Source organism: Diadema antillarum, unplaced genomic scaffold, assembly GCF_040938485.1.
Source record: "Diadema antillarum isolate AM-2024a unplaced genomic scaffold, OU_Dant_1.0 seq00000796_RagTag, whole genome shotgun sequence".
Lineage (NCBI taxonomy): Eukaryota > Metazoa > Echinodermata > Echinoidea > Diadematoida > Diadematidae > Diadema > Diadema antillarum.
In genome coordinates this window covers 333,719-405,807 of record NW_027271681.1, presented here as the reverse complement: position 1 = coordinate 405,807, position 72,089 = coordinate 333,719, and the positions used below count along the sequence as shown (strand labels likewise).

The 72,089-nt window shown below is 39.1% G+C and overlaps 1 protein-coding gene across 1 annotated transcript; it reads right to left on the bottom strand.

Annotated features, from left to right (window-relative positions):
* Positions 1 to 17,117: 17,117 nt before the first annotated feature.
* On the bottom strand, positions 17,118 to 69,218 carry LOC139739340 (protein yippee-like 2). The gene is made up of 5 exons (XM_071649956.1): positions 69,038 to 69,218; positions 53,645 to 54,398; positions 37,125 to 37,168; positions 24,166 to 24,274; positions 17,118 to 17,941 (listed from the first exon to the last, which is right to left on the bottom strand). Exons 2-5 carry the CDS (start codon positions 53,813 to 53,815, stop codon positions 17,846 to 17,848), a joined length of 420 nt encoding a protein of 139 aa, XP_071506057.1. The 5' UTR covers positions 53,816 to 54,398; positions 69,038 to 69,218; the 3' UTR covers positions 17,118 to 17,845.
* Between the last annotated feature and the right edge of the window lie 2,871 nt (positions 69,219 to 72,089).

The following is a 72,089-nucleotide window of genomic DNA, read 5'->3' as shown; positions in this document are numbered from 1 at the left end:
ATCCCGCCATCACCCCACTACCACCCACCATCACGACTCAAAATCACAACAGTTACCGCCACAATCACCTCAACGTCACAGTACAACAATCATCATTTTGATTACCGTCTTCATCGCATCACTGACTGCTCAAGCACGAGACGAAGATCACAATCAACAGTAATTGACGTGGTCTTTGACGAAGTGTGGTGACTATCTGAGATAATAAGAACTGAACATCGAGAGTTGCGTTAGCATTACGAAGGTGTCTACTCTGTGTCTTGACATTCTGAATAATATTAACAATGATCATAATAACAAAATTGTGTGTGTCTGTGCAATGTGTGTGTGTGTATGTATGTGTGTGTGTGTATGTGCGTATGTGTGCAAGAGTAATACCACGTCTTAGTTTGCAGTTACACTTAGCTTAGACATGTTAGATGTGATAACGTATACGAATTAGAATAGTTAAATTTTTATATCCTTTTTATAAGTTGTAGGCCTTTGTTTAAATTCAGTATTATCGTTTAATAATTAAATTTGATTGACAAATTATTATTTTTTTTAAACTAGGGACTCCAGCCATCGGTTTCAGACATTTCACTTGCTTCCACATCGCAGTGAACATGTAGAATACAGTATAAAAGGAAAAACTCAAACTTCAAACACAAAGTATAATGTCACTCATTGTCGTCATCAACAGAGTCGTAATAGAAGTTTTCGCTCTCTTTGCTTCTCGTAACGAAGCGTGCCGAGTGCGCTGTGCTAGATGCATATATAAATTGTTGTAGCTGTCAACTCGGGATTTGTACAGTGGCATTAATACGAGTGAGTTGGCTGCTTTTTTTGCCGGTATTACGAGACGTCTTCATAAACAAGCACTACATGGTTTATATACAACCGTGTCAAAAAACCAGTACATGAATTTGATTTAAAGACGCGCCGAAAAAGAAAGTACCGTGACAATAAACACAGCACATGATGTAAACACCGCCTCGCTGTGGCATTTATGTTCAAAGAAACAACACTTCGCTGTCTGTGTGTATAGTCTGGAATGTTTTAGTCGATAAATCCACGACAAAGTGATGAAATGGTTTGATGCTTTCGATTACTCCTATACCCACAATGAGCACGATAGTGCTTACACACGCAATCACAGAGTCACACCTGAGAGTAACGTCATATTCATTGATTAGTACAAAGACACACAAGTTCTGTACATTGATATGTAATTCATCTACCGACGGTATGGAATATTCCGAAAGGTGAATTTATGTAATGTGGAGCAGCGAACAGACGACATCTCAGTTGAAGGAATACTGTGCCCTTTCTGCAATGTTCTGCATATAGCCGACAGACATAACCCGCCATCTTTGAGCGTTTGTTACCATGGTTACTGATACTTGATTCTTCGTAAGTTTCTGGTTGCTATACATTTCGGTCATAAAATGTTCACTGCTGATTAGCTCTCTATATATTGGTTTTATGAGACCCGATTTGCACCTTTCTACGTCATCTAGCGACAGGTTGCAGAAGGCTAAGCAGTAGACCTATCGCTAATGTTTCTTTACTCCATCATTTGAGCTAAATATATACAGACGGTGTCGGTGTCATCTATACTTTGCATAAATTCTTTAATGTCAGTTCAACGGTATATCGGTTCCAGTGTAATAAATGGGGGTGGGGAAGGCGGTCTCCCCATAGGAGAGAAATTATAGGCCTAACTTTTTCAAAGTTGACTCTTCAGTATCACAGCATGATGCATAGCTAATCAATTTCGGTTTTCTCTGGGAGGACTGCAGGAAAACTTGATCCATACAGCTTTGTAACTTGCGCTATATAAGTAGAATGTATAATGATAATGATGATGATGATGATAATAATGATAATAATAATAATAATAATAATAATAATAATAATAATAAGAAGAAGAAGAAGAAGAAGAAGAAGAAGAAGAAGAAGAGGAAGAAGAAGAAGAAGAAGAAGAGGAAGAAGAAGAAGAGGAAGAAGAAGAAGAAAAAGAAGAATTATATTATCATCATTATTATTATCATTATCATCATCATTATTATTGTTGTTGTTGTTACTGTCATTATTCCAAAAACTGAAAAAAAAAATTACGAAACTCTGAATTGATTGATTGGTTAAAAAATAGATAATTCGTCATAACACATAATTCTAATCGCATCGTGGCGGACATCATTTCATGTTAAACATTATTCATCATCTTCCGGTTGCTTTCAAGTGAAAATCATTATGGAGGTGCAAATAAGTGCGTACATCATTTTCACGATGCAGAATGAATCCTATAGCTTGAATGAATCCTATAGCTTATCTGAAAGTAAAGGTTTGTATTTTGTCTTTCCGTATAATAGGTGGGCCTATAGATCGCCATCCTCTTCTCTTCTAACAGTGTGTTATATATCGTCGTATAAAAAACGAAGAAATATATCTCCTATCCAATGTGTTTATGTCAAGCAATGCTATGATTAGCAGGATCGACTAAAAATATATAATTATCTTGTATCGAGACTGAATCGACGTCCGGTTTCTCGGGGACTTTGTGGAAAACCAACCTGTGTGTGCGTTGGAATGAAGAAGGAAATAGATTGTGCTGCATCTTCATTAAGACAGTGAAAACAGTAAAAAGGTATAGTGCATTCAATGTACTAAATGGTCCATGATAACTCCACCCATGGAGGTACAAAGTCTCTTTGTACCCCCATGCTCCACCTAATAAAGCCGTACAAAACCCAATAAATTTTGCCGCACGCCGATGAATGATCACGAATATAAAAAAAAGGTCTAGTGTTGTGTGATGTTGCTTTGTGCCCCCCCCCCCCCAAAAAAAAAAAAAAAAAAAAAAAAAAAGATAGGCACGAGATTGTTTGAATTGCCCTGTATACAATCTTGGACAGCGACCTCTTCTTGGTTCCATGATCGGAATCTACTCCTTTGTCAATGATGTTGATGGAGGACCGTGTCCCCCCCCCCCCCCCCCCCACACACACACACACACACCATCTCTCTCTCTCTCTATCTCTCTCTCTCTCTGCTAATTACCTAATCAAATATACCTCGCGTCGCATTGTTTTGTGGGAAGTAGCATTGAATCAAGGAGCTTCTTGATTGAATTGATCTGATTTATAAGTTTCTGATTTATCACTTCAAAGGCTTCTGCTTTGTTTAGAGAGAAATATTGGTCGGAGCATGGATTTCGTTGTATTATAGGTCCATGGTCTGAGGTTACTCTTCATCTCGATGTTTGGTTTCATTTATTGTTTATTGTATCAACAAGATTACGAAAACGCTTGCGTGTGCGTTGAAAAGTACCAGAGCGATTGCAAGCGAGTATCAAAATATAGCTCGATTATTTTGCTTGGCTTGTTTCGATATACCTGTTTTCCCCTTTTCTTCATATACGGTAATCAAAACCTTCCCGTGAATCACCGCGCAACCGTACGTTCCGCGGCGTGTTCATCTTTTCTATATCATACACACATGACGTCATTATGTGGGTCACCCACCTGTTCAGATGAACTCATATGGGGTCACACGGGGTCACCTTCTCTTGGGGACTACCAGGGAATATTTCTTTTGTGCCTCTATGCAACTCATGACGCAAGTCACATGAAACAGTCTTTCTTTGGAATATTAATCAAAATACAGTATCACGTATCTTGGTAGCCTACATATATCATTAAGGTCTCGTATCAGCACTAAAATAATCGTCTGCAACAGTTTCATTAAAAAAAAAACCACGAAGCGATGAATATGACCACGAAGCTAAAAAGCTTCATGTTCAATTCAATTTAATTCAAACTTTATTTTCTCTTTTGTTGTTGTTGTTGCAGCTCCGTGATATGTCGTGATATAGCAGAGGATCACTGATTTGTATTACATTCTCCATGCAATGCTAGGACCTACAATAATTATGTAGATCGTTATTGTGATGATACCAACTGAGTGAATATCGATGGTCTGGCGACGTGATTGTGTGCATTTAGGGCGTGTATATTAGCAAGGAAAGAGCGATGGAGAGAAAGAGAGAAAAGAAGAGAGAAAGAAGGAAAGATAGAAGGAAAGAAAGAAAGGGAGAAGGCTAGAAAGGCTATACCATAGAGAGACAGACAACAATTATGCAAACTGGTTTAAATCCACTATCCCTGAACACGCCCTTTAGGCTGAATTACACCATGTCTTCTCATTTCCCACATCAGCTGAATGGGTCTTATTGTTCATGATCAATCGCATAAAACGTATACGCATTGCGCGCTCTTCCAATAAATCGCCTGGGTGTGACAATACTGACATTTACAGAGAGAGAAAGGGGAGGGGAGGAGTCCTGACACGGATTTATAAGCCCTTCAGTGACATTTGTGACGTACATTGGGCGGCAACCATGGCAGGTAATTGTGAACATATCGACATAAACATTGGCAAAGAATGACGAAAAAGTCTTTATTTTTGCTCTTTCCTCGTGAACACTGAGCCTCTAAATCATGTATAATAGCAAACTAATAAAACTTCTGATGCAACACATCAATGTTTGATACATGAATAAACCAACTTTAATCATACTACGAATTTGTCAAGCCGTAAAGAGTAACTTGTGTATCAACATGATACTACAGTACACACAGTAATCAGAGTTTTGCTCTTTAATGCAGGCATTTCAGATGTGCGTTGAACTTGGCTTTCTGTAATATATCTGAAATCGTAAATTTCTGTACAGTATAAATGATCGACTGTTATCTGCAAAATACACAAAATACTGTAACTTAAACACCACTATGACACAAACTCAGTTGAAACCAGAATATAAACACGAGAGTGGAAAACAGACAAAGAAAACAACAAAACTGTAGGTCAAACCTTGTCGCTTGATCGTGCCACTAGAATTGACAATTGCATTGTTTGCCCAGTTTTTGTTATGCACATTGCTCGTAAACGCGCGAAGACTCGTCAGGTGAGCCCCAAACCAAGGGGAAAAACGGAAACAATAGTAAGTCTTTTCCGAGTATTGTACGTGTGCTGTACTAAAACATGTTTCACTGTGGAGTTTGATTGATTGTCAAGGCTTCAGCATTAACAGATGTACGTGTTTTGTTTTTTTTTTCGATTGATAGATCTTGCTAGGGAGATGGGTCCTCCTTTGAATTATGTCCATTTGTGTCTCTGAGAAAACAGATTTCCAGTACATCAGAGTATAAGTGTACGTTAAAGGGGTGGTAGTTTTGCTTGAGATTTGGCTTCAGGTTTTCAACTTATTGTGAGACAATAAGAAATCTCTTCTGAAATATGAGAAAAAATACAATTCTAAGAGGTATTCAAACTCATCATCGTCATCATCATCATCATCATCATTATCATCATCATCATCATCTTCATAGTCAACGATTTTATACTTACATGATAATGTGCTATCATTATGGTATCATCGTACTATGATTTGCTGATATTCAAACGATTAATCAATTTTCTGTTATATTTTGCCGGCAGTTTTACCCTACATTTCCTTGAATACACTCACGCAATTATATGTAGACATGAGGAAAAAAATCTCTCATGGAGTCAGACAGCGCGTGGTACGTGAGGAGCTTGTCGAGAGATCGAGAGAGGTTAGTCCGCAGGGAATGCTGTGAGCATATAGCTCACCTCGGTCCTGTATCAATCAGACCCAATTAGTGTCTCGCTCTAAAATACTTTGTTCTCGTTCAAGCTATACCAGAGAGCTATAGGGATTGCATGTATGAAGCGCGAACATAATGATATCGACTCATGTGATGTTTGCGCTGATGTCGGAGCCCACATCATAATCATATCATCATCTTTGTTGCCATGGTAACTCTTTCCTCGTCGTCTGTGCTTTCCCGTGTTTCCTCCCCGTACTGTCTTACGTCTGTACATACATTCTTTTCGCTAAATTTCTGTCCTTCTCTCCTGCATGTAACTAACTCACCTTTGCCTATGATACGATGTTTATTCCTGACTCTGTCCTTGCTACGTCCTTACAATTGGGAGGCAGTCACAGGCACCCGAAAAGAAAGAAAAGAAAAACAAGATTGGAGAGGGATGGAAAAACAGAACGAAAAAAGAAGAGAGGGAAAAGACATGACTCATTCCCATGCGCTTCAGCATGATATATCACCTTGGTGAGAGCCGTGAGTCTGAAGTATCTCCTCAGACTCGATCATTTTGAGTCACTGAATGCCGTCATGATTTCGTTCCCCTCTTCTTCGGGTCCTCGTGCTTTCCCCTTCTTAATTTTCTCTTTTTGTTTTGTTTTGGTTTTTCATATTGCTAACATTCCACCTGCTCGTAGGGCATTCCCCGGTCACGGCGTGAACATGGCGGATGAGCGTGGCGCGCGGAACCTTGACACATAGCAGTGCAGTGCGTCTGTGCCACCCCTTCACTGTTTGTCTGTGTGTCTGTGTAATATTCAGAAGAAACGTTTAGTGAGTCGTGTAAGAGAATGTTTACGAATACACGATGTTTGGACTTTAAAGGGATGGTATAGCATTGGTGGAGATGATTATTGAACTTTTTGCGAGATACTTAAGAAACCACTCATGAAATGCTACAGAGCATACTACTCTGAGAGGAATTCAAAGTTCATGTGATGAAAATCGGTTTTGAAACGGCTAAGATAGGCAAAAACAAAGTAAAACAAAGCGACCCAGTAAAAGGTGGGTCCCACCTTTTATTAGGAACGCTTTGTTTTGGATTTCTCAGCCATTTCAAAACCTATTTTCATCAAATAAACGTTGAATTTTTTCTTGGAATTACATGCTCTTTCATATTTCAGAAGAGGATTTTCATTATCTCACCAAGAAAAGTTAGAAATCTGAATCCAGGTCAAAACCAAAACCATACTATCTCTTTAAATTAAAGCCATAGTCTGATCTTTGCACCCCAACATCCGGGACACTCCTCCGCATCACTGAAGAAAAAAAAAATGCAAACAAAATAAGCGCCACACCACGCACAGACACACACGTTCTATCGCGCCTTGACTTTCGAGTATGTCTCCCATGTTGTTTGCCTTCATGGTGACTTGGGATTGTTAATGTTTACAATACGTACATTATTACACAACACGACGAGGCCACTTGATATTAAACGCGACAACAACTATGCCAACAGTCGCGTCAGACGCAATCTCGAACTCCAGCATTAATGACGTGATCGAACTAATTGCTCCTGCCAGGAAGTAATTGTGATTATCAAAAAAAAAAAAAAAAAGGGGGGGGGGGGGAGAGAAGGAACTATCCAAGAGAGAAGGGGGGGGGGCGCACTGTCGACAGATAATAGAAATGGAATTGCAGTCTCGCGTACCTCCGTTCTATGGCTCATAAGTGATGTTGTCATTACAACCTGATCTAAAGCAATATGCCTAGATGTGATAGTTCTCAGTAATTTCAACGCCAACAACTCTTGTTTCGCTTGTAGTGCGATTACAGTATTGTAAATCATATACACACACAAACCTTCAGCGGGAAAGTATGAATTATGGCGTGTAAATTTTCTTTGTCTCTATTTCTTTAACCATCACAATGTCACAAGGAATTGTACGATGGCATTCAGGGTATTATTGCACTCATGGTATTTTGTTTATCAAAAGTTACTTGGGTTTAATCATTTTCATGAATTGTTTAAAAAAAGGATCTATTTGGGGTATGTGCAACACAACATGCCTATTTCGGCTTTCTACGCACAATCAGTTTTCCGATCATCTATGAGACACACACACATAACTTTGATATTGAACTTACGTTCTTTATGTACCATTGCTATAACTTATCTGTTTTTTTTTAATGCCTTTTTTTTCTTTCTTTCATAATTCCTCTTTGGTCTTTCAATGTTTTCACTGCCACATCTCTATATACTTCGGTATATGATTGCTCATGCATACAATTATTTATATGACTTGTATTATATAATTATAATGGAATGGAAATCAAGATCGAAATGAACTGACTGTAATGTTCTAATTCTCAATACTGACTACACAATCAGGTTATACCCATGATACTGACGTAGCTAAGAGCTTAATGAAGTCTCCGCACGACATAACAAGGGCGTTTGTCTAAAATAGAATCATCAGAGGATATGGAATCGTGGAAAAAAAGATCCTTTCTTTGAAAAAACACCTCATTAATTGCACAGAATAGATCTCCACTCCTTCATTTCATCCGTAGTATGAAGCGGAAGAGAGGAAGATTTGTATCTTTCTTTGTGCTGCCCTTGATAGCGCGACACTGTTTTTGAAAGAAACCCACTAATAAATCCTGACTCGAGCTTCATCCCAGTTGGGCGGATGAAGGGAGCGAAAACAATATAAGCTCTGCCCTCAAGGGTAGTTGAAGGCTAAAAAACAACCAAGCCTCATGAACTGCGATATATTTTGTCTCGAATCTCAAAGTATGTATAGTGAGTAGCAAGAACGAAGTGAATACGCTGAAACAAAGTCACTGCCTTCAACCGATGGCTTCTTCTAGTTATATACTCGGAAAATCCAGTACAAAGGGGAAAATCAAAATTTTTGATCATTAGATTTCTCTTTGGTCGACTGAAATTACAGTAATCTACTCTATATAACAGCACAATAAGTGCAATAAATGATAAGATATACAAGAGATGTACAAATGTTTCTATGACACTTGATATTCTAATTCTGTGATACAAGAAAATTATTTTTCCACCGCAAACAGAGTTTTTTTTTATAAATCTCTTCTTCATGGTTAGATTGCTCATTTCAAGTCGAATTTCCTCGTCGATTGGTAGTTACAAGATTATGTTAAATCTGATCCTCCCATTTCTGCCTACTTTTGAATGCTTTAAAGGGCGATTTATTTAGAGACCTATAACAATCAAGCTCGGTGCTGATGAAGTAAGATAAATACCTATCCACTTTTCTTCTGCAATAATTTATAAGCTAAGGCCACAGAGGAGTGGACATGAGACACTACCCCCCCCCCCACCTCTTGTCTTCACCTACCTCAAATATTGATCAATACATGTGGTACCTCCTATCAGGGGGATGGGAAGAGATCCGCCTCCCCGCTCCTATTATGGGTAGGTCCATGCTCCTATGGATGTTATAGCGGTAAGCTTCAATCAACAACATGAAAAAGATGCTAAAAGCGAAAAAAAAAAGACAACCTAAGAAATACTTGTTATTCCCCCAAAGGACCATTACGATGAATACAGGAAATTGCGAAGAGCTTGTTACGCAGGATGTTGTTTATGTTTTCAGTTTATACAGTACTCTCTGTTTTTAACTTTGGTATTGCTGGCGAGGATGTAGGACAGACACGCCATTGCAAGACGGGATGTATAATATCAATTCGCACATCTACTGCACAACACAGAGTAACATGTACCGGGTTGTAAGTGTTGATGTATGGGACACCCGACCATGAAGATGTTGTCGGAATGTCCTGATTGTTTCCTGTCCATTGCAATATATAGACACGCTTGGTGATATTATCCTTGTCAGTGTTTGTGAACGAGGATGTGCTTTTAAAAGTGATAACTGTCTCACGGATAACGATCCGTGTTTTTTTTTTTTAACCTCTCGTCCTTCCCTTTTTAATACAAGTAATCATCTTGTCATAACACAGACTGTCTCTCTCCGATTATTGCGCCTCCGTCCGTCCACCCGCTCGTTCGTCCGTCCGTCCCACGACTGGTTATCGCGATTTTGGTCGATATCATTATGTACCTGGCCTAGGAATGCTACATAGAGGTGTAGACGTACGGACAAGTTATTGATCCATTACAAGTTCAAAATTCAACGAATTTGCAACCCCCCCCCCCAAAAAAAAAAAAAAAAACAGTAAAAAAAAACCACACACACACAACAACATACCAAAAAAAAAACAAAACAAAACAAAACAAAACAAAACAACAACACTTTAAAAAATCTATGCATGCCTGCATCTCTGCTCCAACAGAGTTACAGAGGTTTCCTGACAATAATTCATGAAAAATAGCTGATAAACATTGCATGAAAATATGATGTTGTCACCCCGCAAGTCTGCCAATGAGATATCAACAAACAAAACTAAACTACATTTTATATATTTTTTTCCCACAGGTGATACCCCCCCCCCCTCACCTCCAGAAATAGTATCTTTGAAATAATATTATCGTTATTATTCAACTGTAATGCACCAGCAGTTACGACTGTTATGGGAAAGAGATTGTACTTGTCGATATAGGGGAAGATTATTCTTACCTCTTTATAGTGTAGATTATTGCTGGGAGAGATGAGAGGTTATGACAAAATTACATCTTCCTTGCTTTCTGTCATGATTCAATGATTCTGACCAATTAATGGCCACTGTTTAGTGGAAACGTGTGGAAGTTATTCACATTCTATAACTTTATTCATGTCCGACTTTCGAGAATATTCTGTGATGCCGTTTGTTTGAATTTCCTTTGTGTGACAAAATGGATTTGAAAATTTAGCGTGATGACGTTTTGCTTTGACGTTTGAGCTAGCTGAGACGCGGTTGGGAGCATACATCCAGCTTCTGGGTGCAAAGGGCATGGAAAGTGTGGGTGGCGCATCATGTCACGTCTAAGTGTGTAGGAAGAGGGCGCGGGGGCTGGAGAGAAAATACGGCTCGTCATCGTCATCATCATCATCATCATCGAATTTGGGTCACGTGACTGTTTGACTCATGCTCATTCATATGTCTTCTGGCTGTGTTTATACTTCTCCCTTCCCCTCCCTCTTTCTCTCTCTCCTCCTCCTGCTCTCTTCATTTATCTACATAACATTGTGTAGATAGATATGTATGTATGTGCAGTATATCTATATCTATATCTATATCTATATCTATATATCTATATATCTATATATCTATATATCTATCTATATATATATATATATAATATACAAATAATGAATGTTTTTGAGTGCAATGGACAGAATATTTCATGAGGTGAAAGATGAAATGATCCATTCAACGAGGCGCAGCCTCGTTGAATGGATCAAACATTTCATCTTTCACCGAATGAAATATTCTGTCCATTGCACGAATGAAAAACATTTATTATTTGTTTTATATAACGCCTAAAAGAGATCCTTGTCCTTTCATGTTTTATTAATTTAGAAACAATAGAGAATCTGAGATCGCGAGAGTGCTCACTGAGCGCTTTATGCTAGGTAGCGTGCTGTCGCATACATATATACTGCAAAACGCAAGCGTATATGCGTAGTATGCCGGGCTCTCAGTGAGCGTGCAATGGAGCAAATAGTATGGATCCAAAATTGCATGGATGATGACGTCATAGTGAAATGGGCCGAATAATCAGCGTCAAACAACCAATCAAATGACAAGGATCTCTTCAGGTGTTATATAAATAAATATATATATGTTATATCTACAATGTATTCTATCCTTTCTGAGCAGCAATAGATCAATTTGATTGGCCTACATTGGAAATTATTTAAAAACTTTTTTTTTTCCAGTTTGATTGCTTACGATTGCATGTGTGATATTTAGATAGACAAACATCTACACATTCACTAATCTATGTTGATATATAGTGATACATTATACTTGTCTATTTGCCAAAACATGGATTATATGTTTGTGTGTGTGTATATATAATATACAGAGAGACATGGATAGTCGGAGAGATAGATAGATAGACAGAGAGACAAAACAGATAGATAGATAGATAGATAGAAAGATAGATATAGAGAGGTAGATATAAAGAGCACTGAGTTTAGCAATACCTTTGAGATCTGAATTTTGTGGAGTGCCCTGCAGAACTGCTTGTCAAAATACTGGTCAATTTCAAAACTCACCAACAGCACATAAACAACTGTGATTATCACTGCCACTACTAACATCCACACCCTCATAATCATCCTCACCATCACATTCATCATCATCCTCCTCATCCCCCTCCTCCTCCTCATCATCTGATCATCATATTCCTCCTCCTCCTCCTCCTCATCATCATCATCCTATCATTATCATAACCAAATAAATTCCAGCAAAGCATCATATCAATATCAATCGCAACCTAACTTCAACACCATCCTAACCATGTGTCAACCATCACAATCATCATCCATCAATAAAAATGGTCAATACCACACATCCCCACTCTTTATCAACCATCCCTACTTAATATCACACAATTCTCCCATATCTGAAATCAGAACCAAGCAAACTATCTTCAAATAACCACACATGGGCTCATAAACACCTTGTTCTGGCTTTCACGAGACGATTTGCACAAATTTTATTACTTTTTTTTTCGTAATTTCTCCTTTTCGTGTCATCACTCAGCAAAATACAAGTGTTGTACTATTTACAAATTTTTTACACAGGTGTTATTAAATACTATACACACAAATATATAATGTGAAGACATCACACAAGAGTTTCTACCAAACAATAACAGCAACCATATGTTTTGGACCACTGAAGTTGTCTTTTGACAGTAAACTTATAACAAACAATAAACACACACACACAAATGACCTTCCGGTTTAAGAAAAGTTGATGAATTTCCACCTTGCAACTCTAAAGCATAGCCAGTCAAGTTAGCACTGTTCCTAATATACCCACGCACATACTGTAACATTTCTAGACATTTAAACTGAACAATATCTTTAGCAGTTATTACAAAAAACAAAGTAATTTAAAAGTATGATTAGCACGGATCTTCTTGGGTAAAAGGGAAACTCCTTTCCATGTTCTTATTCTCCCTTGTCAAAGTTTTAGTAAAAGCAGTAGTGATGTCAAACAATATACCTGTGAAAGTTTCCACGCAAATCTGGCTGAAAGTAATGTTTTGGAATTGTGCACTTCCACATGTTTTCATGAGGCAGTGATATTGGTCATAAAAACACAGGCACAGAAGACTAGACAATATCAATGCCTCTCATGGGGTTGGATACAGGCAAATTATCATGCAGATCATGTTGGTCAATAATTTAGCAACTGTAACACTATCTTAAAGATTTCTCACTGCTCAGTCATTACAACTCTATATAGAATAATCTTATGCCAAGGCAATAATCACTTTTGACGTACTGTATACGCCATATATTTCACGAGTCTAAATTTTCGCGAATCGGGACTTCCCAACAATTTCGCGAGTGGTTAAATTCGCGATCGTGGAGTCCTGTACTGAACGGAGAAATTCATACGCGTACGTCACATTCATATTGGCATTAGAGTCAATATTTTTGCATGTTTTTAATTTCGCGAATAGCAGTTGACTCGCGAAATTCGTGAAAATACAAACCTCATGAAATATTTGGTGTATACAGTATTCAATTTGGAAGAAAAAAACTCACTGAAGGCTTTTGTGCAATTCAATGAGAGAATTCTGTAACAATAATGCCATTTCTTCTACAAGTTAATTTGCATTGGGGGCTGTCCAGTATCAATACTTTTGTGAAAACATGTGAAATCTTTAACTTTCATGACTTTTTATACCATTTGTGCAATGTTGATGTAACTTCTACTGCTGCTTGCTGGCCACTACTTTTTTGTTTTATAAATCAAACTCAACATGAACAGGGGGCGGGTTGGGGGCAAGCTTTCATCAATGGGACCGTCTCACATAGCAACACGATAATGATACTGTATGGAAATCGTTGTCACAGCCTCAACAGCAATCAGCTTGCTCTCCACAAACTCTTTAACTTAGCAAAGTCCCTAAATTTCTCTGCCTTGTAATCTGAAATACCACATTTGAGTCAAGTGACAAGCTGTTGTCATGTGACAGACATAATCATGTGACAAAGGTAGTCATGTGACATGCAAGCAAAGTCATGTGACAAGCATAGTATTGGGCACTGGCCAATTCAAATGAAGAGCCACTATACTGCATAAGCAGACCAAAGTGGACAGGAGAATTCAGCATACATGATTTATGAAGATTTTGTAGCTTTCTCATCTAAAGAGCTTCTTCTGACAAAAAATTGTTTTTTTGAGCGAAATTAAAGAAATCAGAGAAAAAGGCTTTCAACGGTCTGAACTTTAGGCAAAATCAGACACAAACTAAGTAACTGGTGATGGCATGATTTCATACGGCCACCCACTGGTAGATGCCATAGAAATAATGACCATGATGCCTCTTGCATAAATAGGAATGGTCAATTTGTTGACCGCTACACAGAGTCGAAAATAGATGTTTTCTCGAAGAAAAGTAATTAAGAGATCAACTTCTCCTTTTCTTGGAGGATTTGTAATAACACCATGTCCTCGCTGTAAATAAAAAGAAGTCGAGTTAAACAGGCAAAGCTGAAGAAAGTAGCTTTTCTTAGCTTTATCTGAAAAATGCAAGACAAAAATTGTCCTTTTGTATACAAAACAAAAAGAGGAGCATGATTTCCATAAAGGGGCAACCATTCTGAGGAACTCTGAGTTCAACTGGTCACCATTTTCCCAACATCTGTCCAAGTTTGTTCAAATTTTCATGAATCTGTTGCTGCTTCCTTTATACAGAATTCATGAAGCATACTATAGGCCTACATCTTCTCAGGGCACATTGGGGCACATTGCCCTTTTAATGCCCCTTTATTTTTACACAGACATACACCCTTTACAGACATACACCCTATACAGACCTCCTTCCTCCTTTGTCTTTTGCCCACAGTAACTTTCTCAGCGACAAAATTTGACATGACATTCAGACGGAATAATATACTCTACAACATCTTGAGATCAAATCACTTGGGATATTCAAAGATTGTTGAAAAGTGCCCAAGATTATAAGTCATGTGAATATTTGCCTCCAAACACTACTCTGCATTAATGTTTCTTCTTGATGTCAATGATCATCATCACTGGTTACAATAACTTTGGAAGTTTGCTCTTCTTTTTTTTCCATCAAGAAGTATTCAGCATCAAATGTGATACACTGAACACCCGAGTCCACTGGATACCCATCACACATGTAGCTAAGACGGTCGGAGTCTCAGGTCACAGGTATACAAGAAAACAGACACTTGAACATACGAGCATCATCGCATGTTTGATAACTTGCAACAATGATGTTTTGCAATCATCTTAAAAGCGCTTGAGACCGAGGTGCGCGGCATTGACTTATACAAGGTGAAAATAAAAAAAGAATGGCCTGTGGCCAGACACCGAACACCTGGTTGCCACATAACAAACACCAACATGTAAAAGTTCCACGACTTGAATTAAACATAACCGGACATTACAGAAAAGAAAATAAATCAATAAATATTCAACCACATGTTGCCACTAATTGCCAAGTTTTTCAAAGATTCCACTTTTTTTCTTCTTAAAAAAAGGTTTGTTACTTTCACAAGTAAACTTTGCACTTAAAGAGAGATCCGAAGATACTGATATAGTACAATTCTTCTATATGACAAGAAAAGTTACTCAGTCAAATATCTACAATGCACACACTCTCTCACTCTCTCTCTCACTCAGGCAATATTATTCTCTTCAAAGCATTCGCTTCCACAAAACACATGTTGCCATCCTTACACACACAGCCACTCATACACATACAGCCACCCATACACATCCACGCAGACTCATCACATTCATCCGCACATATCCAAGTGGCTACACAAGCTGTTCGCATTTCATGAAAACACATGTATCGGTGTAGGCATGCACATACGCTCACACAAGCACTCATAAACACACATACACACACACACACATACACACACACACACACACACACACACACACACACACACACCCCACAAACCTCATAAAGCAAGCATACACTGACATTTGCATCTTCTCTCTTTTCCCCATCAGTTTTAACAAGCATGCAAGCAAAGTAGTGAAGGCAACTTATATTGTTACAATGCAATAACCGGTACAAGTATACATCTGAGTGTAATATTGTGCCAAAGGTTAAAGTCTTCCTCCAAAATGTCCATAGACTACTAACACCCGAGAACCCTTTGCAAAAAACCACCAAGCAGCCACATGCTCCACACAGGTCATACTCATGCCAAAGACTGTTGGCAAGTGCAGACATAGAGAAAAAAACCCAAAGAAACCTGTGTATCAATGCATATTATACAGTACTCATTTTTTCCTATACATCATGCAAAACATTTTGCCCTTACGCCTTGAATAAACAACAAGTCTTATGTAAAAGATGTGAAATTTACATCCGGGCGCATCATTACATAGAAGACATTGATGATACACATTATTCTCTCTTTACTTTTTTTTTTACTCCACTATCCTATAATATGCACATAAACTCATGCACAGACCAAGTATAACCGCCATCTAAACTCTTACACCAGTAACACCTGTCACACTGGTTACACCAGTTATACACTCAACACCTGCAGTGTAAAACCTTTATTTTGCAGTAGGTCCCTCCTCCAAAGTAGCTCTGACACAGTCTTACACTGACTTCAGTGGTGGGGAAAAAAGTCTGCTCGTGTTGTGATGGTGGCCGGCACATGTCATGTACATCAAGGAATCTTTGCTTGTAGAATGCTCCATGGTCCTTTGCTCTGCCGATGCTGCGGGTTGCTAGTCTACGAAATGTAGCCACCTCCACTCGCTTCTCTGTCTCCGCTCCGCATACTCAAATCTGCTCCCCAAAAACCCATCAACATATAAACCCAAGTGCATCGTCACATTGCCTCGAATGTCCACGCTGCATCACGCGACAAAAAATGCTTGCGGTAGGTAAATCACATCTCATCTCATCTCGAAAACTCTTCGCTCAAAACGCTTCATGTGCCTGGCACCATTCCTGAAACCTCCACAAAGATGGCTTGAGTGGACGTAGGAAAATTGTGAAAAAGTCGTTTCGTTTGCAAACGCTGTCTCTGCCATTAGCACTCTGTTGCTCATTGCACGGACTCCTTGTAGCCACTTCCACCTTCAATTCAATTTGTCACATTGTTCGGTCCCTTGTTACAAGCTTGAACAAACAGGCTTGCCTTTTTTCGTTTCCCTCTGCCGCTCTGCTTTCGTTCAAAACAAATTCCATTCTCATAGTCCATCTGTACTATACATACAGTTTTTGTTGCAACTATTTTTTTTTCATTAATTCTTCTTATCCTTATATGTGACTTCAAGATGCCTCTCACACACATTCAACTACTAAAAATGTAAATTAGAGTGAAAAAGAGTTGGATTGCCTTGATGGAAAAAGATAGAACTGACCAAAAGGGAAATATATTTAGCAATCTGTTAGCCACTGACCAGTGGTCAGTATCCACGGTTTAGATAAAATAAAGCAACCAGCAGGACCTGACTGTGTACTTAGATGCCATAAACCTCACAGTGCACTTGAAACAGACATTAGTACGGTTGCTATTCCAGGTGCCAGTGGGGTGAATGGACATCTTTTCCACTTTCATGACCAAAATGATACATCTGTGATGCCATGCTGGGAAACAAAATGTGGCAAACCTCCGGTGTTAGCTGACAAATGTACAGCTCAAGCGCCATATGAAAATCAACTATGAAAACAAAACAAAACAAAATAAAACAAAACAAAGAAGAGGTGAGGCGAGGCAATGATTGGTCACATCAGTCCGTACAGGCAAGCAGCATTCATGCTTTTGAAACTGAAGATCGAAAATGGTGTGAAACAGGAACGAAGAAGATAACGCAGCACCGAAGTACGAGTAGGTGAGCGTGCGAAGCTGTAGGTGTACACGAGAAAGCGAATCGCGTGGAATCAATCCATCGGCAAAAAAGTCCACCGCTAGTTGATGTCGAAAGGCCCGGTGGTGTCCCATACTCACTCACAGTAGACGTTAATTGTTGCTTTTACACTGGTTGCTTTACATAGTTGCTGTCAGTTTTGCATCTCTTGTTGGCTTGGATGAAGTTTGCTGGTTGCCATGGTTATTTCAGTCACAATCCCATCCATTGTCTTTTATCATGTGGGCCAGCTCGATGATGTACTTGCCCTCCTTATACTTCTGGCTGTTCTCAAATGCATGCTCCTACAAGGGATGAAAAAGAAAAAGAGAGAGACAAACACTTAAAGATGAGTTGAAAGTGAAGCAAGAGATCATTAAAGCAGAAGGATGAAGATGTGCTAAGATTTTTGATCAATTGTCTCCCTCTTTTACAAACTTTATATCAATTGTCTCCCACTGGTTCCTTTTTCCAACATGTTTGTTAAAATGTAGATCAGCAGTTGCAATCTTACAAATACATTTGTACGGAGGGAGACAATTGATATAAAAATCATAGCACATGATCTAAAGTACTAGTATTTGACAAGAACCATATTACATGAACGCTAGAATCAAGGAGAGAGAATACACGGTTCCACAGTCATGTTTCTTCCCAAGATCCTCAAAGGGATTAGAGGAAAACTGAGAAAGAGTGAATGTCAGGGATGATAATCTTCATGTATGAGTATGGAGTATAACAAATATATACTATCATATTCAAACTTTATTAATTGATTTACCTTACAGTCAAAGTGCTGTACTCACAATAAAGAAATATGCATTATTTTCTAAAGAAAAACATGGGGCATGTCATTCCAAAGTCAAAATAAAAAGGAATAAAAATCAAAACAAAAAATACAGCCACAAAAAAAAAAAAAAAAATTGTCTTGGCAGTCATCTCCTTGTTAAGAATTCCTATTATACAATATTTCCTTTTACATGATAATATAACCAAAAAATAAAAAATAAGATGAAAACAAAACATCAAACAAAAACTTCAGGTGACTTGTCCTATTATCTCACACACTACCAGGACTTTTTCACATTTACAAAACATATGCGGGCAAGAAATGAGGTCAATTCTAAAAACATAAACAGCACATAATGTCTTCCTAATCACCTCATTGCTTGAGGAAATATGCGGGGAAACACCACATACAATGTAGTACTGATTGAGCAATGTCGCAGGAGAATTAATAATAATGTCTTTCAAATTGTGTGACGCACGGATGCATCACAAAGAATAATGACAGCTCAGAACAAATGTACCCAGCACTGTTGAGAGGATAATATCTTCAGGTATTGCTTATGTTAAAATCTTTCAAGGAATCTCTCGTTGTGTTTGAAATATATGCGGCACGGGCAGAATATGGCTATTCCAAGAACTCTTGATGGTATTTTCTCCCCGTAAGAAAAACAATTTGGGGCAGAGTGCCACTTTCTAGGAAAGCTGTCCATTTTCTGGTGTATGGCTGCATGCGCCTTTGACATTTCAATCTTTTTTTTCTTTCTACATCTGGACCCATGCATCACATCGCCTAGCATGCATTATAGAATGATTTCACTGACTGTCATGTTCATATTGTATTTCATTCCAATAAAGGGCCAAGTCTGGGGAAATTCAGTTTGCTACTATGAACTGTATTCTATTTTTTTTTCCATTTCTTTTCTCTGAATCATCTATTTTGGAAGAGATGAAGACTTGGGGCTGAGGAAGAAGATGACAATGAAATACAGCAGCACTCAATAGTCTCTCCTCAGAAATGAGTTTTTCACCGTAAAATTGGTTTGCAGAAGAGCAACTAGAGAAGACCTCCTCTCTGAAAAAAACCCCCAAACAAACACACAAACAGAGCTAGATGACAAACACACATATAAAAATTTCCAGTTTTCCTATTCAAGTCAGATCTGAAAATGAGGATAGATGATTTCCAGGCATGCCTGAAATTCATACAATTTCACATCAAACTCAGCTGCTACTTTTGTAGATTGCTTGTAAGAAATAATCTGTGATGCTCATATTTTGATCACAAGTTGCTGTTCCCCCCCCCCCTGAAAAAGAGTATGACCAATATTGAATCTCTATGCACAGAAGTTATATTCAGACGGGGGAGTTTACAGCCATACCTTTGTATCAACATAAAAAGAAAAATATGTCATTCCTTTACATTGAAACATAACAAGCCAAAAAATAAAAGAAGTAATTTTCACTGCAGCGATGATCTACTGGACATAGACTCACATGCTAATATCATTGGGAACTGGATAATTCTATCATTCGTCTCCTGTAACTGTGACTTGCATGTTAACTGAAATGTATGTTCTAGAGTGTAGTCCATACTGTATATAGTCAACATACTGAAAAGATTATACTGAATTATCTCTTGACATCATCCTTCTCATGTGTATGTGTGTGTGTGTGTGTGTGTATGTGTGTTTAATTCATTTACATGGGGTGAGGCATGCATCTCTACGAATGACTGCAACTTGCAATCACTGTGGCAAATATTTGTCGCCGAACCATCACGCATGTCCCAACGCCAGCTGATCAACCTCTATTGAATTTTCCGTGGTCGTGTCGTAACCGCTCGTTATGGAACGGGCGTGGGTCGGTGACGTCACCCAGGATGCGTCTCACAGTCAGAAACAAGCCTTTCGTTGTTTTTCGATTAATTTCAATGGGTAGCGAGTGAATTGGAAGGTGTGATTCCATGGTGTCTGGGCCTTTGCTGCTACAGTTAAGGATGGAAGACATCAAAGATATGGAAGCTGAGGTGTCATTTTTCTCACCTCCTATACTATGCCCATTAACACACGCAGCAGCACTGAAGGGTATTGCTGTTGACTCCCCCATCCATAAATAATTGAAAAAAAACCCCAAACTTTCCTTCACATATTAGACACACCATCTGAAGAAAAAATAACCAAACAAACAAAAGAAGATGACTCTCATTTCCTTGGTTCTAATCTTTCCTTTCTGCTTACTCTTCCTACTCAGAGAATAGTATAAGGAAAAAATATATACATTTTTGTTTTGTTTCTTTTCTGGATAGCCATAATACATTTCCATGTACAATACCCATCTCAGGCGCATACCATCATGCAATCTCTATCTTGCTTCTCGATTTGTTTCAGCGCTGTATAGTTTTCTCTGTTATTGTCCTTAGTTTTCTCTATCATTGTCCTGTACTTGGAAAAAAGGATTTTCCATCATAGGGCATGATCATACGCCTGCCTCTGAGGGAAGCTGTAAGGGGATTTCCCAGAATTTGATTTTTACAGAGGAATATCGGTATGAGTGAGAGAGAGGCAAGCCTCGTAGCCATCTGTTCCGTTTCCTTCTGTAGTATGGAGTATCCATCAATAATGTACATTCACCTCAATGCCATTGGGGCATAGCGGCAGATACAGAGAAGGCAGATATTTCTGGGTACATCATGGCAAAGTCATCCCTGTATCTGAGGAGCGGCTAATCAAAAGGGTACGGGGAAGCTAATGCGGGTATGTGTCATCATTACCCAGTGCTCTCTGATGCGGCTCCATTAGATAATGTCCACATTGTTGTCATGGCAACAATGTTACCTCTTTGGTAAAATAGTCTCTTTTACACCAGCACTGCATGCGCTGCAGCTTTCAGTATCATACTCGCCAAAATGAAAACAGAGAAAAACTTTTGATTGCTATTCATCTTTTAATAATGAATACCAATCTTTCATTATTTGTTGTTGTTGTTGTTGTTGTTGAGCTGACACAAATCTGCAAAAGCATACATGGAATACTGGGCACAGCATCAGAAGTTCAAAACCTTGGGAGTCTGCGTGGCAGACTAGACTCTGCCGAGCCCTGACTGTGGATGAACTGCAGGTGCCCCTTCCTCCATCAGCTAATTAACCCATGCCATGACTGTCTACCTTTGTTAACCACTGCGCTCACCGACACGACGGGATATGGGAACATCTGCACGGTGGTGGTGGGCTGGCCCAATCATACCATTAAGGAGGCGAGTGATTTTCAGCATGGTTTCATCTCTCCTCATTAAACAAAGGTGTGAGGAGAAACTCTAGACCAGTGGACGAACCGCAGGGGGTGTCAGGCGACAAATCCTTTATGGCATAATGAATAACATAAACTCTTGCACTTTGCAAAACTCCTCCAAATACCCTATGGCATAAAGTGTCTTAATACAGCATCATCATAGTGATTCCCTAGATCCTAGAGGCTATATATATATCATTGCAACTGACAATTTTGACTATGTCCAGGACTATGACACAGACTCATTAAAATAGAAAAAGAATATGATAATAATAATAATAGTGAGACTCTTATAAAGCGCACATTTCTACCTAAAAAAGATACTCAAGGCGCTATAGAACAGAGTACTGTATATTGTGTCACGTTACAACAGTATCACAGAAAATAATAAGACAATAAACCAACAAACAATAGGCCTATATACGTACACATACTATATCATTCACCTTGACCAATATTTGATTTACCGGTGGTACTACCAGGGGTGGTATCTATTTAGAGCAATATTATCATGTGTTAATATCTCCTTTAGATAACCCTGAACAATGCCGACTCTAAAATTGGACATATTTGTGGAAGATAAGGCTGATATGGCACTATGAGTAGAATGGTATGATACCGCAGTCACTGAGGTCTATTGGCCCTACTTTTGTCAGCATGGGAGGTGAACTGAAATCTCTACTGTGTATAGTTTCCAGCTCACACATAAGACAACTATATACATTCAATAAGAAACAATGTGTGTCTGTTACGTTGACACCTAAAGTCTATACTCCCTTTTAGAAAAAGAGTATTTACAAACTCCCACATAGCTTTTCTGAATGGATGAGCAGTGAAACATAGAAAATATTGATGGAAATTTAAGAGAGACTAGAAATATACAACTTGATTGCAGTCTGTCAGCATGAAAAAAATGCGGTATTGTACATTTTGTACAGCTGCGGGTAGGAGGCTACTGTACCCTTATTGCTCCTAGCACCCTGCCCCGCTAGCCCTGGCTAACTAGAGACCCATTGCACCGCTGTTAGTGCTGAGTAAGCAGCTACAACTGCTACACTGAATGTGCAGTGTTCATTTATTCTACAGTTCATTTATGAGGCCGATATCACGAAAACCATACCCCTTCACAGAATTCAAAGATGTTGAAATCCCTATCCTGAATGTTTTCACTTCATATTTTACTATATTGACTTAGATAAAATGGATGAAAATTGACCCATGTGTACGATCTTTTCATCGCACACGGCGATCTTATTACAGTCCCACATATACAGATTCGTGTAAGTTCTCCACACAAGAAACCTATAGCAAAACTGTACACAATACATTGCAGTCTGAATGCAAATAAACATGGGCGGGGCCACCACAATTCTTTTGACTTTGAGAAGGCTTTCCTGATTGGTTGAAGGTGGGGAAGCTTTTTTTGCACACTGGATATCGTTTCCTTACACTGTCAGCCAATCACAAATGAGTTTAGAGAGTGGTAGTGTCATAGCCATTGAAGTAATCTGTCAATCAAAATAGGGCCGATTTAATCGGCCCAAGCATTTACATGGCAGGTTTTGGGCCGATTTAATCGGCCCGTGACACAGATAGGGTTAATGACTTAGCTGTGGGGGTGTTTGTCTCTCTGCAACAGCATGGAAACCAGAACTATGTAAATGCTTCCTGAACTCACTCTCTATGTGACACCAACCTACATTTTGTTGCCCATTAACAGCTCCCTCACTGAATATGGAAGCAGTGGTTACGTGGTAACCCGAATCCCCAACAATCCCACTAAGGGTTAGTACGAACGAGCTGTGCGCAAGCCAAGTGGGGTGTCCCCATCCCACACTGTAACCTATGCGCTCTTTCAAGGACATTGAGCATGAGGCTTACAAGCACAGGTCAAGTATTATACTGTCACCTTTCTTTGTTAGGCAAAGCATGCATCACTTTCCAGTGTGACTGCAGACATCCTTTCAAAATATGATGCTGCAATGGATATCTTAATGGGTCTCGGGAGTATAAATTAAGACATATTCTTTCAAATTAATGCGAGCAGAAGACCTCAGGAGAGAAAGCTAACCCGCTACAAGATTACCTCCTGCTCTGGTCATGTTAGGTGTAGGCCCTAACATGTTTTGAAGTGAGCAAAACCAGTCTCTCACACAAAAACAGAGAAGAGTACACTGTATGATTTATAATGAAATGTATTAACAATATTTACAGCCCCCCCCCCCCCCCATTGGCTCGTATGTGTTGAGAGATGTACAAACATCTGGGGGGCATTTCATGAAGCATTTTGGTCAGACATTTTTTTGACAAACTGTTATAAGCTACTGAAATCCTTGCATCTGATTGGCTGAATGCAAATTTGTTCGACAAATTTGTCGGACAAAACACTTCATGAAATGACCCCCTGTACTTTATTTCTAGTCCTTACATTACAGGAATGACCTCACACTTACATATTTCCAACCCAATGTCGTTTTGCAGCACTCGCAGTAGATGTCCGAGACGGCGTGTAGACCGGTCAGCAGAACTCGCTCCTCTGCCGGACCACACCCAACATTCACCCTGCACAGAACAACAGAGGAAGAGAATAGAATCAATCATTACATTGAATGGCTAATTATTAGTTTACTTCATTGTATGTATCATGTAACTATACATAATATCAATAACAAGACATGTATACAGTGCATTTTCCATGTACGATGTGCTTTACAATGAGATCATTAATGAAACATGCGAGCATATACATATATGCCTCTTAAAATAAAAAATGACACAATTTACAATGTAAGGTACAGAACATGTTATTCACTTGCTTATAAGTATGGAAACATAACCTGGGCATATTGTATCATCACATTCACAGAAGACAAGCAGCAGTTATCAGCTACATTGTAACTTGTTTATTGCTGCCATTCCACACGGACTAAGAATTGAGCATACATCAAGGAGTGTAAGTTGAGCTAGTATTCAAAATTTACTTTTACTGGGAATTTGGTGTGTGCTGGTACCAAGGTATTCAAAATCAGTTATCAATGATATCGCTGGACATTAAGCACAACAAAAGTCAGTGACATGTCAAATTTGATGTCATTCAAAGGACTAAAATAACACAAGTTTTTACCATATGATGACACAAAACATTAAGTTCCTTGAATGAAAAAGTGTCTAAGAACACTGTACACATAATACACAATGTACTCCTGTTTAGGGAGACAACTGATAGCTTCCTTTATGAATTTTACTGATGTCATGTACCACATACAACAACAGGACCTTCCACAGGAAAAAACAAACAACTAATGTGAACAATTGAAACAAGGAAAAGTAGAAATTACGCGGTGCGTAATATATGTCCCCGCCGGAAGTAGCATTTTGTAGCAAAATGTGCAATATAGGTAAAAAATCAAGGTCAAAGGTCAAAGAAGTCAAAGGTCAAAATTCTGTGTAAAAGTTTTGAAGCCCTCACCTAGTGCCATCACATAAAGCAAACGGAATCGAAATCGGGTTAGAAATGGCGAAGGAGTAGCATTTTATAGCCAATGCACAATACAGGTCAAAAATCAAGGTCAAAGGTCAAAGAAGTCAAAGGTCAAAATTCCGTGTAGAAGTTTTGAAGCCCTCACCTAGTGCCATCACATAAAGCAAACGGAATCGAAATCGGGTTAGAAATGGCGAAGGAGTAGCATTTTGTAGCAAAATGTACAATATAGGTCAAAAATCAAGGTCAAAGGTCAAAGAAGGCAAAGGTCAAATTTCTGTGTAGAAGTTTTGAAGCCCTCACCTAGTGCCATCACATTAAGCAAACGGAATCGAAATCGGGTTAGAAATGGTGAAGGAGTAGCATTTTGTAGCAAAATGTACAATATAGGTCAAAAATCAAGGTCAAAGGTCAAAGAAGGCAAAGGTCAAAATTCTGTGTAGAAGTTTTGAAGCCCTCACCTAGTGCCATCACATAAAGCAAACGGAATCGAAATTGGGTTAGAAATGGCGAAGGAGTAGCATTTTGTAGCAAAATGTACAATATAGGTCAAAAATCAAGGTCAAAGGTCAAAGAAGTCAAAGGTCAAAATTCTGTGTAGAAGTTTTGAAGCCCTCACCTAGTGCCATCATATAAAGCAAACGGAATCGAAATCGGGTTAGAAATGGCGAAGGAGTAGCATTTTGTAGCAAAATGTACAATATAGGTCAAAAATCAAGGTCAAAGGTCAAAGAAGTCAAAGGTCAAAATTCTGTGTAGAAGTTTTGAAGCCCTCACCTAGTGCCATCATATAAAGCAAACGGAATCGAAATCGGGTTAGAAATGGCGAAGGAGTAGCATTTTGTAGCAAAATGTACAATATAGGTCAAAGGTCAAGGTCAAAGGTCACGACTGAAATACTGTGTAGAAGTTTCAAAGCTCCCATGTAGTGCTATCATATAAAGCAAACAGAATCAAAATTGGCTCATAAATGACAGAGAAGTAGCAAATTGAGGATTTTGATCACACACGGACGCACACACGGACACACGGACGGACGGACGGACGGACGGACACACGGACGGACGGACGGACGGACACACGGACACACACACGTACGGAGCCCGTTTCATAGTCCCCTGCTCGAACTCGTTCGGCGGGGACAAAAAATCTAGTTTGCCATATTCTTGTTGCACAGGTATTATAGAAACTTAAAAATGATTTGACTACTGATGAACAGTCAAAGAATGAATTTCACGTCATTAGCTGGGTTACAATTTATGTCATTCTCTTCATAAAATCCAAGGGCATGGCCCTCTATTCATGCTGAAGCTTATGTTGTCTGGAAACAAGACTAAATTGACCTGGCAAAGAACCCTCAACCCAAACAAAGCCAGTTCAATCCCATCAAAATGTTTTGACTGCTGGCCAAGTTTCTGGTTTTTTTTTCCAAAGCCAAAAACAATAGGCAGTCAATGCTCTTCTGCCAACCTAGAAATAAAAAAAAAAAAAAAAATCACGATAATACAACAACAATCCCACAGTCACAAAAAACAAACTTGAAAGAATACAGCTACCATCAGATTATTATTTCTAGTGAAACATTATATGTGAGTTTTAAGTTCAGGTCAGTAAATAAGAAAGCAAATTTAGAATTTATCTGTGCTAAATTGAACTCTTTTTTATTTATTTTTTCTTTAACTTGAACATGGATAGATTCAAAGCACACTATCACAGGTTTGTTTGTTTTGTGTTTTATATCTGTCAAGATCCACCATTTGTACATTACTATTGCCTATTTCAAGTACACTTCATTCCTTCAGTAGTGAATATCAAGATATATCTTTGCACAAGAGAAGGGAAAAACTGTGCAAAAAAGATAGCAGGGGAAAGTATTGAAGTGAATGAATCATAAACAATGAGGCATAAAAACAAAAGGCAAAGCAGAGAAGCTGAACAGCAGAAAACAGGAATTGGGGAATATCAATACTGATCACAAACTGAAGTCGGAAGAGAAAGATCTGAAACTAAATAGTCCACAAAAACATATGAGAGGTAATAAAGAATAAGTCCCTTTGAGAAGGGTTAGTACAGCTGGTATTAGAACTAGGTCAAATATGGTTTCTCTTGTTTACTGTCTGAACCCGTCATCCACAAAACAAGTCAAAACAAATTCCCAGCTAACTATAGAGGATAACAAAGACACAATAAAACCCTACAAGTGCAATATCTTTCAGCATCAAAACAAATGAAGTAGATGTACTATACTGGCTCAAACATAAACTTGTCTTTCAATCAGCGCGTCCTCACCATTTCTGTTGTGGTCATAAATGTATGAGCCCTTTCAGATCGGCACAGCTCTTTAACCCGTTGAGGATGGGCTGATTTTGCTACAACACACATTTCTCATAGACACTTCTCGAGTAGACTCAGGACTTGTCCTCCACGCATAAGTATTTTCAAACATATGTTCCATATTCAATACAGATCTCTCTTTGCAACTCGAAAGCATACAGACATGAACCCCTTTTCTCCTCAGTATTTCTCAAACCATGTATGGCCAACTGAATATCAGAAGTTTTTATCTCCTCATCAAGCTTTGCTTCTTTTTGTTTGTAAAGTGTGCAGTCGCAAACTGAAAACAGTACTGTATGTGATTTTACATCCAAGGTCTGTTTGAGAAGATGGAGCTGTGAATTACCAACACTCACTTTCATTTCACATATGTGCACTCTTTAGATATGATAGGCCCTACATGTTTACGTATGGTGCATGCATATAGTGTGTATGTAAATAGGGTACTCTCACGCGCAAACCTGAAGCTTTCTTTTTGATTGACAGACCGTGAAGGTTGCTACATGGCTGTTATATGGAAATGTCATATACAGTTCACAATTAGTAGAATTTTCAGTGTCAGGATACTCTGCATATCTATTCTCACTTATAAACATTTTCTAGAAAGATGTTTAGTGATATCTTTTTTTTTTCTGTCTGGAAGGAGACAATTTCCTTTCCATGAATTTGTTTGTACCACCATCACTACTGATATGATATCCCCCTCTACAAAAATAAAACCCCCAATCACAAGCACATTCTAGTGACATAAGTTCAGACTTCATCAGTCTTGAATCAGCGAGGACTGCTTTTGTTTCCCGAAAGGACTTTGACTGAATAAAATAATGTCCCATTCGTGGAATCTCTAACTAACCAAAACTTTAAGCAAGTCATCCTTCAGATAGCTCTATAAGACGGCCAAATCTCCCACCAACCATGAACAAGGGATTTGTCCCAGTTCAAAAGGCCGGGCAGGAAGTGTTAAAGCAAGCACCATTTTTTTTTTTTTAAAGGGAACCAGAGATTATCACCTGATCTACTTTTAGGAGAGAAAAAAAATCACACCAGGTTACTTCCAGGGCAACAGACTCCTATAAAACAAACTCTGTTTTGTGAGAGAAGCCAAAAATGTTCATGAATTGCTACATGCATTGTAGACAAGAACTTTTGCGTGCATCTTTATAATTCTGAAAATCTTGGCTCTCATGAAATTGGCAAAATAACCGGGTACGCAAAAATTTCTGGGTTTACAGTAAATGCAATGCAATTTCTGATCACCTCCAAGGTGAGATGTCACATTGAGTTGCTTCTTGAAAGGAGGGAAATATACTTCTTTCTCAGTCAATTGCTGAGGTTCCTGATCGTGAATTCGACTCCTCATGCAACTGGCTCACAAGTTCCAATTGCTAAATATAATTTATCATATATCATATAAATTTATATCCACATATGTAGCATTGGCAATCAGCCATCACAAGGTCAATGACCTGCATTCAATACAGCTGGATGATGTCAAAATGAGAACAGCAAAATGTTGAAGCCTGTACGCGAGCAAGGGAATGAGAAAGAAAGGAGAGACGGAGAGACAGAGAGAGATATACACTGTATAATATGTGTATATTATATACTCTGGAACAGCTGGGGGCAGCTTGGTAGAGGTTGTTTCAAAGGGCACAGTGCCACCTGGTGATGCCTAGGTCAAGCTTCATGACTTTGTATTTCCCCTTTTACACTAGCTTGAAGAAAGAAGTAATCAAAATCTCTCCCACTAAGTTGGTTGGCACCACCTCCTACCATACAGTGCTCCTGGCTATTATTATCATCGCAATTACCCTCTGTTTCTTGCAGATTCCAACCTGCGGAATTTCTATGAGCCTTTGAAATAAGAGAATTTCAGAGTAGTTCTAAAAAGAGTCAAAATACTTTCATGAAAAATAATCAAATGTGGGTTTGTGGAATATGTCATATACTTGACTTCCTTTTTAAACTCATCATTGTGTTGCATGAAAATTACTAACAGAAGTGACAGAACAAACTAAAAACTGTGGATGTAAGTAGGCCTGGTAGATTGGACAATAAACCTCTAACAGCCTGGAACGGAGACTAAGTTGTAAACAAACCCCACAGCACACGAGGAATGGGGGAGAGAAATAATGGCAGCCAGGCAAAGGAAAGAAGAGTTCGGCAGTCTTCATCGCACAATACTGGAGAAGATCCCTCTCACAATACAGACAAAGGGGAGGCACTGGAGGAAAAAGTGGGTGCTTTGGAACAGGACTGTCCCTGATCAATAGGCGAGGGGAAAATCAATGGGAGCACTACCATCATCGCTCGAGATCCTTCACGACCGGGGAATCGAATTGCTCCCGTTGTTTTCACCTTGCAACACGCGGGCTTATTCCTCTTCCTGTCCTTTAATGCTGGATGGCTTTACAGCCACAAAACCCTTCTTGCGCTGGCTGGCGTGATGGCCAATTCTGTCACGTTTCTCCAGACAAAGGACAACAAGAAACACACGCTTCCCTTTGCCAATAGTGTTGGTGATGGCATTCTTTCTCATCATCCAATTGCAGCGGAAAATTTCTAGGACAACTAGGCACGGATCGTAATATGCTGAATGTCAACCTATATCAGACTGAACCATTTGAAGAACCATATTGGTTCCAGCTACATACCCCCCCCCCCAAAAAAAAAAAAATCTCTAAACAACTGAGTCTACATTTTCAGCAAACAAATAAAAGAAAAAGGGTGGGGATCTTTTCCTTTTCTATCACAGGCATTACTGTGTTATCTTTTTTCAAAGAGAGGTACATCAGAGATTTCTTTTGATGGAAATGGAAGTGAATGGTAGTCGCAGCCACTTTACACAGGCATTGGGCCTATCATTGCAAGCAGTCAGTGCTGATATCGATACATTCACTGTGAAATGGTTTTGAATTATCTATAGTCTTATATTATATAACCTGCTTCTGACTCTGACTCTAAGAATGTCCTCAAATGAAGCTTTTTTACCTTTATGAACACAATGGCCATGATTTCTCATGGGACACCCCCCCCCCCCCCCCCCCCCGCAGCAAAAATTATCTAATCTGTGGGTTTGTTTTTTATCCCTCTGCCTCATCCACTGGAATCCCAAGAATAGTTTCAAACATCAAATACAATAAAAAAGTTGTTAAAAAACATCAACAAAAAGCTTTCTTACTCTAAGATGTTACATACAAATGGTGATACATACACACACACACAAATTGTTAAAGTAAAATATTAACAATAACTAGAGCATTTCTTGCAAAAGGAACAACTGTTCTGAAGAAGAATCTGAGGCCCTTTGTTATATTGGCAAACATTCTATTCCTGAACCATACTACCCAGTGTAGGGACAGTATTAAAAATAAGACCATGCTATCCTATGAGGAAAAATAGATTAATCACTCTTATCACTTGACATATGATATTCCCAGTGCCTTGCTACCAATACATGAGTACTTCTGATGTCACATCTTTACAGTGACCTACATGGCAAATATATCCCCCCTCCCCCAAGTACTGATCATGACATTACACATTTGTTACACTTGGTGATGAGATTGAGAAATGCATTAATTCCTTCTGAGGCCACGTTCATTCTGCTAGCCACAGACCCCACATGTTCATCTTCATTGGCTATCTTTGACGCAGAAATCAAAACACTAGCTCCAGGTTACTGATACAGGCAGCTACAGCACCAGCTTCACCGGGGTCTCTTCTGTAAATATCCTTCCACACATCCGGTGGCAAACAGACCACCAGATTACCACACTATTGACTAAGGGACCAGCGAGTTTTCAGAGAAAATATTCACAAATTATAACCCACCAAGTAACCGTGAGTCAGATTGAGTCAGGCACTTGAAAATTTGTGACTAATAAGAGGAACCCCCATTGTAGGCCCTCCACCAGAGAAATTCATGCCTCTTTATTTTCCGTAAGAAAATAGCTTTTAACTCGGCATTTTCTTATCATTCTCATACAACATGCATTTAGTAAACAGTCATCGTTTTGAATGTCACTCTTATAAAAGTGTCACATCAAACATGGAGAGGACTACTCTTCAATATGGTCTCTCTCCATTCGAAATTGTGACCAATCAGAAAAGAGTATCTACAGATTGTGACTTATTCCTTTAATTGGGGAATTGAAAAAAAAAGAAGAAGAAGTGAGCAGGAGAGAGAGAGAGAGGGAGAGATTTCATACATGATTCACCGAAAGCTATACGTGTGCAACTTCTCAGAGGTAATCTGCGTATGTGCGCAACACTACAGAGGATTCTGTTGTCATGGCAACATGATGAATAATTCTATGCATGTATTGTGCATCTGTTGCCAAGATGCTGTATTTGGTACAAGCATCATCAGCAGAAGGTCTAGTATTCAAATAAAAAGAGCGTAATATATGATTTTTTAAAAAAATTTTAAATAAGAAATCTAAGCTACACTAGATACGACCAGCTAGTGTGGGATTGAGGCTTAAAATCTGTTGAATGGAAAAAAGCAAACAATGGTTTGTAAAATTGCCAACAGTATTACAGTGCCTCCATGTCGAAACAATCATGCATTCTGGAGTGACGCTCCCAAAAATAGCTTTCCCACAAGTGACTGCAGTACAGATTGCAATAACCGTCACTGCTAGCAATCTCTCCAACAAAGACACAACCATCTACTCTAGAGCTCACTCCTTGGCATATCATAATTGTGTGACAGTGGTCTGTCTCAATGTTTTGTCAGTTTTCTATTGAGAGGCCACTGTTGCCCATGGCAACACATGAATAGCAGAGGCAAGGGGGGGGGGGGATGTGATTCAATTTCAATATCCCAACATACAGCTAGCCAACAATGATGATCACAATGATGGACTATCCACTGTTGATAGTGTACATAAAAGAGGGAGCGTACACATGATAATGCTACAGTGTAGCTACATGCCTGATATTGTATAGCTCATGGTTGTCTAGTGCTATCAGATGTGAACCCCAATGATAATATGTTTACATGGGCTGGGCCACATATTCCAAGAGGCTGGGCTAGATATTCAGAGAATCTGTAAAAACATTAATCTGGTTTTATAATATCACAAAGCAGTCTGGATGAGTCTTTGTATTGACGGCTTATAGTCTGCACATCTTGGCCAAGGCTATGGTGTTTGTAAGGAAAAAAAAATGTAGAGTGTCTGCTTTCTGTTTATCTGATTTAGCCTGTCTCACGGCTACCGAATAAAACTTGATATGTTGTTTGCCAGATCCCATACATGCATTATATATTTGTTATTAATCTCTTCATATATTGTCATCATACACATACCCGCAGGACGATTTAGTTCCTTGTTCCTGGAGAAGATAATTTTCAATTAAACTTACGGCCTCATCATATCAGTATCAGTGAACGCCTGGACATGTCATTAGCGTGGGAACCTCAAAATGACAATTCCAGCTTAAAGACTATGCTTTGTTGTTCACACAAAAGGATCTGATATCATTCTGTTAGAATTTCAAGAAACATTCACCTAACTTTTGCCTAGAAGTATACAACATATTTGTGACAAATCTTTTTCAAAGCAGAGTCAACAAAATATGCCTTTGCAGAAAATGAAATAACACAAACCCAAGAAATACTTCCAAGGGATGCCATAATCATGAGACAAGACAAAGATACTTGATAAGCAACATTCATGCAGGTTTCCAAGTAGTGAAACTTTTTGATTTGGTACAAACTGAGACATTAATCTATATGTCCTATTACCTCAGCCAAGAAGACTGATTTGTTTGTTTGTCTGTTGGCAAAATAACTTTAAAAGGTTGTGAACGGATATTGATGAAACTTACAGGAAAAGTCGGTAGTGACAAAAGGAACAGATTATTAAATTTTGGTAGTGATCTGGGAATTTTCAGGAATTTCTGAAGGATTTGATCTTTTGCTTTTTCTTATTGTCACTGCTTTCAATAACATAAAAAGTCCCTGGTATTCGTTCTCTTGCAAATTTTAGATGCAATTCCACAGACTATCAATTAAAGACTATTTAACTAGCCTAAGGCACAAGGGACAAATCCCTTTTGAATCTCCCCAGTTCAAGTATTAAGAGCCCCCTTTTAATTGAAACATGTTATGTAATCAATTACAAGCATTACTGTTCTGAGGATTTTTGGATCCTTATTTTTTTTTTTCTGCAGGTAGCTTTGCCCCATCTCCTGCCTGAGTATTAACTCATTATTCAGCCGCAAGTACAACGTAGTGTACACAAAACACAATCATTTGACCATTTCTCAAAAGTTAGGATATGTTCAGAAATATGCATGCACCCTTACTTATTTTTTTATTAAGATGATACTGTCCTTCAAAGATATCACACTTGATTGTTAACTTGGCATGCACTTTCTTCATTGTTTTTGAGCTGCCCCTCCACATATTTATGTTAAAATGCTGTGGCCTCAACACTGTTATTACTACAGAGGAAGCACTGCACTTCACAAGGCAAGGTGCATATCTGTCAAAATGTTATGAAAACTGTGCATTTTCTGTAGAATTTCACGAGTCACGATCAAGTAAAATTCCATCCATAAGTGTTCCATCCTGTGGCACTTGTTGAAATGAACTTAACATTATGATCAGTGCACCATTATCTTTCGGGGTGTGCATTGACGAGAAGTAAAAATTCTGGTCCTATTGTCACACATACATTTTATCTGCTGATAACTTGTCCTTCATGTATGAAGATTATAAATAATGCTATGATGAAACACAGAATGTGTAAACTGATTAGCATGTCCGGCCTCTTCACAACCTTCTCTGCACTCATGCACTCCTTCAGTGTAATGTTACTCGAAGCCCTAATATAATGTCACCAGCAGTTGTAGTGAATCAAGGCACATACCAACCATGAATCATTTGTACAAGTAAAATCTTCGCCTCAACAGTGCAAGTGGTCGAGTAGTGCAACACTTTTGAATAGAAAACAAACAAACAAACAAGAATTGGCTTAACTTCTCTTGGAAAAAAACAAAACAAAACTACAACCTACAGGCAAGGTTACTGAGGACACAACTTCACAATGCCATAGTCATTCACGTGTACCAATACTTATTCACGTGTATCGTAAGTTAGGTAAAACTAAAATTATCGTATACAAACATCATTACTGAGGTTTGCACAAAAGAAGTGTGACCTAAGTACCTGGTGCAGAGTCTACCCTGACTGACAATGATTTCAACCGCTCATCCATTAAAATCCATGACAGATCTTGAGTAAATAAGCGAAGAGGCTGGTTATTCAGAGAGCTGATATAAAATACAAACCTGCAAACAAAACACAGCCCTCACGGGCACCATATAGATAAACAAATACTGTTGACACTGCATGGTCGAAAACGTGACTGCAAACGCTACTGCACAAACCCCAAAAAAAGAAGAAAGTCTGAAGTATGCAAGACTAGACCTAGCCCATCCGCAGTAGTGACACACACAGAAACTATTCTAAACTTGCCCGCCATCATTACCAACTCTTTCCCATCCCAGCCCCCTATATGCCCTTCCTCTGAGGAGAAGAACCCTGGTATCCTATCAGGCAGCCACCCTGGGAGCTAACCTCAACTGATATATCACACTTCCTGCAGGTCAAAACAGTGGAGAAAAGGACGATGCCCTTTGGAGGCCGGTTTCAAAACACAACAAACTGCAGGGTGTGCAGAAACAAACACACCCGGACCTGTCACAGAGTGTGTGTGAAAAGATGACAGACCCCTTGAACACTGTCAGTTCTTACACCAGATTCACCTAAAAGCTGCAAATCAGCTAACTCTTGGACAACAGGGGACAAAGTTTGCAAAATGTACTATCACATGTACATAGGCCTACACAGTACCTACTGATCTTGATTTCGCACAAGATCATATTACACATGTGAACAAATCACCACACAAATTAGATTTCTCCCTTCAAAATTCCTTTTTGGGTAAGAATGCAGCTGACAGAGAAATGAGCATCGTGTAACCATGGTTTCAGGGTCACTGGTCATCAGGTTATATCCTCTAAGCATTTCAATGGAGGGGGGGGGGTCGCAGGGAAAGAATTACTAAACGCAAATGACTACCAATAGGCCCTATAGCACATATACATGCACCTACTGTTCTATCAACAAAGCTCTCTGGACAGCAAGAATGAGAGGTATACCTTTGTTTAACTGCACAGTGAGGGATGCTGTTTTTAGCATGGCTTTTTATATCATACAGACCATTGTAGCTCACAGTGAGTAGGTATAAGTGAGAAAGTATAAAAAATAAATGGGTACCACAGGAAGTACGCAGGGGTATAATTAGCAAATATGATACTTCTGGCAGACTTTGGTTTCATAAGCAAGACATTATAAAAAAATTATTACATGAAATTCAAGGTAGAAAGAGCGGTAATGCATTTTAATATTATACCAAAGTGCCACAGCTATGGTATCAATTAATGGCCACTATCACTTTCAAAGAAATAACTCATGAATAGACACATTGAATATAAGTCCATTCATTGGAGTAGCTCTGTGTGGGCGACGCAAGCATGCATGCAATTATCACTCACAGATGCTCCGATAATGGTAAATTTCGAACCGGAATAGAATCCCTCAATGTAAATCCAATCCAAATGGATCTTGACTCAGCTCGTTCATTTTCATTCGACGCTGCCAGATTATTGTCATAGCTCCCCTCTACAGAGTCCTTGAGATATTTTTTAATTTGTTAAAATGCATTACAACAAACGGTTTTGTTACAACATGCCTCCTACACATGCAGCTGTATCTAAAAATTCACTGCTATCTACTGCAAATCCTTGCGTCCATCTACGTCACATCCTTCGCGATGGACAAAGAGGGGGCATTTGTCCTCAGAGCTCGTAACATTCTGAAATGGCACCACAAATTATTCTAACCTCCGTGACAGCCAGTGTGCCCCTTTCAGTCTACCATCCTTATCGCACTAAAAATGGCACACTTTGGTTATGATCTATTGAATGTCAGTCCTGGCCTGCTGTGCATGATTCTTCTACGTAGATCTAAACTCACTTTGCAAATATTCATCTTTGCCATTTTTCAATCAGATTCCGAATTGCCGAGCCTGCATACCAACATACACTGAATGTCAGAACCGCGTTTGACACTTACTCCCTGCTATGACACCTCTCAGCAAATTACCTCTTCTCCCAGCAAAAGCAACTAAAATGCAAATCGCCCATTACATTCCAAAGTCCGTCATACTCTTATCTAGAAAACCCCATTAAACAGCACACCCTCTACTCCATCCCAGATATTGCTCAATTCTGAATCATGAATACGGTGATATCAACTTCATCGCACTGCACCTGATTAAGTAAAGTGCATTACATTGAGAGAAGCCGAGTCATTTTTCAAATCAAAATGACAACGAGCAGATGATAACAAATATCGTGGTATCATGGATCAATGCACTGAATGAAAACACTCTGGTCATTGGTGACTTACCATGCCGTGATGTGCCTTGAGGAACTATATCTACAAGGATCAATATTATGAAAAACAAAAACAAAACAGCAGCAACAACTTGAAATTGAAAATAACAAGGTTGTACTTACACTGAATTGAAGAGATATGCTCTGCCCTGGCTCCCCTGAAATGACTGTAAAGAGGAAAAAGGAAGAAAGCAAAGAAAATAGATTATACAAAAGCTTACCAGGAAGTGTACATGAGAATTAAGACATTTGTTACTTTGTTTGACACACAAGATCAACAAATTGCTCAATATGGCTACAAGCGATTAGTTCCTCAACGATCTGAATTCATACAAAATCTCGGTGATGTTGTTTTTTTTTTCAAAAGTTGTCCATGCATAACAATCCAGAGGTTTATAGTAAATTTCAGAGCCATGTACACAGGCTTACTGTCATGTTTATTAAGACAATTAATAAATCCACTGCTCACAGGGACATGGTGGATCCCGTAACAAAGACAATGGGAAAATGAGAATTTCAGAGGCAATGAAGGGCGCTTAAATTATGCTCAATTTGCGAAGGCAGAATCAGTGTTTTGAAACCCTGATCCAAAACACTGTTCACAGGGGAACATACTTTTTTTGCTCTTTTCTTCTTTTTTTTAGCTGGAGAAAGAGGCGATATTGCAAACATGCACTGCGTATTATTGAAGAACTACAAACCTGTACTGTAGCAAGCTGTGTAGCATACTTGTCTACTTCACGTGAACCAGAAAGATGTTGAGATTATGTCAGAATAAACATTCTTGAGTGATTTTGCATTTATCCTACCCCATTACATGCGTTTAGAGGGAATCGCCAATCATACATGTGAGTTGCATTTATGCTTCCCTGCTAAACGTGTTAAGAGAGAATTGACTATCGTAAACGCACCTATTTGTGCATTTTGAATCAGCACTTTGAAACACTATTGATATCAAAATGAGTCAGGACTTCAGCATGTTTTGAATTAAAAGCATTTCAAAAGCCTGATTATGGCTCAAAAAGTGAAGTATAAATGCACCCTAACTTGCATCATCTCTCACACCACAGAAAGTCCATCCTCCATGAATGGGACAAGATTAGACAACTGAACTTAAAGATGTGAAATCATTTGTGGAAATTATGACAACAAACTTGGGCAGAATAAAAATATCTGACAAAAAAAACAGGTTTCTTCATTACTCTGTGATGATGCATAATAGATGTACAAGAAATATCATAATACAGCCAGAGAATATATGGTAATTTTCTTTTATAAGTTACATATCATAAATTATGCACTCCCTGAAACAACTATTCTTCAACATATGATGATCTTCAGCAAATGATATTCACAACCTTGAGATAGAAATGCATTACGTGTCTGACAAGATAAACCATGCAGTGAAGCCAGATAGTTTATTGGGCTGTCTACTTCCAAGATTATGACTAATACGCTGAAATGCAAACACGCAAGATCCCATCCATATCTGGTTGGGGGATTCTCTTGTACGTTCTCTCAATCGCTCTCCATCCCTCCCTCCCTTTTTCTTCCTCTCTCTCAGTCTGTCTCTCTAGCTTTGTTTCAAATCTTTTTTCTATCCCTCTCCTCCCGGCAGAACGAAACCATCAGCTGCTGCGGTTAATGATTGATGTGGACTTGGACAAGCCAGAGCTGCTAGGTACAGTAGGAAGGGACAGCCATAGGCTTCGTGGCCAAGGCTGGCAAAATTAACATTTTCGGTCCAGCTTCTACAGAGTTGGAGGGATGGACGGACGGGCAGTTATGAAAAAATGTCTCTGTATGACAACCCTGCCATGCTGATACCAATTAAACAGCATCTCCTTTTTGTTTTGAACTGGAGGGATCGTAAACATGCCTCTATTCCTAGCCACAAAAACTCATCATCTTCTGCTTCCGCTTCCGTGTGATTTTCTTGATCTTCTTGATCGTTCTGAGCTCACAATAAAGTGTTCAAAGCAAGCTCATTTTACACAAACTGCAGTTTGTGGTGTATTCTGGCTTACCTTTAGCAATACCAGAAGAACTCATGAAATACATGTAAGACTGTAATTCTGTAATACCAGAAACATTCGTGGCATGAAACCTTTGTGAATTGCCACTGGCATTCAATGTAATGTGTATAGACAAAAACTTTCGTACGTGTTTTCATTTCGCAAATCATGGCACCTTGCAAAATTCGCAAAATATTTGTGGTTTTACAGTATGTCATTATCACTCTCATGGATTCCATGTGCATGAAAAACATAGCCAACCATAAAACCAGTATCGTAGTTGTTTAACATTTATTGCTAGGAAAGCATAATTATGTGACTTGACATAAGCATGAATTGCAACAAACTATCATACCACTACCAACTTTAATAGTTGCAACTGAAGAAGAAGAAGGAAGAAAATTACTAAATTTATCAAGAGTGCATCTGCACACTACAGAAAACTTGTCTGAATTCTTCAAAGGACACTTGTACCTGATGTGCATCAGATCCAAAGCACTCGCAAATCCTTCAGACCTGAAACATATCGAATTTGTATCGCTGCGACTGGTTTTCAAACACCACTCACACAATTTGGAGCATTTGAGGAACACATTTTAGCTTCCATATCAGAAGAGACTCTTTTCTAGTTCATCGCAATATTCCTTACCTGGAAAGGGCATAAATAAAACATGAGATATCTGCTTGTTTACGTGGTAGGCCTAATGCCCAGACATTGATGAATTAAGAGCACCCTGCTGACCCAGAAAATTAAGTGCACCGTTCCATTACCAGACTAAAAATCACAAAGAAAAAAATATTTTCCATATAGATATAATGTATTGTAACAGCAATTGAAACTTTATGGCATTAAAATAACTTTGGTCAGTAAAAGAGCCTATCAGTAAGGAATAGCAAGATATTTAACTCCAGTACATAGTTGTAGCTTCCTTTCACATTTAACCTAAAGACACATACAGTAAAGATTACATTTGTACGTTTACAAGATGGCCATTGTTTTTTGAGAACCCTTTGTCATTTAAATCAGGAAGTGGTATTTGGAAAACACAACTCACTATAATGCTCAAAATACAGACAGCTGGTTCTCACTGAGAAAGACCTGAACTTCAAAACACAGCACTTCCTTCACGGAATGGGCTTGTTTTGGTTCGCCATCGGTCTACAAACACGACACCTCAGTTCACACTTGTCCTGTCTCATTGTTGATACTGTCTGCATGCAGTGTGAACAGGGCTGTTTCGGTTTCAGATCACTGACATGGCAGTCCAGGGCAGAGAGACGGACAGACAAATAACAAGGGTCGTTAGTAGGTTTCAGATGCTGCTGCAAAACCTTGCTTCCTCCACAAACGGCAAGTTACCACATCAGGAATCAAGAGTGAAAGAACTGAGTCGATCAAAACAAACCATCATGTGACATGAGCAGTGGCCAGAGGATATTTCTAGTTCTAGCATAGGATGCCTACCAATGCAAGTTTTGATGTTTTCACAAGATGGGGATGATTTTGTAATCTGATGATATAGGTTCTACACTTCTCACTTCTTCCTCATTGCTCTGCATGAAAATGAAAGAAATGTGAACGTGGGAACGACAAATGTCCCACTTGTGGTGTAGCGCACTTATACAACAACATTTTTTTATATAATTTATTAATCTAATTTGATCGAAAGAGAGCGTTAAAGGACAAGGACATCTTCCATAAACAGCACGTTGCCAAACAAGGCTTTTCTTGGTTCTCTCATAATACCCAGTTCTCGTGTAAAAGCATGAGCATTGGTCAAGGGCTGATGGCTAAAACTCTATAACACTCAAGGTGACCAGTGAGCACACTGCAGATTGGTGGAGCCAATAAATTTGGTTGCCAAGGTAACACAGTTTGAACTACTCTTCACAGCCTACAAACCTGCATCACACCTCTCGGATGCGCTAATTTGTACCTAATTGATACGGGCTGCACGATTATCAACTAATCCAACCAAATTTATTGGATTATGCCAGAGGCTTAATACGAGGTGTCATGAATTTGGCACGTCCCACGGCCTAATTGATACATATTTTCCCGTTCTGATATCAAACTCGTTCTATATGTCATGCGTCTGTTCACAGGATGTTTGCTTCACTCTTACTCGCATTTGCAGTGAGAGCAAGAGATACCTGGAAGATCTTTTTCAGGTACATCCCGACAAGTATGGCTCTCAAAATTGATCACATTAAATCATACTGAATTTCCTCAAATTCTCAAGTGGGAAATTTCCTTTTTACATTTTTGTCAAAGGCATGGTGAGAACAGCAGCTCATGATGCAAGGTTGCTTGCTATCTAGTTTGATAAAACCTCATAGGTTCTGTTTCTCCTCACTTTCACTTCTGTGGATTCACACATGCCATCGGCATGATAAGTGGAAATGAAGTTGATCACAGTACAAAACTGCTGGTATGACCAAAACATTACTTTGAACAACATGTGACTGACCACAAATTCAAGCTGCTGAAAGTCCACAGTGTCCAATTAGAACAAGTCATGGCTCATTCTTTGTGTGTTTTCCACAATGCCACCCCATTCTCCTAGTTAAAAAAAAAGAAGAAGAATACATGCAGTCCATGCAGAAATGTGAATGCATGTGACTATACATTCCACATGATCACAATACCTAGTGACACATCTTTTGGCACACAATTTCTTGACCACAACAAAGCAAATCCATATTCCTCTGCAAAATTTTATCCCACAATGGTATCTTATTCAGATATGAAATGAGAGCTATTGCAACAACATAAGCAAAACACTTGGTTGTGTTAACAGAGCTAGTAAATATTGATCATCACATTAAAAAAATGGCATACATAACAATGTTAAAGCTGACTTATATCACTAATTTTTAACATGCATCATAAATTTTTTCTATCATGATCATTTTCCTCATCTCATGTTCTTCTTTTTTTCCAGTAATAGAGATTTGACTTTGAATCCTGGTTATATTACAAAGCATGTAGACAAGGCAACCCATTGATATCCTGTAAAAAGTGTTTGATACACTTAAACATGGGATGATCTGTGATTAATGATTCACTTTTTGTGCAAAGCTGAGCGAACTCATTTCTGCTCCATTGGAGATAACAGCACCCACCGGCCAATCTACCCTCCTATAAATGCACGAATGTCAAAGTGCTATGGTATATGTCCTCCCTGCACACGCACATGTGTGACCTTTTATCCCCCAGCTACGGCACGAACGTCTCTTTATTTACAACATGCCGTACTAGTCTGAGACAAACATGTGCATCTACAGCGCATCTCCGGCCTAACACCCACAGGGGCTGAGGCAGGTAAACCTAAGAAGGACTGAGGTATAGTAATGAGGCTGGCTGATTTCATTGACAAAGCTATTCAGTATGGACTGACCATATCTTAAAATGCAAACCAATACTAGATGGGGTGCAACATGTGCCAGCACATAAAACCATTGATTCACTAAAGCATGATATTTTTAGACTTGCTTTCACACAGAGTGGAAGCCATTTTTTTCTAACTGTAATTCATTAATTTCATTGTTTCTATTTTTGCTACATACTTAATTTCCTACTACACTTCAAGTAGGTGAATGCTGGCAGTATATATCCATTCAAATAAAGTTTAGGGAAAAAGAGATAAACAGTATGCAAAAAACTAGGCCTCATAAATGATTGCATGGACAAATGAATCAAATGACATGAGGGACGGTATGTTTCTCAATGCTCCAGATGTCAATCATGAGGAAGAGACTTTGAAAACCAATCAGTCAATGTTGCTTAGCAACAGGGAGACTGGAGGGAAAAGAGAAGGTTTATCAAATGCTTTGGTAGCGATTGACAAAGCAGTTTAGGGATGCATGCTTTCAAAGTGAATTGACTCTCGATTTCCACAAGATTTGAAATGTGTGATGATTCCAGGGGAGAGTTACCATTGACTGACAGAGAAATGAACATCAGGAATGTGTGATGCGAAAATGATTTCACATTCTAACCCCCCCCCAAAAAAAAACCCACAAAAACAAACAAAAACAAAAACAAAAACACACACCCCTTGTTACAACTTTGGGAGATGGTGTTTCGTGTTCAGCTTCTCACCTTGTTCCTGGATGCTTGGCTAGATTTCACCTTGAAAGCATCAATTATTGCTACGTCAGGCATGACCAGGGCAAAGAATAGGCGAGGTCGAGGGTTGCCACTGATGGCCTTGTAACAAATTCATGTTTAATATCTTAATACAGGGCTTAAACAGCCTATCCAACACAACCATTAACCTAGAGAATCCCAGAAAACCACATTACTATGCTGTTGTATTATATGATCATTTTTTTTCTCTTTTTTTGTGTGTAAATCATTCACTACTGTGGTTCTGTGAGGTATGGGTACAAAGTTTCCTTTCATTTTAGCTTGTTGTTGTTCCTTTATTATTAATAGTTTGTTTCAGTTGCTAAACTCTGGAGAGCCTTGTAGTTGCTTAGGATTCTTAAAATCCCCGATACATTTTTAGATTCAAGTTCCTGTTTCTTTCATATTGGCACATTGCAGTGGCAACGATGCTTTCTTCTTTTCACTAATACACTGTATTTACAAGTTTTTAGAGCCCCTTTCTCTTTGGGACACTGAACTTGCTCCTAAACACTGCTTGTAAGTGATTTTAAGCATGGTAATCTACAGGATTATAAAACCCCACCACTACCTGATCCACCATGCTTCTAGCTGCTGGATCTACCAGATGCATGTATAATTCGTATTTGTATGAATGCTCACGGCAAACATTCAACCTGGCTATGTTTACCAGTTTGTGTGTTGAGCAAGCAGAAGGAGAGTCCATCATGCCCTCATAATACATTGTGTGTCCATGTTTGTTTGACTGATATGCAGTATACTGTGTATATTCTATAGAGGTGCACCTCTGGCCAGGAGAGCATGTATTGGTGATATGCATATCATAGTATGTTATAAGAGATACTGTATGTGCATTGTGAGTGTTGAGAGTGACATGGCATAATTATATTGAAATGTTAGACAGGTGTATATTGTCTCTCTATTAAGCCCCAACAATCAGAATGAGGTAATATTTCCACTGACGAGATGGCATACAAACAGCAATACGTTGTGGCAGATGAACACGACTTCGGGACACCTCCCACATGAATGCGTTTAGAACAATTTAAGAAGCAGTTCATGTCTTAAGGCATGCCTGGAATACCCCAGAAGTGTGTGGTAATGCTTTCAAATGTATTGATGTATTGCTGCGTTCCAATATCCAGTGACTAAGAATCAATACTGAGCACCGTTTTCCATGTGATGCATAATGTATGTGCATATATATCAACAGCAGCAAGGTTCATGGGGATAGAAGCAAAATGTATGGTTTGTACAAATTTACAATTGTAATACTCGACAGTAGGAAGGTCATTGTAATATATTTAGATCTTCAATGCTGATCTGCTTTCTCTGAACAAAGATATGAAATCAGATGACAAGGTTTATCATTCTCCAACCATGGGGGCACACTCACAACATACACATACATGATGTGTATTTTCCAAAGCTATGTGACGGGCAGTGGGACCATCAATGCATCCTCTAGCTGACTTTCATTCTCCGCCACACACCATGCACCGCTTAGCGCCGACAAATAAGTGCGTGATAAAGGTCAACTGTACCACCAGGAACCCATCTAAAAAGATAAATATTAATGATGCATCATCAGCTGAGCCTGAAAGCTGAAGACTATGAACAGCAATCTAGCCCTTCAAAGTCATGAAGCGGGAGTTACTAGTAGACAAGGATTCACATAGCGTATACATTTGTAGACTGGACACTCCCACTGCACTATTCCATATCAAATTATCCTGCATGCCATGGGGTGTGCAGCGCTCAGTGGCAGCATAAAATTACTCAGTGTGCTATATCAAAGTAGTATAGTATCTCTATACTCATCATATGGTACAAAACACCTGTGTCACGTGTTAAACCACATGATCAGATCCACATGTCAGTGCAACAATGGCAGCTATAAAGAGAGAAAATGTACATAGTACTTGATGCCCTCTGCTGCTGATAAACAGACCCCTCAAAGAAAAATATCTGTGGAATAAGAGAAAAAAAAAAAGAGGAAGAGGGGAAAAAGCAGAGTTCTGCATTGTGATCGAGCAGTGAATTGTAACAAAACCTTGGATATTGGATAAGATCAGTAAGTTTCATGGGACATACTTCATTATTAAAGTTAGGGGAGTTCATGGAGTGATTTTGAATTTTAAGATAATTGCAGGTCAAGACTATCATCATATGTGGTACTATAGGCAGAAAAGCAACACTTTTATTCACACACATTGAATACAAGAGTTGTATGGACAAAGTAGATGACAGTACCAAAGAAAAAGAAAAACAAAAAGAAAAACAAAAACTCCCTTTACATCATCGATAGGTACTTGCCAATTCACATTAAACTCCCGATACTTCAAAGATATTTGTGAGGGCTGAATATACGTATTCAGGAAGTCTTCATTTATCTGCCTGCTCCTATTAGCCTTAATGGCAGATACTATTTCCAAGTTTCTATTTCTAGTGCTTATTAAAATTGTATTGGGATGATGGTATTCGCTGCCACAGAATAACAGGTCAAATTTTAGCATAATATGCCACACCATCGGTTATAAAGAAAAATATATGGCAATGACATTTGGATCGCAGACTCCGTCCCTGTCTGGATTTCTCTTCGTGTCTGTTTCCGGTGAGTCTCCTAAATATAGGACGTCAATTAGAGTCTTCACTTTGAATAAGCCTCCTTCGCTATAATAATGATACATATATCCTTGATAGCACCATCCAGCAGTCCGTAGAGTGTAGGCAGGAGGAGATGAAGGAAATAATGGAAAGACCAGTTTTTGTTTTTGTTTTTTGTTTTTTTTTGGGGGGGGGGAGAGCTCGTCATTGTGTCGTAAGAGAACCTTGAATGCTTTTGAAATTAATCAAACCCAGCCAACTTAATTGTGCGCTTAACATGTGTGGGTGTGCAACAGATGGTGAAGGCACGTTTCAACCAAATAAAATCAGCCCCCCCCCCACATCATCTCTCTCCATTTTTTCTTCCTGACTCCTAGACTCTCCTCTCCAGAAATACACACACACACACACAGACATAAATACACACACACAGACATACACACACACACACACACACACACACACACACACACACACACACAGACACACTAATTTTGAGACATCTCATTCTCTTTAATAGTGCATCCGACTCTTTCTTGGTCATTAGGAGACATCTCAATGCCCAGAAGACAACACACTATCCAGACACAATAACACAGGGGTAATTTAGTTGGTCCAGGACATTATGTAACCAGCCCACATGTCTCCTTTAGCCAGTTAATCATTTATGAACATTGTACACAAGAGGCATATTACTTTGTACGGGGTTCATGCAGCCAACGGATAAAGGGACTGATAAATTTTCTGAACAGCTGAGAGATATTTTCGGGACACTGAAATTATGATGGGCACCACATAGGGTCAGAATTTATTTAACGATTATTTTGAAATACAATATTAAAGGGACCAATTATGGATGCTATTTTGTACTGTATAGCTACTAGATAAATACAGAAAATATCCAACACAAACCAGGCTGCCCTTGCCCGTATGAAGAATGCAGGGACAAACGAAACCACAGTAGACATAAGTATTTTCTACCCAGAAGCAAGGCCTTATATTCTGTTATACACTGTAAAGCAAAATATTTTCGTGGCAAGAAATTTTCACAAATTGCCACTGGCATTCAATGCATAAAGTGTAGACAAGAAATTTTGCATGCATCTTAATCTAATGTTTAATTCAGAATAATGTTTTATTATCAGTAAATAGTTTCTTCTTTTGCAGCCCTTTTGAAGTGGGGGGGGGGGGGGGGAAAGAGTTGTATCAAAGTTATCTACAGTGTAAACCCTGTTGGCTGCAGATACCTATCAGTTAATGAAACCAAATCCGGCCAATCTCTGACTTTTCCACAGATTATATTGGATCACAACATTATATCCCAATCTTAGTGTGCAAAAACACACAAACAAACAGATGTAAGATCTCTTCTATCCCAAAGAGGAAGAAAAAAAAATGAAATAAATCGGTTCGGCTGAGGAACATAGTGAAATCTGAGAGTGTACGTAATGTACTGCCTTTCGAATGTCATCGGAGAGAGTTCAACATTTGACATTACGTGCCATTTATCAACCCCTGTGTACTCCTATCGATCAAACCACAAGAGGGGTGTTCATGGGGGTGACTGGTACAGCCCTAACACAGGTACACCACAAAACATTTTTCACACATATATGTAAAAATTCATCCATGACCCAATGGAGATCACTCACTGTGAAGAATGATGGTAATTATTGGCATTTACATGCACCATTTGAAAAAGCATAAGGCCAAGTAAAAAAAGATAGTAGTTTCTCGTCCGGGTTTTTTGAGCAAGGCGATGAGGGAGGTCCTTACTATTTGATATCTTACTATTTTTTCGAGGATTGTCAAAATGAAAGTAATATGTGTTTATCGTCCGGTAATTCTGAGAAAGGTAACGAGAGAGGGCTTTACTATTTCTATATCCCATTCATGAAATGACATATCACTCTGGTAGCTGTGTTATGAGAGACCAAGTCCCAAGTGTATGTCTTGCCTGCACTCTGTGCATTTTCAAACAAATAGATTATGTACCATACTTGAAATGAAACTTCATGCATGCAGAAATACATTTGCTTTTTCTTTCCACTACATATGTCAAGGGAAAATGACCATCTTAGTACTGGTATTTAGTGTTGTAATGGCATTTCTGATACCAGTGTACTTGCAATTCTGATGTATTGTGTACCGTTATAAAACATGTCTTTCAACAAAGAATGTACGACTGAAGTAAATTCCATGATATTCAAAACACTGCTTTATTCATCATTGGTGTTTGTGACTTTTTGTGTCCACACAGCTGGTATGTATCAGCATTTCTTCACAGTACAATTGTAGCACATTCAACTGGAAACTGGCTTGTACAATTGCAGATTATGATACTGATATGGCATTATAGCATTAAACATTTAAAGATGTTTCTTCATGTTCTAAAAAGACATTTGATAATCACTCATCATTTGGATGATGAATGATTGTATACCACACTACAGATGATATAACTATACACAGCCCAGTCGCTGTACGTAGGTACGTCGCACAGCGTAATTTAACAGCGTCTGGTCGGGCTACAGATGATACGAATCACGGCCATGTCTGTGAATTAACATCGTAAAGAAAAGAATCCCGCAGAAATACGAGACAAACCAGAATCCGTGGAAAAGTTATTTATTTTGTAGATACATCCATTTGATAATTCTACATTTGCTGGAAAAGCGCATTCATTTTCTCTTCAAAATAGAACAATATATCGCCGTCAGATGCAACGTTACAGAGCAGAGTGTACGGGCTTTTACACATTCGAATGTGTTCATACATGCGTGCAGACAGCAGCTGACAGACCAGGGATGGGGACCCTGGACAGCTAGCTACAGACACGCACACTTTGCCAATATGGCCACGGTGCGGCACGACGGCCACTGAACCTGCACCGTACCTTACGACACTGCACACACATGCACATAGTCACAATGACATGAAAATGTATACAAACTCGATACAATCCTCACAAGCATTTGTACAGTATAATTCATCCGCTTGAAATATGAGAAACGGGGAAAAATACGAACAATGCGCGAAATATGCGTGGAATATCAGCGATTGATCGCAAAAATGTTGCCGCTATCGCGTTCACGACATACCGAGTGCGCTGTACATCACAGCTAGCCCAGGCCCACCCGCCCGCGCCCATCCAACTACAGTTGGACTGCTTTGTGGGTCATTCCTTCTTGCCGAGCTCGCAGTGTGAAATGCATGCGTTATTATGTACGCACTACAGAAGCTACAGCTGTACTACAGCTAAGTAGAGGACGCAAGGCGTATAGAAATGAGACATCACGATTGGTAGGTGAATTGTCGATTTTTTTTTCGGAGGCCGAAAAAATAGTAAATATCAAAAAAGTTGATGCGGCAACTGAAAATCGATGTGGGCGGGGTGCGGGCTGGGACGAGAATTATGAATTTCTTGGTATTTTCAGCGCTATTTTGAAAATAGTAAAGAGTAAAAAAATCGATGCGGCGGCCAAAATCGATGCGCGCGAGGACGAGAAACTGGTTTCTTTTTTTACTTGGCCTAAACTGTCAAATTTAGTTTCTATACACACAGTTTAAGCAGCAAAAAAACAAGAACAAAAACAAACCCAAAACCCCCAAAACCTAATATATATTTTAAGAGATAATTGCTTCTTTTATATCTAAATTGACATACTATAATTACACATTCTATATTGAGTGGAAAAGTAGAAATGACAGAACTAAATTCCCAAACAATGAAACACATGCAAAGAAAATGAACACTATTAAACCCTATCTACTGTATTGTTTATCACCAAAAACAGGTTTGTGCTATGGAAAAATCAGTGAAATTTTTGTTGTTGCCATTGTGAAGATAATAAACAGAAGATAGAAGAAGAGATAGGAACAAAGCAAGTAGCATAAAAATGAGAAAGAAAGGAACACAAAGAAATTGAAACATGTAGCTACCTCATGGCAGTGTGGAATAGGGTATACAGTGTACATATGTACACAAATAGGTCAAAACAACATCGAGACTGACATCTAAACAGCAGACTGACATCTAAACAGCAGACATCTAGACAGCAGTGGCAGTTGACATTTCTCCACGCCCACCTTCAATGGAATCCATGGAGGTGGTATCTCTCTCATCTGCAACAGAAACAGTACCAACTGGAGCATGAGATTATTTGCATGATGTGCCATTTTACGGGCTTGTAATGACTTCTTGACATTTCACAAGTCCCCTCGGCCACCTGCATCATGCTTTGTTGTTGCTGTTGTTTTTTTGTGTGTTTTTTTTTGTCTCATCAACGCTGGTCTCTGGTGCAACAGCAACACTGTTTTCTTGCGCTCATCGTGACTAAGTCCCCCAATAAATGTTGAAACTGCATCACCTGCAGTGGCAGAAAACTACTGTAGAACTGCATTAGCATCAGTCGATTCAGTGAGCATTTTGTTCACGCGATGCAATCTACCAAAATGTTACAGAGCTCTCTCGAATCTTCATGTTCTTAAAATTTGGCTTTGTCATGTAATATCATTCCCAGCAATGCCGCATCATGCAAATAAGCACTGTTTCAACTGTCACATCGTGCTTTTCAAAGCATCAATCTCAAGCACACACACACACATACACACGCACAAAACTGAGTGCATGGAAACTCTGATGCACACATCATCATCACTTGGTTTGCTTCTTCTCACGACCCATCCAATTATGCTATTACGCCAGGCCACACGCTCCAGTTTTCCGCTCCTCAAAACACCTCTCGCTCTTGAACGTGGTCGCGGAGCATCGATGTGTGTTTTCGCTTTCAGCTGACAGTTTAATTTGACTGCTGCAAGTTTGTAAGTGCAGTTCGTAATTGCTGGGCCTGCCTGTATCATAACAGGACTGACGCTGGGATGGCATGTTATGATTTTAGCTGCCAATTAGCGGGACTACAAAATCAATATATCTGCGGCAAACTGTTGTATACCAACGCAGTTATGGCATTGGGCAGCACATATATCCATGGCAGGATCTAGAATAATTTGTCACAGGAAACTAGACAATCTGACTGAACTGGCTACCAGACCTTTAAAAAAACAAAAATAATAATTGTAAACACTTCTGTTCTTCATATTTTCACCTCGCAAACTCAACAAAGGAGGAAAAAGTTGAATCATTCTTAAGGGTAATTCCGCGGTTAGTAACGTTACATCTAAAGAAAGTTAGATATTTATTTTTACTACTAAATCACCATTTATTCATTTCAAGTCAAAATCACCTTAAAACATGTTCATCCTTCCCAGGTCTATGATATAGAAAAGAATGAGTACAATCCAATAAATATTAGAATTGCTATGGCAACTAAAAGGGCTGGTTAGTAACGTTACGAAAAAAGGACATGACAAAAAAATCAATGTCTTGTAGCAAAAAGTGTGCAAAATTTCAAGTTACTTCAAACAAAGGGATGCATTAATTTCAATTATTGCATCATGACAAATGTTCACGCAAATATTTTTAGCAGTTCGGCCGATAATTTATTCACTAGACCCCCAAATGCATGGTTAGTAACGTTACGGTTGGTAACGTTACATTTGTCCGGAGTAATTCCGCAGGTCATTTCACCCTTTTGTAATAGACAAAATGTCACATGACTTCTGGAGTATTTAAATGTATTCATCTTTTACCTTTTAGCAAAAATTTGAGGAAAAAATTTCAAAGCAACCCACTGTAATTTGCATTTAAGTGAATTTCAGCATCCCCAGTCCCACATGTACATTTTAAATGATGGTTTTATATCTCGCAAAATCAATAAATACGAAAAATAAAATCTACTGAATTTGAAAGACCTTAGTGATTGGTGAACATCCATGGCATTAGTTGATACCTAAATTAAAGAGTAAGATAAAGAGGCACATTTCTTTTATCCATGTCATGTCCACCTAACTGCGGAATTGCCCCTAAGCAGATTTCTAACAGTGGTTCCTGGCAAACTGATACCGGCGATCTGATATTTCCATCAGCTGTTTAGGGCTTGTTGTGGTATTACTGGTATAAAGCCAGCATATCTTTTTTTTCCCCTCTGGCAACATTAAAAAAAAAGGATATATGAATAAATGTTGACATCACATGAATTAAGTATAAGCTTGAGCTTGATAATTACTGTAACATTCTCATGTAGGTTTGTAGGAAATTTCACTGGAAGCTTTCTTTACATGAACACATACATGTAATTATGCTGAAAATTATTTTAAAAACTACAGAAATTTTCTTGTGTGTGTGTGTGTGTGTATGCTGTGTGATTATATTTTCTGAATAGGCCCAAATTTCAAATTGTACAGTTCATTACTGACTGCAGTAGTATGATTTTGATTTATCAAATGAAACAAATATGGGGAAAAAAGAAAGAAAAAAACCCAAAACAGGACGAGGCACTGGGTGAACACCCCCCCCCCCCCCACAACAACAACACACACGCACACACACACACACACACACACACACACACACACACACACACACACACACACACACACACACACCAAACACAACGACAACAAAACAAACAAGCAGTCATTGCTCTTCCATCATTCATTTGTAGAACTACCGCATGGCACTGGATGCAGATCGATGCATCCAGAAACAAATTTTGGATGCCAAAATTCTGTAAAGCATATTTTGCACAGATAATCAATCCCTTCTCTTTCAACTATAGAAGCAGTGGTCTAGCCCATCAAAACATCTATCCAAGATGATTTACAGATCTCCATGGATCCAAACCCATTCTATGTGATCACGTTCATGTGCGCATTAAAAATCGAACGCGACCTTTCTCGCCTTTGCTTTCTCGCTGCGTTTCACTTCCTGCAAATTGGCTTTTGATTGCTCTTTCTTGAACACACCAGTGGTGTTCCACGTACAGGGAAGGTTTCATCAGAAAAAGGGATATAGATGGGTCATATATGGTGTCCTTCTAAAGAGACAATGCATTATCAAATCAATACACAGCTATTAGTAGTGCAGTATGCAGAGAGGGTAATAGCATGCTCAATTTCTGGTTACTATTGACAACCATTGCACAAAATGTTGGCAGTATTGCGCAATGGTAGTTTCCAGTGTGACAACTATGAGAGAAAAAGTGTAAAATTCTTTGTGTCCTATTTCTAATTCATTTATTTATTTATTTTCTTGATCTCAGAACTTTTTGATCCTTTCTGTTGATGTTATCTGTAAACACAGTTGTAATATTTTTAATATAGAGAACTCTTACATGGGCTCCTCTTGTCTTACAAAATAGACGGAGGAGTTGCCTTGGAAACTGCTTTCTTCTGTTATCGCAGAATGAAGCCACTATTTCTTCGTGTCACTACTTTTTCCATCAGAGGAGAAAGTATTTCCCTTGATATCATTCAGTGAATGCAGCAAAACAAAGCCACAAGAGTCGACAAAACTGTACATACATACAGACATGAAAAAGGTATGACAACCTGCTTGCTTTTTTTCAAAAATAAGAGGACAAAGCATTTTAGTTGGCAGGACAACAGTCAGCTGGCTATAACATCTTTAAGCTCTGGCTTCAGAGTCCTTTAATGTTTTGAAATCTTTGTTCAACCAGGGAAGTGGGAGAGAGAACCCTACCTTCCTGTGGTTGAACTCCAGTAAGGACCCGAAAAGAGAAAAACAAAGAATAATGCATTGTGTGTCCTCCACCTGCAACTTTGTCTGTGAGCAGTCATAACAATCCATTATCCACATTTAAACTGAACAAAGCTTACTGATTTGTGTATGACGAACAAAGAAAGAGACCTTCAAACAGCATCCGTCATCAAACAAAAGAAGAGCTACCCTTTAAGATTCAGACACCAAGCCTAATAGGAAAGGTCACCGAGCACAGTAAATGCATTCGCAGAAAGGGTCTGTTTACCTTTGATATTAAGTCATCATGGTTGGCTAGGTGGGCCCTGCAGTGGATACAGCTATACCTGCGGTGGCAGTTGGGCAGGTACGCTTGGAATGTCTTCACCATCTTGCCAGTCGTCGATGTTCCCTGACCGAGGAGCTTGGAGCAGTCTAGCGCCCTCACTGAGCCACACATGCAATCTCTCTCAGCTCCCCACCACCAGGACGAGAGTAGGCCGCCGATGATGGGTACGGAGGAGCAGCGATTGGTGCGGACAGGTGGCGATGCCGTGGTGACAGGCGGCGAGGGGGCACACGTGCGCCGAGGGACCGTGCGTTGGGAGCTCAGGTGTCGCGGCGAATGAAGAGTCTCACCCGCTGCAGATGAGACCCTACACTACACAACAGTTTGTCTGGGTGGACTGTGGGATTCTGCACCGCCTCCTAGCTCGTTACCTACTAATGGGCAATTTGTGTGGAGGGGCGTCGCCACTGGCTAGCCGCATTGGACAAAAGGTGGAAAGGAAGTGATGGAGGATGCGTTCATTTGGGGTTTAATGTCCAGCGGTGATGCAGGACTCCTCTCCTCTTGACTCCCTTGGCAGGGAAGAGCTGCTCGCTAAGTGACATGGGATGACAGGGCGCTGCAGGAGATCAAGAATCACGGCCAAAGTCTCCCTCAAACGAAGATAAAATGCCTCGGTGGTCACTGCTTCAGGCGAGGGTAACGAGTCGAGTCGGGCAAGGCAACAGTCCCACCTCCAATGGCTTACCGTGCTCTGAAATGATAACAAATGGAACATGGGATGTTGCATTTAATTTTTGGCAAGATACACTGCAAAGCATATGATGAGTAAACATGACCCTGTTCCAACATATTAGCGTTCATCCAAGAGAAGAAATAACAGCATCTGCCTAAACGATCAGCGTGAACTTCACACATTGTAAATTATAATGAAATACTCGAGTCACAAACACAGTAACAAAACAATCCGAAAATACAGAACATACTGTACGTAGAAACACACATTAAACAAAGTGTCTAAGACATCATGAACATAAGAATATGATCATTCAGAATTACGCAAATGGCAGTAACAACATTTGAGCATGATAAATCACATGTGCATGAAATGTTTCAGCTGTTTTTGTTTCTGTTTTTCATTAGCTCTAGACATATTTCACATGAGCTGCATGACGTCCTCAGCACTGAAGGAAACGTGTCATTCTCAATTCGAAAAGCAAGTTCTTCCACCTCTATGACTGTGTGGGAACGTACATATGCGAGCATCCTGTTGTGTCTTACTCTGCTTTGCTTGGATGAACAGAATCAATGAAATCCCTAATTAAGAGACTAATGGCAGGTTCCTGTCTACAGTGATCAAGCCAAAAGATAGAGTTAATCTCAATTGCGACAGCTTTCATATGATACACACTGACAGCAGCTTCACAGCACAAACAGCGACAGGAACGTTTGATAGTGTACAGACTAACCTGTGCTGAAGCAAAATGATATAGTGCCTCTTTAATCATTACAATTCATGATTCAAGCTTTAAAGAGCTTTTCATCATGCAGGGACGTTCATGATTGAAACCATGTTTCCTACATAAATGTCACAACACAGCTCATCAAGGAAACATTGCCAGATGCACCATGCAACAGTGATCAATTATCACCATATATCTCCATTAACCCGTTTCTGTTGAGGGCGCATGCTGAATTCATTGTCACATCTCAATACATTGGGCAAAGCAAGAATTATGGTGTAGCCTGGTTACTGCCCAATCAAAACTGGCAGACTGTGATTGAATGCATGCATAACCTGGATTCATTCTTATAGTACACCACTGATGCATGGACAAGCTTTTCATGCAGCCATAAGGTCTTTGTTTGCTGCAGACCAGACATGACACCCTGTGCCCACCACAAAATATCCGGGTGTCTGTCCTTGGTAGATTTACCCTCTATTCTACAAGAGGTGGATTGTTTCCTTTTTTTCTGACTTGCTGGTATGACCCTATAAAGGCATAACAACTCTTCAAACAACAACATTCCAAGTGCAAAATGCTTGGTTTGTTTGTTTTCTTCCAATGTCTGGGGACAATTGCACAAGTGCAGTCTCCTCATCACAGCTCCTAAATCATGAAACTGGGATATATAGTCATACATTTATACAACTGTCTGTTGTCGAACACAATAGGCCTACATGATACCAATACCATGCCATCATTGCTACTCCGTTGGACTGCTGCATTGTTGACCATCTTCCATTGTTCAAGCCTACATTGCATGAAGGTGATGACTCAGAAATTTGATTCTCATGCCAATCTAAACAACTGAAGTTGCTGGTTTTCAGTGCTAAAACATTTTTCTTTTTCCTTCACAAAGTTTATGGCATAATATTCCTTCCACAGAAAAGTGTAATCTGATTGTTTCACCCTCTACAAGAATCTTTTCTTTTTCATTTTATTGCTACCATTCTGTCATTCCCCCCCCCCCCCCCCCCATCTAGTTCCTCTTAATCATCTAGAATTCTAGGGATGTGAAAGACCCAACTTTTTGTAGCTTATAATGTGGAACAGAGCATATAAACAACATCAATGACTGACTGAACAGAAGGAAAAGTGTCACATTATGTGGAACCTACACACTCGCCTGTTACGAGTATGAGGCCCTTGCTCAAATGCAAATGCAGGCAAGGGGGAGAAAACTATGTCTTTATAATGTGATGCACACGTCATGCTCATGTCCTCCTTTTATGTTGCCTTTCGTCGCTCTAGAACAATTCTCCCTTCTGCTTTGTCTACCGTGATCACCTGTCTTCACTGGAGACTGAAATCAAGCATCACTGATCCCGCATTGTACCATAAACACATACCCAAGGAAGTGATCAATATCTGCTCGTCTACAGCTGCGGCAGAAACACACAGGCACCATTCACAAGTTGAAGCTTGTGATCTGAATGGTTAGGATTTTACCTCTTCATGTCTAATCATCCACACTATTAAAGTTGGAGTGCAACTTTAAACATGCACACATTTATAAATGCATCTCATTTGCTCATAATAAGATTACCATTCGTGGCACGAGGACCCAGGTTGGGGGTTGCCAGATCACTTGCACCCCACCACCCCCTCCCTCCCTCCACGGGTGCTTTTCGTGTCCTCTGTCCCATCCACAAAATTGAGTTATGTCTTCAGTCCCGTCTGCTCATCTAATGCATGTCTCTCGTTTTCTGAATTCTACACCCCCCAGGACCCAGACTGCATTATCAGCCATTAGTCAGAGCATGTTAAAGGCACAGTACATACTAGTTGCCTCCTTTTTCACACCTTCCCCTGAAGTCCTACACATCTCATCTGGTCTTTGGCAATCACCTGAAGTGAAATATGGCAAAAGTTGAAATCTACCTGCATACTGTATGCCTATATGATCAACAACATTGTCTCACATTTTTTTTTCATATTTCATACGCACAGTTGATGTAAACATGGGTATTTTGACCATGAATCATACATGCATGTTGTATCGGTTTCATTAACACATGCTTTCTTTCTATGCCATTGGTAAGTCTACATGTTCTGGCAGAAGTTCCACAATGTCAAACAGTAAAAAAAAGAATATTGACCTGCAACAGCCGATTCTTGGAACTGAACATGCAGACAAAGGAATGGGCCAAAGAAACAATTAATCATAAACAAGACAGGCCCATTTGTATTTGAACGGTCAATGGTGAGAGACTGAGGTGAGCCTGTGCAATCCCATCCATGAATGCTGGCAGGGGAGTGCTTCAGACGTGCATAACAACACAGCATAACACAAAATGGAGAGAGCTGGAAGCGACATGACGACACCGTCCAAGAGTGTTTACTACCTAGTCTCACATCTAGACTGCAATTCACCAATATCACTCATACCATCATGAAGACACAAGTGTAAATGTTGCTTAAATCTGAATCTTCTGATGTCTTCTGTTGGTCATCATTCACCACAAGCATTTCTAGATTTTTAATTCCGAGTTAAATTCAATGTATCTCCACAGGTAGAGAAAGGTACATTATGTAAACCACAGCAATTAGACATGCCCACACCACCAATATGTCTGTCACATCATTCTGTTAAACGCCTCTTGAATGATATCCAGCACATAAAGCACTGGTCCACTGAAAACTCTTCAACTGCTAAAAATATACCCCATATCAAGGACCCCGTTTACAGTGCAGGGCTGGGCCGATCCCTGGCTGAGCCCGGCCTCAATTGAGGTACTGTGAAAAACGATATACTTGCGGCATGAAATTTTCGTGAATTGGAGCCGATAGCCTTTTTCGCGGCATGAAATTTTCGCGAATTGCTACTGGCATTCCTGGCATATATTGTAGACAAGAACTTTCGTGTGCATTTCAATTTTGCGAATCTTGGCGCTCGCGAAATTCGCGAAATAAAAATGCAAGAGAGCATTCCTCGTTTTACAGTACTCGGCCCTGCAATTCTGTCCGTTTACAGTGGAGGGCTTGGCCCGGGCTTTTAATTCAAACCTTTCAATATTTTGTCATAGTGGCGCTCTGCTTGTAAACAAACCAGAGCATAATAGAAAGCTCTGAAACAAACGACTACTATTGGGAGTGCGCCGGTCGCAATTTGGTACCGCATTTGCCCCAGTTTGTTTTTACACTGAGGGCCGAGACTACCTCCAGAGCTCGGCCAAATGTGTGGCCATTTTTGGTACCGCATTTGGCCTTTTGAGCATTTACAGTGAAAGGAAGGCGTAGCTCAGCCCGGGCCAAGCCCGGCTTTTTCACTCACTGTAAACGGGGCCTATGTGTGCTGTTCTTCTATACTTGATCACTATTAAAATATCCATAATTACATGGAGGCCAGGGATGCCAACCTTGCAACAGCACTGCAGTATTCTGAAGGCTGGAAAAGGCATGTTCGTTTGTCTATTTGTTATTTAGGAAAAACAGTCCCTATTAATACCTTTCCCACGAGAGACAAATGTAGTAACATGATTTTTGAAAAGCAGTATTCTACATGAATGCTGCAGTATTTTTGGCAAAAAGGAGTACAAAATATTGCAATTTATGGTAACAGTTGGCCTTTCTGAGAGACCCAATATCACGCACAAGACTGCAGTCTGTAACAAACTTTTCCCATGTCTGGATCAGGGATAATTTCATTACTGAAGTACGTGAATAGGGAGGGCTGCTACAGGGTTATTTTGAGTAATGGAAGCAATTGCAGATATTGGTTCTCATGCATTTGGTTATCCCATATCTAGTCACATGCAATACACATTACACGTAACTACTACCATAGTCCGGGGGGGGGGGGGGGGGGGGGGGCTGGGGGGGGGGGGATAAACCTTAATCTATACCATTGGTAACATTGTACCTGTAGACCAAAAAATTATATTTCTATCTGAATTAAAGAAGGCAATTACATGTGTGCCCATTAAGAAAAATGCTTTTATCACACGCTTTAAAAAAATTGTGTTGATCAAATGTGTCCTTCACATGATCTGTTTTGTTTTATATGTGTTTGCTGTGCTTCAAATATTTTTCTTGTTTAATGCTTAAGTCATTCTATATAACAGATAATGGTTGCCAACAAAAGAAAAGCAGATGGGTCGCTTCACAACCTGATAAAAGAAGAGCAACCCTGTGCACCATTTGTATCAGTCAACAAAGCTCTGTTGAAAACTGCTCAGATTAGGCAAATCAAGGACATTTCCTTTATTTTTGTTTTCTTCTCACGATTTAACAGACCTGTCAATGAAGTTGATGGCCTTGTAATGTTTATCACATGATTCATCACAACATTAACATTCATTATCTGATATTTCTTGATTCAATTTGAATTGAACAAAATGTATATTTGTGTTTTATGATGAAACAGTACTTTAGAATTTCAAACAAATATAGGCCTATACGCCCTATATCTTCCAAAAAGCCGTACTGTTGAACATTGAACTGAACACTTTTGTAAACAATGGATTAGTCCAGGTTAATCACTGCTTTTTTCCTTTGTGAGACAGACCACTTGAAATATTTGATTTTGTTTCTGTGATTTTTTTTTCTTCTAGAGCCATGTGACTGCCAGAAGTACATGCAGAAGCCAGACACACATTAGTCGGATCAACTAAGCATCATACAATTAAATATAATATGATGATATTAAATGTCAAACATAGCTATTGATATATCATTAGGCTTCTACGAATGAATACATATTATACTTGCATAAACTAGTATTTTGCAAGACAGCCTAATAGACACAGACTAGTCACCACAAGGGAAGGCACATTATAAATCCACGGAAATTCCCTTTGTTGCCACAGCATACAACGTCCTGGGCACTCTACGCAACAGTTCGCTGTGCTGAGGTGAGCTTGGCATACTCCCTGTGTATGTAGACACAATCCATAAACAGTCTGGAGCTTTATAATACCTGGCTGTTCTCCACCAGTGTTTAAGATCTCATAAAAAAAGGAAATACATGTAGGTCACCATTTTAAACGCCTCACCCACATTCACCTGAATTTTCATGGCTTAGAATAACTTGATTATATAGGCCTACAGTAATCAATTGAAATAGCATACTAACAATGTCATCCCATATGTTGCCAAAATTATGTTCATACAGCAAAAACAAAACAACAAAGAGATTTAGAAAGCAAAGTCTTGTTACATCTCGTTACCGTTTCATATGATTCACTAGCATAATATGATGGTAAATGATATACATAATGTATTGTAAGTATGATGTCATCAAAATTGCAGAGTATTAAATATGGAGAGGAGGCAATGCTCATTAATGACAAAGCCTTGATTTTTTTTTTAATGAGCTAATTATAATGCTGCCTTCAAAAGGCCTGTTGGTTGAAGGCCATTAAATATTATTTTCACTCTCTTCCTTCTTGTTGTTTGAAATAGAAAAAAGAAAAGAAAGTGAAAAAATGGGACCCTATTAAAAGATAATTTGCTTCTATCTCTTCCTGTTTACAAGGAACAATATCTACCAATCATAATGCAGGATAAAAAAAAGATTCTATAACTGAGGAGTAGAGAAAAAAATCAATGTGAATCAGAAAATACCTTCAGTCTGTGAGATTGCTGGAAAAGGGCAAACGATCAAGATCTGGGCGAAATGGCATAGCACACATCACAACATCAGGAAAACACAATCAGCGTCATTGGGTCACGCATTCCAAAAAGTTTGCATTCCATTCCAAGAATTTGCATTCCGAATAAACGATTGCTGCCATTGATACACATTGTGAGGAAGCAGGGGTGGGAGATGGGGGGGGGGGGGGGAGGGGATGGGGGGATGGGTATAGAGGTCATTATCAAAGGAAACATTCTGCAACTAGTAATAACTTGGCATTACAGCACGCGAGCAGATGGCAAACTATACACTGTACATACATGGATGAGGAATGCTCACAACCGACTGACTGATGTCTGTTTCCTAGACAGGTCTTCCACTTCCGGGGGAAACAGCTGCCAACAAACTCCACCCATGAGCCAACAAGTACTACCCATGCATCACATGTACAACTTACTACGCTACCACAGCCATCTCATCTATACCTCTCCTGTCTCCTCCAGAGAGGCGAGACTGTAGGTGACACACAATGTACAAAGTTGACAGGATAGGTATTCTGATGATCCCAACAGGACATGACTGGATCTGGGAAAACCCTCAAGACTATTTGGAAGACCTGTATCCATCCCCAGGAAAATTCCATCAGGAGGTCCCAATGGGACTGACCCTATCACGTCTGCACCACAGTTAATTACAACACGACATGATCACACGCACAACATATACAGTTGTATAGTACACTCATGTCACTCATCTGGTATGGCATCAATAAACCAATGAATATCAACAGAGAAAGGAAACTACAACCAGAATATTTTAAGTCATTATGATCACCTCATCCCACAGCTCTTCAACCCCATGATTTTATTTTTATCTCATACCATTTATACCATAAAAACAAACAAAACTGCATCACACCTGCACCATCAGAGGCACATCAGGAGATCTCTATCCATATTGTATCCTCCATCATATCAGGATCAGGGGCATGAATTCATGTGACATTTGGAAAAACAAGAGTCTAGTACGACTGATCTTCAATTGCCCAATTTTGTTCTTCATGTCCATGTCCCATAGGTGGATAATTCTTGGAATGAAAAAACAAAAACAAAAACATACAATGTGAATTCACATCACAGTGTAGGTCTTGGCTATGTTGCTCCATGAGGAAAGCTAATCATATGAATCATTTATGATTATCAATCAGCACTCATCTTGGAAACAGCACATTACTGAGTCATTGCCATTAATTGCAGTGCAAAGAATGGTACACTTTATACCAGGAAGATACAATATCCTAAAAAATGGAATGTCTGAGAAAGACAAATTGCCATCCCCACTGATGCAATTTCCAGCCATGGCAATGTACAGTTGTACCCAAGTTCATATGCAAGCAGACTAAAGGTAAAGTAAAGAGAGGTGAAGGCACATACAAATGTATTATGACACTTACATGTACAAATACATTACTTTTAATATCCCTCTTCTGATTCTGATCCCCAGATGAGCATCAGCTACACAGCTGGATACATACATTGTACATGTACACTAACACAGGCTTGTTATTGACTGCAATAGTCAACATTTTCCCTATAGGCAAAGGTGGGCTAAATCCAGCATGCTAGTTAATGAATAATTTACAAGAAAAAGAAAACCCATTAGGCCACATATTCCCATCACAGAACCCTTTGCCACCAATGAGCTATTTGTGTGACAACGTTCAAGGGGAGAGACCCTTGCTATCTACAATGTACATCATCCCTCCCGACTAATCCTGTGCATAATATCCTGTGCAGCGTCCAAAACTTGCAAGATACATGTAGCACTTCAACCAACTAGTGAATCATTAATCACAGGATGGAGAGAGTACATATTGTCAGGCATAAATGCCTGCCTATTCAAAAACAATATACAGACTACAAATAAAAGAAAGTATGAACAATGCCCACTGAGTGAGACGGTGACTAATCTATGCATTTTGGAATCTCTAAAGACTAAATGGGAGAGAGGTAATGCATAAGGAGTAAGCATGAAATACATGTAACCATCAAGTAAATGGTTTTTGCTGCAAGGTAACTTTGGATTTTCTTACACTGCTCTTATTGTTATCTCTGGAATTATCCTTGAAAGATTTTTTACCTCATGGTCTTGTTCATTTGCAATAAGTGCAAAGAATCACTCAAAAGTTTATTGAGCAGAAGAGGGCAGATGTTGAGAAAACAGTGACATTTTGCCACTACCCCCTAGCATTTTGATAGCCAGCTCAGTCACACAAGCAATGTGCTGCTTGAGTAACATACCTTAGAACTATATGTTCTGGCCTGACATCATCATCAATACCACATTTCTCTGCTCAGAAATTATAAGCATTTCTTTATGACCCTGCTAAGGATAAGTTACAGATGATGAACTGTAGATGTTATAGCTTTCCTTTTGTGCAAAGAAGAAGAATTTGTTCAAACAACATTGTTGTACAGCTGTATCCATGGAAAGTCCTTTGCACATAACAAAGAGAAAAATTGTGTACAAGAAAGAGTTGCTAAGTAAGACATTACACTGGATCCTCTCCCTGGTGACTAAACATCCTAACTGCCTTGAGTTACAGATAATACACAGAGACAGAATTTTCTCCTTTTTTTTCTATTTGCTCAAGGCAAAATTGTGATTACTCATTTCAGGAGAGCACAATGGATGAATAGCTTGGCTGTCAGTAAAATCGTATCATTACATGGCTCCTTCTTCTTTATCTTCCAAAGCACCCAGTCATGATTAGTTCTTTATAATGTGACAAGGGTGAGCATGCCAACTTTGATAGCCTTTGTTCTACAGCTAGTAGTCTAATGTTTCAGACACACTTCTAAATACAAAGCAAGTCAGGCTCAGATCAATACAGAGCTGATTTGTCCTTACATGCTGTCTCATAGTTTTCATTTATCATTCAGAGCCTTTTCTGGCTACTTTTACTTCTGAAGTCATCGTATCTTATCTCATCATTCTTTTCTAATGAGCAATATTAAACATACAAATTCAAAATACAGCACCCGCTTTACTGCTAGTTGGAAAAAACAAACAAACAACAAACAATTGCAACTTCTCCTACCACCTCCGTCAACACTGCAAAGGCAGACTGATCACTTTTAAGCAACTCTTCTAACTACCTGGGTTGTGTGAACAAACAAAATGTATGATTTATCATCATAATCATGGTAGCTAGACAGATGTGCCATTTGCTGCAGTCAAAATGAAATCCTCTCACACTTGTAAGCATTCGATCACTCGTTGCCAAGCAAATTCCGACAACATTTTAATATCCTTATTCCGAAAATATGCATCTGCAGACTTTAATCACGATATGAACTTGGTCTTATCACAAGATGCAGTGTCGGCAGAGATGACTATCAAAGAAGCACTTGAACATTGGTACTTTGATACACAGCTTTCTCGTGATTTCGCACATGCAGTTGCAAACTTCTTCTGCGGATGTCTCCAGTCACCTTGCAGAACAGGTGACAGTGAACAGTCAGCTCTGGGCTTAGATCAACACAAATAATAGGGGCTGCAAAGGAGGGTAGGGGTTTGCGTGCTTCATATTCCTTGTTTGTTTACCCAAAAACAAGCAATCAACAATGAGGACAAAGTGCACGTGATAGACATGTACAATAAGGCTTTGTGAGCGAGGGCCCACTGCACGTGTGTGTTTTGGTGACGAGGATACCGAACCAAAGCAGTACGGAGCACAGTTATGGCTTCCCAAGTATTACCACACCAAAGGCTGGATATCCTCAGTCAACTGCAACTGAATTTGCCTTGTCTTTCATTCATAGGCTGAGGTTCTGTCTCAGGTAGCTGTGTACAGTGCACAGTAGAATTTTCTTTATTGCTTTAGGGTTGCATTGGTAGGGATATAAAAGAAAAACAAATGGAACTGCATCATGAATAGATGCGCAAGTATACTGTAGGCCTATATCTTCTGAAAATTTTTACTATCTTGACATGATTTTCAGTGCCAATAGCCATTAGAAACTAAAATTTATCTACATATGCACTATGACATGATGACAAGTGACAAACAGTTGAATTTTACCACAATTCATGTTCTATAAATGGACAAAATGATCACTTTGTTCAAATGCCAAAATTCATGCCAGCAGCTCTTGACACATATGCTAGAAATGTACAGTAAATCATATGAATCTATCTGTTCATTACTGCTCATCAAAGTGGGGGGGGGGGGGGGGGGGACATGGGTATGGCATGGTGGGGCATTGCTTCAGACATTCATTGACCATACATGTTCACTGACTGGGCAGTCTCCCCCACGCTGGACATGGATACACCTACAGACTGCTGCGGCCTGTGACGGGTGAATCACAACCCTGCTTCACGCCACGAAAAATAGAAATATGGAGAGTATGCACTGGCCTCTGTGAGCTCAAGCGATGTTCCAAAGAGGGAATAAATTGAATTGACTCCCAATATTCACTCTTCTGTGGTTGGCACAGCCAGAAAAACAATCTGGAGCCTTGCCTAGTAATAATGGCTAGTCATCCACGGAGGGCACAAGGACCTCACAGCTGCATGCTGGCATTCCAAGGCACCAGTCAAAAATTCTGCACAAGGCTCGCAGACGGAATGAAGACAGTGTTGCACATTCTTACCATTTTTGTGGACATTCTTTATATTTTAGTTAATAATTCTCGTTCAGACCAAAGAAACCTCAATCACTAGTATGGGCAAAACTCTCTTTCCATTTATCCAGGTTCATTGATCAAAGTGCTATGTGTACATCATAGTCTACAAAATATGTAGGCCTATTTAGTGTTATCTTCATGGGGTGGGGGTAGGGGAGGGGAGAAAACATTCTACAGGAAGCCTTAAAAACAGGCCAGTCACACTAGATTGTATAATAATGATAGAAAACAGACACATTTCCCCCCATCATAAGGAATACAGTGTATTTAATATGTCCATACACATATGATGCAAGGTGATATAAAACTATAGGTCTGCTTGCCAGCTTGCCCTACACCCCAGTAGGCATCTACAGCTCAGTGAAGGAGGGCACTTGCCTATTGCAGGTATGAGGTCTTATTTAAATGCCCATTCACGCAAGGGGAAGAAGTTTTTGTATATTTTAGGAATGCACTATGGATAACTTTGTGTGTGTGTGTGTGTGTGTGTGTGTTGCCAATCTATAAATAACCTATGTCTAGAAAGATGTCACACTTGAATAGTACTGCTAGTAATCAGTTTCCAATACTTTTTAGTATTTGAAACAAAAGAGGATAACAACAAGGCCAATTGAATTTTCCTTTTGCCATATAGGGCCTACATTGAATTTACAATGTATAGCATACTTCGATCATTGAAATACAAACAAGGAACACTTTGAACAGTGACAGAGTAGTAATTTTTAGACTTTGATTTGTATCCTTAAACTGAACAATTTAATATGTGGTAAATTATATTTGAAATGGAATCATGTATTGAACTTGTAATAAACACAATGCCTCTAACAAAATATGGTAGCATAAGTATGAAAAATGTGTCGGTCTCTTTGAAATTACAGAAAAAGGTTACAGGGATATTTGTGGTTTGCTGCACAAAACTCTACCCAGGTAAAGGAAAACACATCATATGGTATCCGGGATATCAACAAGGAAGTGAATATGGAACAGCTGTTACAGTCCGTCAATTGGCTCCATCAGCTGTTAACTCTCACACAATTTCATTAGAATGCAGGAATACCGTACATACTGTAGGTACGCGAGCGTGTGTAAAGGTATGCTTTTGTATGCTTCGTGTACATTAATAGATTATTTATACTATAGGGAGTCAGTCTGAAGAATATGACATGTACATGTGTAACATCCACTGTCACCTGAAATAAAACTCATTAGAGCAATTTACGTCCCTCTATAACTCATTTGACCCTTGACAATTATTAAACTGTATGTCAGCCCTCATCAAAAAAATGCATACTACAGAGTGTATACTGTAGGCTGATGCATTTTGTATACATGTAAAGGAATTGAAATTTCATCGTGCCTGCATTCCAACCACATTATGTTCTGATCATAATTCCAGCAGATATCACATTTACCTCGAAGAAACTAACTTGATGTAACCAGACAGTTGCCATACAATGTGCATGACAAATCACACAGATCACACATGGATCATTGTACCAATCAAGCCCAGGGCATCGAAAGTTGTGATACGATGTGCATTGCCAGAACTTTGACTCAGGCAAGTTCTCAGGAGCAATTTTTCAACCCTGCTTACGTGAATGTCAAGCTTGTTTGGCTCATGTCACCTGATAGAGAAAGCCAGCTGACAGCACTATTTATATTCTACAATAAACAATAAGATCCTTGTAGCTCTCTTCCCTCATTGCCCCAAGCATAGTATACCAGACTGTTCAACTCATTCAAATCAATTTGAGTGCAAGTTAAAATTTGTCAGCCTAATTTTTTTTTACAATGTTTACAATATATATAGCACCCTGTCCCCTTCAGAATATTCCTTCTCCATCTTCAAATTCTTGCCTTCTAGTCTACTGTACAGTGAAAGCATTGATCCCTGAACTGTCTAGCTGCACTGACGGGTAATCCCATAAGCAGGTGAAATGTGCGGAAGGGCTACTTGATTTACGAAGGCCAGCACATAATCTGAGGATTAAAGTGCCTCAACCCATTCTTTCAAGGAAAGGGGGCCTGTGATCATTTAATTGAACAGAGGAATATTGATACTGCTCTGAGAGTTTGTGAATGCATCAGTCATCAGGAAATGGACAGACACTGAGCATACATGTAGCTACAGCTGCAGTGCGTTATGAAAGTTGGAAAGTGAATTAGTGGCTCACATTTCTCAATGAAAACCCTCTGCACATTTGTATTACCAACAATGAATAATTTTATTTGCTCACAAAATAAAACAAAGTTTATTGTTTTCAATTTCATGTGTAATGTGCCTTAATATACCTAGGCCTATATGTATTTTGAAATTGACATTTTGTGACAGCTAGTGTAATGCAACATTTTCACGTCAGTAACATCTACCATATACTGTACCAACACAAGAAGTACAGCTGAACAGCAATGGACAATTTATGACTCTGGTAGCACAGCTTATGAAGTCATGCTCTTCTTTTAGTGGCAAATTGTGGAGTTTACTAGGTGAAAAAGAAAACAAATTTGTATCTCAAAATAGTCACGTATCCTATCATGGTATTCATGAGGCTTTGCACATTCTTTGACATTGATAATCAACATGCAATTTTCCCCACATAAACTTGAGATTCATGTCTAGTACAAAGCCAAAGCCAGTCCCATGACTCAGTGTGACATGACAATTACACAAGTGTGTAATGCACTTGGCCACTAGAGTTTGATTCATGTAACTCACTGCCGGGAGGACCTCGCAGGGGGCCTGCGACTCCGGTCCTCCCGGCAGTAATTTAAAAGGCCAGTGGTGAGGTGAGGTGAGACAATGTCTCACCTCCCTGATATTGACACAAGGGTAGGGACATGACTTACCCACATTTTGATCCCCACATACATCATGACTTTCTTATTGTAGCTATGCCAATGACAGATATCTAAAAAAAAAAAAAAACTTTTGCTTTGATTTCACTGACTTTCTTCAAAATGACTTTCTCACTCAGAACTAGTAACTCTGCATGTAGGCCCTACTTTCAATTCTACACATCATGTAGAAGCCACATACTGTTGTAATGAGCCTACATTTTTAGGCCTATATGGCTTTAAGTTTAACCCACAAAAAAAAAACCAGACCATATAAAACCTGAAAAGAAAAATAAAGGAAAGAAAAGAGTTTTGATCAGCAATCACTGAATCAGTTAAAATGGCACTGCCGCCACTGCGGCACTGGCACGAACTTTCGACAATTTCGACATCTAGACCTAGAGCTATGTCTTTACAAATTATACAATGCATGTAATTACAGATCTGACAAAAAAGGGTAAATCGACAAAGGTTTGATAACAAGTGCAGGCGAAGCAATGGAAGTAGAGTGGGTCTTCATATTACATGCTAAAATTTAACATCTGTCCCAGTCATACGTTACAGCATGAAGCAAGGAGTTATCGTAGAAAACTCCTTGGTACTGGCACTTCTACTGGTCTGTCTCGGAGTCGAAGTCACACTGCACTCAACAGTAAAATAGCAACACTGCATGCACTGTACTGTGAAACAGCTTGTTGAGAATATGACGGTAAGGCATACGATTATTGCACAAGACAACACACTACACACAGCTGGTAAGAGATCTCTGCACGACCAATCGACTTACCTTGCTGTACTATCCTCTAAAAGCAGGCTTTATGCTCGAAGTGATCCAAGAGAAGAAGAAGGGTAACCAGCACCTGTAGATTCACACCTTCGATGAGCTCAGAAATTCTTGAAGTATGGGAGAAAACTCTAAATTACGTGGATGCTTTCTTCCTTGTCGCGGGAAAGATGAACAAAGCACGTCGATCAATGTTTTGATTATTGTGCGTGCGCGCGACGTCGACTTCCATACATGGATACTATACAAAAGTACTAGCTGGAGTGCCAGGAAAACTCCACAGAGAGTGTATGTACGTACGATCGGTGAGAAGATTACATTTTGGAACGGGGTTAGTAATATTATCATAATTTAGTCCCTCGCCATGTGGGAGTGAGCTGTCGAGGAACAAAGGATTATCATTTTGTTTCCCATGCAGAAAGAATAAAATGTCTTTGTTCTGAAAAACGTTTTTTTCAGATAAATTTCAATCCTTAATTTTTTTCACAGATGTATTGTCTTCACGTTATGAGCTATCTATGATGATTTATTTATCTATATACCTATTTATCTATTTATCCATTCATCTATTTATTCATTTATTTATTTATCTATCTATTTATCTATTTCTTAGTCTTGTTTTCACAGGGTGGCTTCATCAGTGCATAATTATATGTTTCTTCTTATTAGAAATAATCATAACTATTGAAATGACGCATGGATCATAATAATGCTTAGACAAGGATTACGGAACGTGCATGGGGGAATATTTTCATTTTGATATTGTAAACTGCTTTGGTCCGAGGATACAGGATATCTAAAGGGGGACTGAAATCAGAGACATTTACTGTGACTCAATTGTTAAGATATAATAGTGAAAGTAGCGTTGAGGTGTCGCAAGCAACATCAGGCCTATATGGCCCGTGCGGGGCCAATCCATGAATATGCTCTCAATTTTAAGCTTTGAGGCAGGGCCGGAAGGATACTTTTTATGAGAAGCAACAGATTAGAAATCAGAGTCTCGAGTTCCGAGACTAACGGCAGGAACCCGTGCGTGCCCTTGTTGCCGCCTTGTCATATTTTTATGTCTCATTTTTGATCCTGCATTCTTCGTTCATAAACCTCATCATTATTACTGTTTTTATCACAGACAGCCAGAAGTAATTTCACTTTCTCACGAACCGTGCTAAATTGATGCCGCCAACCGCGATTGTGGTTGCGTTATTTATTGAACAGGAAAAAGTCACAGTAGGTGATGGCTCCAGACAAGGGGGAAAAAGAGAAGAAAAGCATACAAATAAAAAGAAAAAATTTACCAGTTTGAGGAGACGAACGCTTCGCGCGTTGTTCTTGTCTCATATACTTCCGGTAAAGGCCAGAGACCTCCGCCGTTTCTGTACACGAAAGAATGTTCTTTGTCACTTGTGTGCAGGGGGGCCCGTTGCATAAAAGTTACAATTACGGTAACTTTGCCATCCAATGGTAACTTCCATGGAATTCTTGATTTTGATTGGCTGTTGAGTATTGTTGTCATGGCAGTTACCATTGGATGGCAAAGTTACCATAATTGTAACTTTTATGCAACGGGCCCCAGATCTGGTATGTGTGCGTGTGGTATGTATTCATCTTTATTTCTTATAATACAATATATATATATATATATATATATATGCAGGCTTTTATAATATCATAAATACATTTTATATGATAATACGTAATAAATGTCAAGCCAAGAAATAAGCATTAGCGGAATAGTTTCTCTCTCGCTTTTTCTCTAAGAATCTACTTAATATTACAGACTTTGTATCTTCACTTTTGATTCGTGAGGCCTGGAAGATGAGTTAATAGTCAAAGAAAGGGAGAGTGAGGGAGAGAGGGAGAGGGGGGCACACAGACAGACGGACATACAAACAAATGGAAAACTTCGATCCCGCGCGCATAATACATCTTTCTATCCCCCCTCCCTACCAAATGAAGCCATCCCAGCTTATCCTTCCGATAGTACCGTGTAAGGTTCTGTGCACACCAAGGTGCACACCTTCATGTTTACAATCGATCTTTCCCCGATCGTCGTATGGTACGTATAGTACGGATAACCACCCCCGTGCGCCGTTGGGTTGGTGACAGGGGACAAAAATAGAATATTGCGAAGTTTGTTATGATCTCTATGCAAATGAGAAAGTGGCGGAAAAGCTCGTTGTGTAGACTTTGACCCATAGGAATATAGGCGCGAGATACACACGTACAGTACCAAATGCCTTCCATCTGTGTAAAACGTTGTTAGTTCTCTTTTGTGTGCCGTTTTGGAGGGAATATCGTGACTGTACACGTGGACTTCATTTTTTCCCATTCAGCAAGCTTGAATAGCTGGTGTTATGCAAAGGGCAAAATTTTGCGAGCAAATATAGAGAAGAGGGAGAGAGAGAGAAAAAAAAAACCAACAACACACACACATAACAGTACAACTACTAGTAAGCTATGAAATACTTGACAAACATAGCAGGCTGTATCGAAAATGTGCCTTGTTTTTTTTTCCCCTGTTGCGTGATTAACATCAGGATTTGACATAATATAGTATTATTGTAATATCAGCATAGAACAATCGACCTTTTCGTCTTTGCCAAAACTGCTAAACTCAAATTAGTATGAGCTGTTTGATACTGGCACATATCATTACACATATCATTGTTGAATCTCGAAAAAAAAATAATAACAAAAGTTTGAACAATATTATTTCATGACATGTATACTTTGTACTATGTTTTTGATTTTCGTTGATTGGAAATAAACTATGATTGAATTGAATTGAATTGAATTGAATTGAACAATAATAATTATAATTATAATCATAGATTATATATATATATATATCATCCACTTATCTACATAGATATGATTTCATAATTGTGTGTGCGTGTATGTGTGTGTATGTGTCGATTTATCCACGTATTGGTATTTACATATTGACAATCAAGAGAAAATATATATATATATGTATATATACATATATATATATATATATATATATATATATATATATAAACATTTATACAGTATATGCTCATTTCGTTTTGCA

Coding starts and splice junctions, on each gene's coding strand:
- LOC139739340 (XM_071649956.1), bottom strand. CDS start 53,815: ATGTGTGGCTCAGTGAGGGCGCTAGACTGCTCCAAGCTCCTCGGTCAG. Junction 24,275..37,124: donor GCATATCTCTTCAATTCAGT/GTAAGTACAACC, acceptor TGTTCTGTGCAG/GGTGAATGTTGGGTGTGGTC. Junction 17,942..24,165: donor CGACATTGGGTTGGAAATAT/GTAAGTGTGAGG, acceptor CATCCCTTGTAG/GAGCATGCATTTGAGAACAG.